Below are 71,237 nucleotides of genomic sequence, written 5' to 3'. Positions count from 1 at the left end.
AGTCTACTCTAAGACAAATGAGTGAAATGCTCTTTTTTCTAGGCTGCCCCACCCATGCGGAGAATGAAGGCGATAACGTGGCTGTTTTCCACTCCGCCTGTCTGCGTGGTTCCGTGGTGACCTCTGAGCAGACAGCGGCACAAAGACACCCCGCGGCTCGATGTGAGAGGTGGGCACAGCCAGCAGCACAGGGCACTGTTCTACCATGGCTGTAAGTACCCAGAGGGGTCTTCTGAGACAGGCTGCAAAGGCTTCTGTGCTGCCTTAGACCTTTTAATGAAGACTGGTGTCCTTAGGGATTCAGAAGATCGCCCTGCAGTTATCGCAGGGTAAGAGTCAACGTGTGGCCAAGGAGGCAGAGGACACAGGGAAGGTGGAGAGAAGGAGGGGTCGCAGGGGTGAAGCCGTAGTTCAAGGAGGCAAGTGTACAGCCAACAGGAGGGGCTAGGGACAGGCTGCTCAGAAGGAACACTGCTTGGAAAATAACAGAATTTGGCTTTTTTGTTGTTGTTTCAAAGAAAAATACAGCGTCCTCTGTGTAAGCCCGTGCTGGGGACGCCCTGTCCGACCCTGCTCTGAACCTGGGTGTGTGGCAGCCTTGGAGCCTCTTGTTTTAGGTATTGTCTGCAGCAGCTGTTCCCACCCAGGAAGGAAGAGCTGTGCCGGGAGCAGGGGTGGGGACAAGGCCCCGGTGACAGTAGGACACGGCTGGGCAGCAGCAGGACCATGGCCACCCAGCTCCCGCACCTTCCCAGCCCGCTGCTGGCGGTTCTGCCTTCCATCCGTCCTGCAGGGTTTGTGTGCCGTGATGCAAGCCTGTCCTTATGACTCAGCATGCCGAATATAAGCATCAAATGACCACGGAGTCATCTGATTTACAGGAGTCTCTCTTATAACAGCTCGTTACGGAGCCAGCAAAGTATCTGTGAGCCAGCCAGCGGAGGGCAGATTGGAGAGCTTAGAAAAGCAGATTTTGGGAAGATTTTCCTAAGCAGGCCAGTGAAACCGTCAACTTTATGCTGATAAGCAAAACCATCCTGCCTTACTTTTTGTTTTTCCTTTCCAGTTGTCCAGGGAAAAGAGCTACCCTGATCCAGGCAGCTCAGGAAGCCAAGCTGCAGCAACTGAAGCCACCTAAGGAATGGTCTGGTGGCTGTTTAAACCAAGTCAAAAAGAGAAATCTGGCTGAGAACTTGGCACCAGAAATAATTCTTTCCACCAACATAGTGTAAGAGCAAAGGATCTCCCAGAGCTTATGGCTCTGCCAAAAGCAGGATTTGTGTGCAGCATCCCTGCATCTGCTAGCTTGCCCTTTCACAAGTCAGTCAGTGGCCAGAAGCTCCTGTTGGGCGTGAAGTATATTGTTCACTCACAGGCTCTCAGTATTTGTTTTATTACATAAACAGAGACAGACCCAAACATTTTTTTTTTTTTAAAACATGCTACTGTACTTTACAGTTTACTCTTAAAAATGCTAGATATGGTCAGTGTCATGGTAAGGGCTGTGGGAAGTTCAGCCTAAGACACATTCCCTGAATTACAACAGCTAAAGCTACTCTCATGGCAATATCCCATGCACTAGGCTTGTGTTATCTGACTGTAAGGCACCTGTTTGGTATCACCTGTCTCTAAGCTAGAGTAATTAAGGAAATGGAGAATCTAACATTCAAAAGCACAATGCCACTAACATTCATCTGTCACCTAACCTGATCCCCATGGTCACATGCATCTCTTTTTGCAGTTGTGCAGGACTACTTGTGCCCAGAAAACAAGAAGTTAGGGTGATGGGGCTCCAGCCACTCTTGGAGAGCACGTACTACTCATGGATATGGAAGGCACATGCCCAAATTCCTTCTCCTCATGGCACAACACAAACATCTCTAGCAGCACGTTTCCCTAACCCCCAGGCTACAAGATACTTGGGATAAGGGTTTTCCAGGAGCAGGGAAGGTCACCCAGTCTCCCCACATCTAGCTGGATCTCACACCAGTCCCTTGGATCCACAGAGGAAAGGAACAGCAACAAGGCTTTATTCCAAGTGCTTGGCTGGGTCAGCACCAGAGACCCCACAGGCTCCATCCCTCATGATCTGGCACATTGTTCCCTAAATTAATTGATGCTGGTCCTTCTCTCTTGGTGGGTCAGGTAACAGCTGGGCTCTGCTTGCCTGAGTCACAGCCACTCCCACATAGTGGCTGCACTCCCCACCTGCACATCTCTTGTTAGTCGACAGCAGATTGCCACAACTCAGAAAATGCATGTAAGGGACTGAATTTTTAAGGAAAATCAACACTGTCTGGGTGTATGGAAATCCATGGGTGTTATTCATAGCCTCTCACCATCTTTATGCAAATGTTGCATGGAAAACATGACAGCCAGAACCTCTTGGGGTTTGTCCGTGTACGACAGTCATTTAAATTAAAAAAAAAAAAATTGTAAAAACTCGGCCCAGTTCCCTCAGCTTATTGCTTCAGGATCAGACTTTCTGGAATTCTGTGAGATCTTTCAGGATCAAAGCAGCCTAGCAAAGGTAGGGTGCTGTTACCATCATGTCTTCAGTTGTCTTATTTTCCCCATAGGGAGAAGTAATTAGGGATGCAGTTTGTGTCTGGGGGCAGCATATTCTGCAGAAATGCTGCTTATTACTGCGTTGCATTTCATCTGCAGAGGGGAAAAGCGATGAGAATATGCCTGGAGGAGCAGAAATGTGGTAATATGAATCTAATTCTACTCTGCCTAGGAGAACCTCATGCAGACAAGGACTTGATAAAAGAGTCAACACTGAATAAAAATTCCCAATTACAGCCCTATCAAAAGCAGCACTTATGCAGCAAGATGTGTTAGCTCTCGCTGTTTTTAGAGAAGCCTGTTTTACTGTGTGCTTACTTGGCTTTTTTATAATGTCTGCACGTCTCCCCTCCTGAAGTCATTGATTTCTTTCCACCAGCACACCGCTTTGAATAGCTGGGTGGCCTAAAGTGCTGGGCAGTTGGGTAAAGGTGCTGCAAAGTCATTTTTGAAATGGCTTTTTTGGAAATTCCCAACCCCCAAATTAATGACTTACTGGGTGTGCCTCTGCTAAGAAATCACTCATTTTCATTCAGGGGAAAAGAAGTGGTACTTTTTCCTCATTCTTTCAAATTTTATCATAGCATCATCGAAAAAAAAAGGGCCAAAAGGGACATCTGAAAGTCATCCAGCGCTGGGACAGAGCCAGGACAGACCGAGCATCTAAAATCCCTTTGGACTTTACTTGGCTTGGCTGGAGGGGCAGAGCCACACACAGCACTGTGGTGTAACAGCTGCTCTGTAGTAGGCGATTTGCAGGATCCTCCTCACCTAACATTCAGGCAGCCCCAGCACAGACCTCTTTCCCTCTGCACCCATGGAAGTTTAATTTTGAGGCTGAGGTGTGCCCGAGAGCAGATGCACCTCCCTCAAACATACTCCTAGCAGGGCTTTCACAAGAAATCAGTGTGTTGGCACCAGGCAGCACAAAGGAAACAACCCAAACAACCACTTGGAGCTGATGCAGAGCCCCGGCAGTCTCAGTGGTGAGGGACAGTGGGTGCAGCCAGCACAAAGGCTGCTGGAGGAGCGGAGGTGGTGCAGGGGAGGTCTCTCTGTGGATGCTCTCACCCCTTCATCACCATCAGCCCAGCAGGACTTCTGACTTTTCAGTACTGGAGATGCTGCTGCATGGTTATACCACCAGCAAGAGGTACCAAGCAAGTCCATCAGGCAAAACTACAGGTCTTTGCAAAGGGTGTCAGCCTGCTGAGGGCAGCCAGGTCCTTGTGTCACCATTGGTGACCTCTCCAGAGAATTTGGGGTCCATGGTGCCATGCCTCTGTGGCCAAAGCATAACCACTCCTTCCCAAAGTAGGGTAAAGGTGTTTAAAGCTGTGCTCTAATCAGATACCTATCTTCTTTACAGCCATCAGATTTCCAAGCAGATGTGTTTTGTAGTTTCTAAATCATCTGGGTGGGAAGCTGTGCGCTGCTAGCATTACTGCTGCATGAACCCATGAAGAACCCATTTTTCATCTCTCTCTCTTTTCTTTCTTTCTTTTTTTTTTTTTTTTTTTTTTTGGTAGTGTCCTTAATGCATCCTTGCTATGGGCACAGCATGGTGCCAAAGAAAAATAAAATCAATAAATTTCATTGAGGGCATATGACCCTGTACTAGCTTCCAGGAAGAGTGAGCATTTTTCATCTGGTATTTGAATTTAAAAAGTACTCATGATTGACTCTTGTATTTTTCTCTCTACAGCCCCACAGACCTGCCACACCAGCCCTGTATCTTTCCTCCTTCTTGAGGAGCTCTGGACCTGGGCTTTGAGAGGACAAGTGCTCGCACCAGGGGAGGGAACGCTGCCTTCCTCCAGCCACAGCCACTGGTTGGTGAGCCCAGGGACTGCTCCTTGGGCAGGACTTCCCCGAGCAGGGATCCACCCTTTTCTGAAGTCACACCTTACAAAGTGGAGTCATGGGGAAGGTTGTGACAAGTGGGCACAGGGCGATCTAAAGCTGGTCAGCTGCTGAAGGCTGTTTGGTCTTCGCTTAATGCATGAAGCGAGCAGTTCAGCCACAGGCAAAAGGTGTTGTTAGTCTCACTTCTGCAGTTTCAGGATCCAGGACATTTGTTTTTCTGCAATTTGATATCAACACAGAGCACTCAGATCACATCGATCGATGTAGTTAGTGCTGGTAACATGCAGCTAAGAGAGGAATCTTTGCAGTCCAAAGCAAATTTAGCAAAATATATAAATGTTAGTGGGGGGGGGGGAAACCTCTAAAGAGATCACTTGTGTAAATATGTACATAAAAATTTAAGCCACTTCAATAAAGTACACACAAATAGTTTGCAGCCTGTCTTGAGCCCTAGCTGTTCTACTGTGATTTCTAAATAGAATATGATTAATGTTCAAAATAATCCAATAGATGAATTCTGCCTTTTGGATTGTTTTACCAGGTCAAAGGCCGTTATTGCAGTAATTGAATAATCCCACGGACCTTTGCTCCAGACATTCACTATGGAAACTAAGCAATGAGGACTGGCTATTCTATTTTCCGATCATCTAGACAGCATTTTAATGGGAGAGAAAAGTCTGATGCAGTTAAAAGCCCCTCTAAAAGCAGATTATGGGGAAAAAATAGATGCTGAGATGAGATGTAGGCTGGTGATTCACTTCAGAGTGCTGTAAACGTTAAAGACTGATAATCACTTTGGCAGGAATGCAAAGACATGTAAATGCTTTTTTCCCTTCCTTCTCTACCCGGAGAGGCAAGGGGGAGGGGTGTTTGCTCTCCACCAGACCAGAGGAAAGCTCAGATTTTTAAAGGAGAAGTCAGAGTGTTGCTCTGAGAACACTTTGAGACTATCAGATGAAAAATTCACTGTTGTTAGAAGCGTTGCGTGTCATATTTAGATAACAATGAACACAGTGTTGTTTATTAATTATAGGGTAGGATCGTCTAATGACCCCAGCTGAAACCGTGACATGGTGTGCCAAGTGTTGTACACATCACACAGGGAGCTGCAAGCACAGCTAGGGACACCTTACCTCGAAATGGACTCATAAAAAACCACTGCTTGTTTCACCTGCTTTTACATTCTTGCAAATCCATTGACTCCTGTTAAGATGCTCCTGACTTTCCTCAACTTTGAATGCAGATAAGCCAGAGAAAAATGCTATTGGTGTCCTCACTTTATATGAGAATGGAGCAAGGAAAAGATAAGCTATTTGTCTAAAGCCACAGGAGTAATCTATGGAAAGATGGCATTGACTCCAGCTGCAATGTATTAATTGCATAGGCCTTTTTTCCTTCTGTCAGAAACTGTCTAAGCTCACTTCAGGATGAGCGAGAGTTTGCCAGAAACACTCAACTGTTGTTCGGTGTGGGGTCTCCAGCCCTTCTCCTCCCCACCCCTGGAGATTTTCCTGGCGTCCCGGTGGGTTCACATCCACAGCAGTCCTTTTGCAACCACCAAGAACAATACTGTAGAATTTGGGAGATCCAGGGAAAGCAATTGCAAATTGAAATGCAGATGTGAGGCATGATCCAAGCCCTTGACCATGCATGGCTGCCAACACAGCGCTTCTCAGGCTGGTAACTGAGCCAGCCAGACTCAGATGATGTTGCTAAAAACTTAATGGAATTTGGTTGCAGGATTTAACCATGAGAAGTCCAGCAGCTTCCCCACGGGTCCTCCGAGAGGCTACGCAGTCAGCTTTGAAACATTGCAGATCCATTTCTTTATACATCTTCAGTAGCCTAAAAAAAGCTAGGTCTGCTGAATAGGTATTGCTGCATTACCGGGAGGGAGCCATTTAAGATCTGGCACGGTGAAGAGCAAATGTTTAAAAGACATTAAAAGACAAAGACATAAAATACCTGTCAGTCTTTAATGAGGTTATGTGAGGACTGAGTGGTCATCACATTATTGAGTAATCCTTAATGCAATGTGCACTGAATCTATAATTAAAGCAGCTTCCACCTTTATCTCGCATGCTGAATCTCGATTTCTTCCAGTTCTTTCAAAACCCCTCTCCATTTTAGAGGCGCACCTGATGTATCCATGTGCCTTGAAAGTATTCATTCCGATGAGCCTACTGGAACCATGAAGGGCTCACTCAGAGTTGTCCAGAAAAAAGAGAAGCTCAGACCCACAGTCACATTTCCTAACTCTATTTTAACTAAATAAACTGGGTTTCAAGGGTGAGGTGCCTTTCCCAACTCTTGTTACCCACCGTGTCTCGATGCAGTATGGCTCCTGGCTGCTCATGCTCTTTCCCTATGTAAAAAGTCTTCTCTGTACCTTCTTTAAAAGCTGCTCTTTCAGCCCAGAGGCCCTCAGGTCTCCCAGGAATCTTCTTGCCTTCTTTCTCCCCAGTCAAAAACTCTCCCAGCTGAGCCATTGTGAAACACTCCAACAGCACCTGTTGCTGACAAAAGCAACTCAGGGCAAAAATAATTACCTATATTTCTAGAAATTACAGCTGGGAAATGCTTACTCAGGTTAATGGCTGCCAAGATACCCGCAGAGATAAGAAAATGAAAGAAGCTTATAGGTCCTAGAGGGCAAATTCTCACAAAGCAAAACCAGTGAGAGTGGAGTTATGCCTGACTGAGCCCTCTGCCTGATTTTCTTGGGCAAATGTGTAATTGTTCTGAAAGCACCATGAAGAGGTATTTCTTTGTAGCCCAAGATGTCAGATAAAGTCTTCATAGTCCAAGCACTGACCAACAATTTGGGGATTTCTTCCAGTTTGTAACTGTTCCTCAGCTTCCCTGTGTGACCACCACCAAGTCCTTTAGACCCAGCTCCCCCTCAAATACTGAGGTTCCCAGTTCCCACTGAGTTAAGCCGGCATGCATGAAGGACCTCTACAGTGGTCAAGCTCTTCCTCAGGGCCTAACCTGTACAACCTTTCCTTTCTCCTGATGACACTTGCTGACTTAGACACGCTGGTTCTGGGTGGCAGAGCCTGTCTCCTCTGCAGCATCCACCATACGAGAGCTCCGGTTTCGATTTAGGCCTCCAATTAGTCTTCAGCACCACAGCACAGTAGTCATAAAGTACAGATGGTGGCAATGCTTTCATGTCTAAGCAAGAAGTGCACAGAGCACTTTATCTTCCCGTAGCAGATAACCTAAATAAAGCCTTAGTTTTCCTCCAGATATTGAGCTAGAAGCGTGCGCCAGGCGTAGTTTCCACAAAACAGTAATTTATCTAATCATGTAGCCGTAGAGCAGAGCCATGTTGATAGCTGGCTCAGCACAAAGAGATAAACATGTCAAGAGTTTCTCCTCAAGTAGGAGCAACGTCTGGGCTGTGACTGTGGGAACCACGTTGCCATCCCCAAGAATTCAGGAGAACTGGCGCGATTTCACAGCGCCACTTGTGTGCAAAACGAGAGGCTTTTGAAGGCAGGCGAGCAGAGGCCAGCTTTCTAAACACCCCATGTGTGTTACAAACAGCTCCCAAGAGCTGCAGCCAAGTCCTGCTGAGCTCTTTCTGCTGCCTGCCGTCCGAGAGTGCTCTGCGTGTGCCGTGCCTGCTGCCCAGATCCTTTGGGTAACACCCAACCGATGGGATGGGGTCAGCCCTGGGCTTTGGGTGGGCTGTGGCATAGAGCATGGGCTTCTCTTCCAAACCAAGACCTGTACGTGGTCATTCTTCTCCCATCTACTATGCCCATTTTCCACAAACATCCCAGGCCTTGTTATGGCCTGACCAGCAGGGATGCTGGGGGACACCTCAAGGAGTCTCCCTGTCCCATGTGGGACATCTCTTTGGGGACAGATTTTCCTACCGGCCCTGATCCTCATCCCTGCCCTGCTGCTTGGTAAAAATTTGGGGAGCAGGAGGGCTGAAGGGAAGGCGCCCACCCTAGAGGACTGCAGGGGAGGGGATCTGGTGAATTTGCCTGAGCAATGCAGCAGAAGTGGAATTGAGCACTTTGAGCAAACGGTCACATTTTGTTCCCTGCTCCTCTAACATATAAAGCCACTGCAGCTAACTGCAAAGGGATCTATCTACAGAGATATTTTTGCAATTCACTTTTACCGAAATTAATGGGAATTAGGCATTAAGCAGCTAAATGCATTTCTGGCTCTGGCCCTAATTCTGTAATGCGTCCAGTGCCCCATTAAGAAGACAAACTCTTTAAATGCCACAGACCCTCTGAAGCAAAGGTGACTGATGAGTTGGTAAATTGGAAAAGCAATTCATTCCGTCTTCAGTTAGAGAACTGCGTCCTGCATCTGACATTGGTTGCATTATATCAATGTTCTTCTGTTTTTGGACATTGTGCTCTTGGGGAATTTGAGCCATGTATAAATCAACCAGGTTTACGTTTCATTTTGTTATTGTTATTATTAAATTGAACAACTACTGGAAGTCAGAGTTTTAGAAGAGTGCTTTCAAATTAATGTGAAGCTTGAATTATTCTTCTTCTGCAAACCAGTGGGAAGGAGTAAAGTTCTTTCTGACTGGCAGCCAAAAGCCACTTAAATTAAGGAAGAATCAAACCTTTTGCCAGCTTTGAAAAAGTCAACACATCTGTCTGAGTTATGAATTAGGGATGCGAAGTTTAGACCAAAAATATGGACAGAACTATATCTGGATCTTAACTTGTGGTGCAGAGGACTGGTATCTGTTACTCCTACTTTTATGTTCATCAAAACAATGTTGAAAATCACCTCTACCTAAGTAACTTAAATAATTAGTGGAATACTAACGGTCCTGGAATCCCTTGATACTTTTCTTTCATTTAGGCTTTCTTTTGTTGGTTTGCTTACACTAAAACTCTGGTTTAAAATTAAGGGCAATTTTGCTCTGTACTGAAAGAACTTGGGATCTTCTATTTCTTGGGGATCTGTTGTGTACGTTGTCTCAAGCTGTGCAAAAATTAAATTTTAATAGGAGTTTTAATTATAATTTCATGATGATGTATATACAAATTATATATATAATTTGATTATAATTTCATTATAATAGCCATTACCAGCCCTGTAGGTAACATTTACTATGAGTAGGCTTCAAAGCGTTTCACAAAGGGAGTAAACATGTAATTAGCACCATTTTACAAATGGGGAAACTGAGTCAGGAGCTGACTTGTCCAGAAGAAGACAAACTGTTAGCACCAGGTACCAACCACATCTTAGTCCTCTGAGTGCAGCTCCTCGTTCTGAGCCAAGGGATGTTTGGATGCTCTTGCACCTTTCTGGCAGGATAAGCTAGGTTGTGGATTTGGAACCTGCAGCCTTATTTTCCAAATGTTCTCCTCTGTGCTTCTACAACGGAAAGTCCTAGACATCACCCACCCTAAAATAAATAAATAAATAAATAAAACTTTGGCGATGCGTGCTAATTATTATTGTGGCAAAACTTTCTATCTTCAGCAATCAGTCATGCAAGACATTGTAATGGAAGCCTTTAGTTACCTGTCTAGATGTTAAAAAACAACATCTTTGAAGTGACTAACCCTGTTTAGACATCTTGAGGCTTCCCCTGTACAAACCACTGTCCCACCTGTAAGCATTTTGCTACTGGGCCACCTCCCATGCTCCCTGCAGCTACAGCAGCTGCTTATCCATGCAGACATGCCGAGAGCTGATGGTATTTTTTGCCAGGTCATCATACCAAAGAGATAAGCAGGTCTGTATTGGTGAAAGAAATGCATGGGCGAAGAATTCATCCTGGCTTAATTTGCTGTTGATAACCCACTTGCTGTGACATGGCTCTACGCCAAGTATTTGACTGAATACATTTTCAGATCTTATGAAAGCAGAGCTACATAACTGATCCACAGTGGGATCCAAAAGGTATAAAAAGGTGTTTATTAAAGAAAATAAAGCTATGAAAGGTTGTACAAGAACAGATAAGGATATATATATTAAAAAAAAAAAAAAAAAAAAAGAGAGAGAGAGAGAGAAAAAGCAGAAATGAAGGGTTTGACTGTGGCAGTAACTGACCTTCATGACATCTGAGTGATTAATGATGACTTCTGTCAGCTCAATACTAGCAAAAGATTGAGCTATGATTCTTTTTCATTACTTTTTAACAATTTCTCTTTTTTTCTTCTGCTCTGGTGAAATGACAGCACATTCTCTGGAAAAGAGAAGATAAAAACAGAGTTCAAATAAATTGAAAAGGAACGGGAAAAGTATGGAGTAAAAATACATCTGAATGAATCATGCATGCACTGCTGGGAAAGATGAATTTATATGGGAAGGTTGGCATATTTTAAAATTTTCCTGCCTAGATTTTGACAGCAAAGCTCACACGTGGCTTTTGCACCAACCCTTGTGTGTCCATGCTGGAGGCTTCTGTCCATGCAATATTCTCCTCTGCTGATTTGAACAATCCTCTGGGTTCCAGCCCAGAGGGGAAGGCGAACACAGGCTCACAGTCACAGCAGGCAATGTGTGAAACATGACCTGTGTCCTCGCAGTAACTTCCATTAGCCCAGGGAGGTGAGAAGGGAGGGAAAGGTGTTTTGTGCCATTTTGCTTGAAGACCTTCAACACAGAGCATTGCACTGAAGTGTAGGATCCCCAGCTCTCAATCCTGGCTCTTTATCATCTTGCTGGGTGGCTTTGGACAATAAATAAATAAATAAATAAATGGAATAATTAATTAATTAACCACTTGGTATCTCTGCTTCCTTCTCATAAAGAAGAGACTGTCTGGATGTTGTTTGTGAATCATTCCAAGATTTCTGTGTGTGCAACGGGTGGATAAAGACCAGCAGATGTCAAGCTCTTATCCAAGAGAAATATATTTAAGTTATGACGTGGTAGCATAGCATGAGTGGGATGGGATGGGATGGGATGGGATGGGATGGGATGGGATGGGATGGGATGGGATGGGATGATAGGATAGGATAGGATAGGATAGGATAGGATAGGATAGGATAGGATAGGATAGGATAGGGTAGGATAGGATAGGGAAAGAGGGGGAAAGGTGCAGGAGAAACAGAGCATAAAACATAGGACCGAAGAATGACATTGGGGCCTGTCATGGTGATGCTGCATTGAGGAGAAAGAAAGAGAGAAAGAGAGGGAAAGAGAGAGAGAGAGAGAGAAAGAGAGGGAGAAAGAGAGAGAGAAAGTGGGAGAGAAAGAAAGAAAACAACAAAACCACTCAGTATTTCCCAGGTGTGACTGTCAGGGTCAGGACAGGAGGTCAGAAACTCCTTGCTGTTGCCCAGCTCTTTCTCAGCTCTCTGCCTGTCCCCAGACCTGAATAGCAAACCTCCTGAGGGATGTTCCACAGGTGTAAATGCCTTAGTCCCCTGGTTTTGGGGGTGAAGGGGATCACTGATCTAAGAGATCTGAGAATCTGGTGTCTATGAGCCCAGAATGGTTTGACCTGAGAAGGAAATGCCATCCCAAACTGGGTGTGCCAGGGTGGTCAGAAAGAAACGAGCAGCCCAACAGGTGAAAGCTGTCTCAGAAAAGCTGATACTTCTGCAGAAGTTACATCATTTGCATTTGTTATTCTTCATTCATTCCTAAAATCTAGGTTCCGGGATGTCTCTGTGCTTTTGCTAGCTAATGGGAAGCCTGCGTGTCTCACTCAGACATTATTAATTCCAAGTGAATACACTTGTTAGCTTTCGCTGCTTACCCTCCTCATGTTCTCACATAAAAATGACTCAAAAAAAAATGTATTTCCTGGAACAGTCCTTGACAGCCTGTTTACCATCTCAAATTGATCACCCATCACAAACTCTTTCTCTGCCACTCAGTATTTCAGGGCTGGGCCAAGAGCTCCCATTAAGCAGGGAAGATTTGCACACCGTGTCTCTGAGCCAGAGGAGCCCTTTGAAAGGTTAAACGCCGAGGTCTGTGGCTCTCTGCCTTGGCTGGAGGCTGACACGCTGCAGGCAGGAGCGAAAGGCAAAAACACTCTTCAGCAGGCAGATGCAGGCACAGGGACTGCACGCTCAGAGCTGAACGCTGGTGGAAACGGGAGCAGCTCTGCTTCTGAAGGTGAACTGAGCAATTTCTGCTTCCCTTTTTTTATTTCCCCCCAATGGAATTTTTCAAAACTGCAATAAAAGTGCGATTTTCATTTTGCCTTGATGTGAATAAAAACACAAAATGGGTCACAGTTGTCATTCTTTTTTTTTTTCCCTCCTTTTCCTTCCCCCCCCAGTTCCGTTATTGCCAGATAGGAGAATGCGGGATGGAAGAGCAGAAAAGAAGGAGAAACTGCCACACGGGACCTAAATGAGTGAAAAAGGCAAATGATATTGAAATGAGGAAAATTTTCATTTTACAAAATCAAAGCAAAATACAGTTTTGCTTTAAAACTCTGAGTGCAGAACATGTAGATAAATAGGAGCTCTCATGCTATTTCAAAAGTAATCTCTTATTTCAAGACCGCTGCTCACTGACAGTATTTCAGCTTCCACTCGAGTGCCTCTTATCCAAATTTCCATCCCGATTCCTGTGGCACAGAAGGTCCCTGGGGGTGGCTTGAGCCAAAGTGAGGGTGATGGGGGGATATGGGATATATGGAAATACACATTCCTGCTTCTAACAGAGTGTTACCTGGGGCCCCAGTCCCATTGCAGGTACTGACCCTTCGGTGTTGGTGGCCGAGCAGCAGCCAGGGGTGTGCATCCATGAAACGAAGGGTCTGTGAGCCAGACCTTGACCCGATGCTGCTTTCGGGTGCCAGGAACTGTGCTGAGTCAGTCTGGGGCCAGCACGTGATCTCGTTATTTCTTTAGAGCATTTACTTTCATTAAAACACACCGGAGAGAAGCAGGAGGCTCGGATCAGTCCATTTCTGGGTAGGCTTGTGCAGCCCTTTGTTTCCCGCAGCATTAATTATCCATGGCTAGCTGCGTGGGGGTGGCGTAAAAGCAAGCCTGGGGAGAAAGGGACCTGCAATGAGTATCTTTTGGAGAGGAGATTTGGGGCTTTTGTGTGCAGTGAGACGTGAGCAAGCCTGGCAGGTAGGCAGCGCACAGCATGTGCTGTGCAGAGAGCTGCAGGCAGCCCGGGCACACACACATCCATAGCCTGGGGCTGCTCCCCTCGGTGCAGCAGTGCTGGGACCCAGGTCCTGCTCCCACAGCCTGCAAACTTCTGCTGATGCAGGGTCTCTCTGTTGCATGGATGGATCTGCTCTCGGTCACTGCGTGGGTCTAGCAGAGCTGAGCCAGGCAGTGCCTGGGCTCCTCATGTTGCAGCTCCCCACTGGAAGCTGTGGGGCATCTACCCTGCAGGGATTTTTGAGGATAAATCCATCAAAACTCTGGGTACTGCTCAAAGGAGGCCTTGTAAATCCCACCCATTGCTTCTGAATTATGTTTAATGCGATTCAGGCCTTGTGTACCCATGATGTTGTTTTCAGAGAAAAGCCAGCGTGTTGTAAAACATTTCCTAGTGAGGACAAGCTCCTACCACTAACCCCTGTGTATCCGGGTCCTGAGGACTGTTTTGTTCCAGCTCTACAAGCAATATAAACAGTCAGGTTAGCAGATTCGTCCTGAAATCCATATGGACCCGTTGTAAAAGCAGAGGCAGACATCCCTGGTTGCTCAGCCATCCCTCACCTGGTGCTGAGCTGAGCCCTTTGCCAGAGGTCCTGGGCTAGCCCATCAGTGGTTTGCAGCCCCCTTATACCATGAACCAAGCACGGTTTGATCCAGCTCCTGCTGGACCTAGCTTGGCCATGCCAGTGGTTTGTCCTGGAGCAGAGTCAGGCCATTCAGGCCATTCTGAGCACCAGTCCAGTCACCCCCACACTGCCCCTTAATCATCCCGCAGCCAGGCAGATTAATGCACTTCTCCCTTTCCCCCTCATCCTCTCCATGTTTCCCCACATGAATAGCCCCTGAGCAGCTGACTTTAGCATAATGCGGTGATCCAAACACACGCAGACACAGCAGGGCTTACTGGAAGACGTGGTCTCTCACCATCCATTATTTATAGCAGTCTTTTATGATTAAACCTGAAGCCATTAGGATGGTGAAAGCTCAGGCTGGAACAGTTCAGCTTGCTCAGGATCACATAGGCATGGCTGCTCCCCCAAAATACAATTGCATGCACTGTCTGTGGGGTGTATGGGGAAAGGTTAAGCAAGAAAACAAGAGGAGGGTGTGAGGCTGAAGGGCCTGATTCTCATCTTGTGGGAAGGCAGGTGTCTCGTAGTGCTGGGGCCGGCCTGTCTGAGCAGCCCCAGCTGGAGATGTGGCCATGTCCTACTTCTCCCCAGCCTGGCCCCGATTGCAGGTGCTCTCCGTGGAGACACCGAGTCCCTCTGGGGCACCCACACCCTGGTGTCTCCCACAGCCCTCAGTGGGGAGCTCTGCAACTCTCCATCCCTCTAGCAATTACCTACGGAGGTGTGCAAATCCCTAATGCTCACTGCTGCTGGGCCCACAGGGAGCTTCTCGTCACACGTGGGTCTTCACACCTGTGAAGGTGTCATCCACAGCTGGCAGCTACAGACCTACTGTATATTTATATTCACATATTCAGTCCTACTGGTAATATCTGGAGCACCCAGGATGCATCTAACTCCTGGAAGGTCTGAACCTGCAGCCCTCAAATCCGCAGGTAGGCCGAGGACTGCCTGTTTGTTCACATCCCCACTGTGCTCACCAGGCTTCATGCTCAGGACACTGCAACCCCATGGTGGTCTGGGCATGGCTGCTGCTGAGAGACAGCACGTGGACAATCTGTGTTCACTCAGGAGATGCTGCCTGAGAGTGACCAGAAAGCAAAACCTGCCTCCGAGAGCACCTTTGAATAACCATCACGCTACAGCCCCTCCATGCCAACTTCCTCACTACAGATAGGTCCAGGTGCTTGTGGAGGGTCCAAAAACCCAAATGAGGTGCTCCTCAGCAGTACAGCAGCCTATGCTGACCATTCGGGGCTGTTTTGTCAAAGATTTCTCCTTTCAGAGGGCCCTTCTTCCCATGGCACCATCAGCAAGATTGCACGAGCGAGCAGCTGCTCACAAGCAAGAAATTACTCTCCGTGTAGATGGATGGAGGCTTTTCCACCCCACCTAGCTCAGCTCCCAGGTGGAGCAGGGCTTTCAGCCAGCATTTGAATTATTTAGATAAGAGCTGTGACGATCCCAGAGGAGACTTAAAAATAAGCCTCTCCAAGCCATCTTCTTCATGCAGGGTCGCTCACAGCCCCAGCAAGTCAGAGGCACAGGGCGCTCTCCCACCCCACCACGATGCCAGGGGAGCTCCCTCTGGTATTGAGATGGAAATGCTGGGGCCTCCCAGAGGAGCTGCAGGAGGTGTGGGAGTGCAGGGGGAGGTGGGAGGGATTGCTGCTTTTCTCCAGCACTTAATCTCAGTGAATGAGGAGAGACAGCCCAGCAGAGCAGAAAGGGAGAAGCCTTTTTCTCTAAGAGCACAAGGGCTTGTGTCAGTACAGCAGTTATCTGATGGCTCCCTGCCATACCCAGGGCTGTAGCAGACAGGAAAACTCATCTATCACTGGCTGCGGTGGCTCAACATGAGAGGTAGCAGAAATGGTTTTTCAGCATCCTTCAAAAATGCTTGCAGTGATGCTCTCCAGAGCCAGCCTCCTGATATCCCTTGCCTTGACCCCTTCCTCACCCAGGAGCTGACTCTGAATGGCTCCGTGTGCAGCTGGAGGTCAAAGGCCAGAAATTTCCAAACTCAGGGAGGAGAAAAATAAAGCAGAGGGGAGAAAAATTTAAAAAATTCTGGCAGCTGTTTGCCAGAGCAGTGAAATAAGAAATTCTCTATGGCAAACACCATCATGGCAGATTTCTCATCGCCAGCCCTACAACTCAATCTGTGGAGTCACAGTTTTTATCTCTGCTGCCTCTAGTTCAGTGCAGAGCAGAGACTATTTCAGTCACCCTGCTTTTGTTGGACATACCTTGCTTGACAAACATTAACTCTGCTCCTCTGACTTTACTGGGAGCAAGATGGTGACCAATATGCTCAGGTCCCAGCACTGGGCAGAGTTTGATCTTGCTTTTTGGAAAACCAAAGAAGTTCCTCTCCCTCTGCCCAGAGCCACAGGCTGACAGTGCATGGAAAGGCTCAGAAAAACTAAGTCTAGACAGCATGAAGTGCAAAAATCAATGTGTTTCTGGGAACAGCCTCACTATCCCATAGAAGAAACCACCTGAGCACTGCCCCTAGCTCCCCTCTCTACCCCCAGTTTCTCTGTTTCCCTCTGAGATGAAATCCTCCCTGTAGAGGATTTCAGCAGAAGCTTGCTGATTAAGGTAAAAACCACCTGTGGGTGTTAGCTGTGTGGTGGTGACAGCTCCTCAGAGATTGGGGCCAGGAGCTCGGGGACCAGGGCTGTGCCCAGGCTGTGCCGTGTCTGGGTCAGTGGCTCTCCACCACCATAACCCACCTTGTTCGGAGCTGGAGACCTGTGTGGGCACCACAGAGCCCTTCTGACCTTGTTCCCAACTTTCCCTCCTGGGGAACATCTGACCTAATAAAGGAGGAGCTCAGTGTTGACATAGCTGGTGTGACACATCACATTTTATTTACACAGCCACTTGTGCATCAGAGAACTCCTTCAGCACACCGCTGCACTGGCACAAATTAGGAGTAGCCACACTGCAACCCAGAGACTTTGTCTATGATGAGTAACAGATTCCCTGGTAGTTCGTTATCTCACTGTAACCTTGATCCATCATTTCTGGAGAACAAATTCCTATATGAAACTTCAGGCCTGAAGTCTTTCTGTCACTGGCCATCAGGGTCAGTTATGCTGCTAGACCTCTAACACCATTTTAAGGGCTCATCTGCAGCTATTCATAACTTGTTAATATTTTCATATTCTTATACATGTGCCTTCATCTGCCTGGCTGTAATATTAATAAACCTGAAAATATCCCAACTTTTGTTTTGCCTCATGAGGGCACATACATGGTGGACATAGAGGGCAGATGATTTTTCTGTACTTTCATATTCCTTTGGGATAACCTTTAGCTTATACAAGTCCAGTGGGGTCAGTGCCGTGACTCATACTCTTTTCAGATTTTGTTGTCAAACTGTTCTGTTCTTAGGAGCGTGGCATCTTGTTAGCCAGTCATGAGATGTCAACAAACAGGGCAAGCATTTGCTTGTTCTAATGAGCAAATCCACTCCTTGTGTTGGATAATTGGCTAATTTTCTATAACTCTAAACAATTTCTGGTGTTTGAGGTTCATTCTGTTCTTTCAGCAGCCCCCCAAGCCAAAAGATGTTCCAGTTATAACCCAAAGGAAGTGTGGTTCCAATTGCATTTCCACTTTTTTAAACTTCCCCAAAAATGTACATTTGTGCAACTCAACTAAAAGCAGAGCCATTCCAGTGATAACTGGGCATTGGCGAGTTCTTTTGAGCTGTACTTTGGACTGGTTTATCCAAGAATTCATTACTGAACAACAACAAGAAAAAATCAAGGTGGGTTTTGTTTTAGCCAGGAGACACAATTCTGTACACAGTATTGGGGTGACTGGCCTGTTGAGCTTACTTTTGCTGATGTTAAATTTATTGCAGCAAAACAAAGTGCAAGAGCTGGTGAGTTTACAAGTAGATGAAGCATCTCTCCCTGCATGTTGGGTCATCCTGAACTGACGTGCTGGGGTTTCTTGTACACCTCTTCATGGTATTTTTCCCTTTGAGTCATAAAGTGATTGATCCACTTCGTGAGGATTATTATTGGTTCAGGCATCAGTGTCTGATCTTCAGCAAACACAAGACTGGAAGAGCAGGTCTAGCTTCAGGTCCAGCCAGAAAACTCACAAAGCAGGCAAGGCCTTGTCCTTCTCAGCAGGAAAAAGGTGAGGTGGCTTCCTAAAACAAAGGCACTATCAAATAAATCTTGTGTTCAACTCGGTGCTGCCTCAGAGCAAGCACTCAGAGCAAGCTGGTATCTCCTGCCATAGCAGTCCAATTTAGCTGCCTCTGTATAATCCCAAGTAAATTGGTGCTTATGGGTGATTCCTGGCTATTCTGCCCCTATAATACTGCAGAAAATATTGTGGGATTCTTGCAGAATTCTTGGTACCAGGGGGTAGAATAGCAATAAAAGGTAAGGACATGAGAAATGGTTGGAGGGGGTATGAAAGAAGGTTTTACAGTCACACGCAGTGTGGGGAAGGTGGCTGAGGAAGAGTTGTACATTATTTGTTGTACATGAGAACTGAAGGGTGCTGGGTGAAATGAGCAAGTAGCAGATCCATTTTTAAATAAACAAGGGGAAGTGCTTGTTCACACAATGCATAGCTGAACTGTGACTCATCACTGCAGGATGTTGTGGAGGCCAAAAGCCTACACAGGTTTAGACAAACTTGAGGAAAAAAAGCCCAGGGAGAGATACTAAACATGATAGCGCAGATGCTACCTATATTTCACAATTCCTGAATCACTGGTTGATGGGAATTATGCTGGGATGGCATAAGCAGGGGATAGGTAACTCAATACCTGCCTTGTTTCCTACCCCTTCCCCCAGGAATCTGCTTCTTGTTGGTGTCAGGGAAGGCTGTGCTAGCTGGGCTTTCTGACTTAGCATGCATCTATGTTTTGCAACACCAGCTTATTTGTGAAACCAATTGTGGTCATGTTGATGACATGCCGATGGGCAGATTGCCAGGGGGGGTCTGCTGTGTGTGTGGGACACGCACAACATGCCTCTGGAGCTGGATAAGTGGATGGCCAATTACACATCTAAGGGTGGGAGTGCCTTTATTCATTTGCTTCGCTTACAGGCTGTGATAGACTGTTGTGAGCAAAGTCTCCTCGGAGGAGTGCAGCTCTTGTCACTTACTTGGGGGTTTTACTGTGAAGGTGAAACTGGTGACAGCTCCACAAGGACCAGTTAGTTTTGCTGTCTGGGGTTTTTGTCAGAGGTGAGTGAAGGAAGGGAAATGCAAAAGTCTATTTTGGCACTGAAGTCATTTATAACAGGCTGTCTAAGCACGGGGGTGACATCTTACTATTGGAAAGCCTTGGTCTGACAGCTTTGGCAGTAGGTGATGTGATCTACTCCCACGCCTGCACCCATTGCTCTCAGGGCAATGAACAGCCTGGACTTGATGCTGAAAGTTTCTGCTTGCAGCTTGTAGCTGAAGTAAACACATAACACCAGGGAATGGTGGCAGGGAAAGGGCAGGGTAAATGATATCATAATCACAGAGGACAGTGAGCCTCTAGCATTGCACAAAACACAGTGCAAACAAACATCCCTACAGAGCAGATGGGCCTTCAGCTGTGAAAAGTATTTTCTTCCTCACTTTCAGGTGGAGAGTGAGGTGGAGAGACCTGAATGCCAAGGAAAATGTGAAGAGGTAAATCCCAAGGGCCAAGCTTGGGAAGACAAAAAAATAACACAGTGAAGTGTCTTTTTTTTTTTTTTTCTCAGAAGTAAATCTAGTGCCATTGTATTAGTGATCTGTAGTAAAATGTTTTCTCTTCTGTCTTTGCTTTGGCTCATTGAGATTAGCTGAAACATCCAGTTCTAAAAACATGGAAAATTCATGTTTTTTCCTGTCATTTACTCTCTCCTGGCCTTATGCACAGAAAAAGGATATGCCCATGTTTGATCTGGCTTGGTTCTTATGTCGATTCTCTGAACATTTTATAGGTATTGGATCTGGTCACATTCACCCCCCTACAAGTCTGGAAGGGTTACTGGATCAGTCAGAGGAAAGCAGCTGTACAAATCAGTTATCAGTGTTAAATGTTTTGAAATGGTAACTACCAGGATCAATCAAGTTAACAGTTTGGTGTTTTGCTCCTTCTGCTAAATTAATGGGAAAAAAATAAAAATAAAAAAAAATAAAATAAATATTTCTTTTTTTATATATATATATATACATATATATATATATGTATATATATATAAAGAAAGAAAACCACTAGAAGTCATCCTCTTACTGCTAGGATTGCTCTTCATGTGCTAACATTTTTTTTGCCAACGCTGTCTTGTGGAATTAGAGTTTATCTCCCTGTGTTATTTGAGAATGTGATTTGTTGTGCAGTATTTTGGTGAGATGAAACAAATTGCAGGAAATTGAGCTTGGATGGGTGGCACCGGGTCCATACTGAATTCCTCAGGTTTTAACTAAGGGGCCTTTTTGATTTCATATTCATTTTCTCTGCTTTAAACCATACGGAATTAACTGTCCTTGGATGAGAAAGGGACGAGGTGCAGAAACTCGTCCAGCTTCGTTCTTTCCTTGTCCTGCCAGAGCTGTCTCCTGAAAGAGAACATGGATCTGAAGCAGTCCTCTTCTCCAGGCAGTATAAAGTGCTGCACTGAGTCCCAACCACTGCCTTTAAGTCCTTTGAGACAAGCAAATCATTAAAGAAAAACCCTCTCTCAACAACAAATAGAAATACTACACTATCTTTGGGAATTCTTACCTCAAAAAGGAACCCCACTCTCTGTTAGCCATGAACTGAAGGCCGTGGCTGACCGTGGGGACTGGGTCTGCACACTGATGCTGTAATATTTGTTTCACACACCTCCTCTGACAGTTTGGCACTACAGCAAGGTCACTGTCACCATCAGACAGCTTGGTGTACAAGGCCATCAAAAGGGAGAGGATGCTGGAGAACTGATTTGGGGGAAACTAACATCCCTTTAGCTTTATGTCCTTTCCTACACAAGAAATCCTGCTAATGCACCAGCTCTACGAGCTTTCTTTTTAATGCTGCTCCTTCCTGCAAGTGCGCAGAAAGCCTCTAACAAAATATACTCACTTATAGCTCCCAGTAGTTTTGTTTGAAGAGGTCTTGTTAAAAATGAAACTCCTTATTCCACACTCAAAGGGAGGCTTGAGTTAAAGACAAATGACTTAAGCCATCTGGGAAATACATATGTGCTTTGCTGTCTTGTTGAGCTCACAGCCACACTGCTCAAAATGAGAGGATGGGGAGTCATGAGTTGCTCCTGTAGCCCTCTTACAACTTGCAAACTCCAGAGCTTGCTCACTACAACATCCTGAGCACAGAAAAAGCACAAACAGTTTCAGCAACTAAAACATACACTGAGATGTGGGAACTGTACAAACCCTCAAAGATACCCCCTCTGGCCACCTCTCATTGCCTCCAACTGTCCCATGACAGCTCTGCACAGTGGGATGGGCATGGCATTTCATCCTGTGAAGTCTTCATGCTTGTCTCCTTTTTTCGTCTCATCCCAAGACCCTTTAGACCGGATCTATGTAGCTGTTCTTTCGTAATGGAGGAAAAAAAAAACTAATAAAAAAAAAGGCACTGTGTTTTTTTATATTGCTATTTTCTCCAGGTTCACAGAGGAGATAATTTGTTCTGCTCAGCCATGCAAAATTTCACCAACCTGAACTGGCCTGATTATTTATCCAATTGCATAATTGTTTCAACTACAGAAAGCTAAATAGAGAGTTTCCAGAGTTTTTTTTTTTTTGTGTGTGTGTGTGTGTTTTTGTTTTTTTTTTTGGTGTTGGTGTTGGTGATGGGTTTTGTTGTTGTTGTTATTTTTTCCCTACATTTAAGTAGGTTTGAAGTACTAGCATTTAACTCAGCTTTGAAAAACAAAACAAAACAAAATAAAACTTTATACTTTGGAAGATGTTAACTTTGGCTCCTAAAAAGGATTAGCCATAATACTAAACACATGCTATCGTTACTCAGGAAATCAGAGACACACAAACTCTTTTTTTCAGTGATTTTGGACATTGTCTCTGTGTGTAACTTTATACATAAATAATAATTCTTTCTCTCTCACCCCACCCACGTATTTTTAATATTGTCTCTGGAAAGGCTTTTCTTAAACACGTTAAGGAAGTTTCTTCTTTTTCAAAGATTCCTCCTGCCTCTCTCCTTAAATCAGGAACTTGGGTGGCCTCTTTTCTGATAAAAGGGCGTCAGCCTTGTGAGCTTTGGGGTTTCAGCTCGTTCCCCAAGCATCTGTCCTGGCTTATGCCTGCACATGTGGTGAATGAAGCAGGTGCTCTAGGAAGACTCCAGGAGAAAATGTTATGCCAGCAATGTTCCCGTAGCAATAACTGCAATGAGCAGAAATTTAGAACTACCTTGGCAACAACACCCATGAGCACTTTTGATCCAGAGACTACCACATTTTAAGGATTAATGGTTTAAGGATGTTTTGGAGCCCAGATAGCCTTGACACCACCCCATCAACTTCAGGCAGTTGCTCCTCATTGTAGTAGGACAGGAATCCAATAGTGGCTCACCGTCCCTCACATTAGCACTGTTTTATTCTTGATTCAAAAAGTTCTGAGAGGAGAGAGGATGTAGCAGACAGGAAAGTTAGGGGTCTGGAACAGGCGGTATGCAAGGAGGGACTGGGGAAACTAGCCTTGTACAGCCCTGAAGAGAGAAGGCTGAGGGGGATTTTACTGTATATCTTCAACCTCGTAGGAGAGGTTCTCCAGCCCCTTCAGCATCTTGGTGGCCTTGCATCGGACCACTTCCAGTATGTCCAGGTCTCTCTTGTACTGAAGGACCCAGAACTGGACACAGCACTCTGGGTATCACCTCACCAGTGCTGAGCAGAGGGGAAGCATCACCTCTCTTGACCTGCTGGCAAAACTTTGCCTTATGTAGCCAAGAATACCATTAGCCTTTTTAGCAGCAAGGGCACATTGCTGACTCACATTCAAATTTGTGTAGCCGTGCCTAGTCATTTGCTCTGAAACCTGCATAAGAAATAATTTTGGCTGGCCCAGATTTGAGGACTGACTATCCTCAAAACCATTTGGGGATCCAGGAAATGTGGTCATTCTTTCACCTTCAGAGATGTCTCATTTATCAGTCACGACTTGCTTGTTTCATTTGCCTTCCAGTCCCTAGACCCTCTATTCTGTTGCAACAATAGCAAAAATAAATAAATAAAATCCCTCTGGAGATGAGTGTTACATACACTGGTAAGAGAAAAGGAGACAGTGTCACGCACTAGTAGAAGTGGAGCACTTTATTAACTATGCCTTCATGCAGGGACTTATTTCTGCAGTAGTATAGTTCCTCCTCTCGATTACTCCAGCACACTGCCAAGTGTGAAGAGAGAGACCTTGAATAACCCTTGATTTCTCTTAACTTACAACAGATTATCAAAAGCACTAAAAGGTAGACCCAAAGAGGAGCCTTTGTCTAACAGAAATTAAAGAGAATAAACATGGACTGCCAATATTGCATCCAGCCAAGCAGGGAATGCCAGGTCCTTGCTGAAAAGAAGCTACATGAGATTCACTCACCTTTTCTGCTTTCATTGGTATGAAGTCACCAAATGTTCCTATTCCTTTTCTACATAAACATTTCCACTGAAGTCAAAATGACTATATAAGAACATGAATTAGCTCCATGCTTGCCAAGTCTTTGATATTCTTGGAAAACCAGTCTGTGGAGGTTTTAGCCATTATTTATTAACATGAGTATTGATTCTTGTATAATACAGTCTGCTAAGAATACTGTCATGTCACTGTTTAAGCGTTACGGTATTGCAACATGTACTTGCAATATAAGCCAGAACATGGGTTGTATTTGTCAGTCCAGGCATGTATGTCCACATCGCACCATCAGTACATGCTGGGGGCCACCCATCTGGAAAGAAGCTTTGCACAGAAGGACCTCGAGGTCCTGGTGGACACCAACTTGAACATGAGTCAGCAATGTGCCCTTACTGCCAAGAAGGCTAATGGTATTCTTGGCTGCATGAGGTAAAGTATTGCCAGCAAGCCAAGAGTGGTATCCTTCTGCTGTACTCAGCATTGGTGAGGCCACGCCTGCAGTGCTGTGTCCAGTTCTGTGCCCCCCAGTAAAAGAAAGGCCTGGACATACTGGAGAGTCCAGTAGAGGGCAACTGAAATCCCGTGGAGTGTCTCTCCATCACACAGCAGTGTGCTAATGTGCTCACAGAGAAAACCACCATCACTGGAGCTCCTCAGGCTTCTTATGTGGGGAGTAGGCCCTCAACGTGTAACCCAGGATCACCAGGTTGCTGGGGGAAGAGTAGAAAGACTTATTGTTAAAATCTCACCCATGTGCAGTGATGAGGCTCCCAAAACTTGCATCCCATCCCATTGGGATCCATATCCTGCACCCCATCAAGAAAGGGAGCTCAGCACTTTTCTAAGTGCAAAATCTACTCTCTTCTCTCAAAACATGAACAAAAGCATTGTACCGAAGAATGTTTTGCAGGCAAAGTCTTCCATAAGGAGAGAGAATTTAAGACATGGGACATCCAGTGTCAGTCTCTGTGCAGTGTGTGGGACAGTCTCTCAGACCTTCAACCTCTGTTTTCCTGGGACTGTCTGTGCACTACACATGAAAATCATCTTCATTAGTTCCAGGAAGAAAGATTACACTAAAGTACTTATGATCCTCAAGTGATTACCTTGATCTTAACATTTGTTTTTGCTCTCTTTCTGACAAAATTTATCTTGAATTCCTCTCAAGTGAAAGCTGAGAGAGGCCTTCTCTTCGAGACCCAGAGGTTAGGGTTGTATCCTAGGGAATGTGTGACATAAGTGAGTAATGAACCTGGCTTTCCTGTAATCCCAGTGAGTGCTATACTGAAGGGATTGGCACTTGTGGGAGCACAGCCCTGGGTCTCCTGCCCTCAGGCAGCAGCAGCCTGTATGTGGTGGGAGCCCCCTTCTGCTGGAGCCTCCTCTGTGTGCTCCTTTAATTGCCCTGTGAGATGCACACCAGGAGTGCCAGGTTTGTAGATCTGCAGGCCCAGAGCATGCTGGCCAGAAGTCAGAGGAGTGTTAAGGTCAGGAAGTGACGGACCTTTAATGTTTAGATACTACAGACCTTGTCTGCTGAGGGAGGGTTGCCAGAGCCAGAGCTACTTGGTGGCTGACCACGTTCCCTATAGGAGAAATCCTTGGCCTCCCTAACCCCGAATGTGGGGAGAAAACCATGCCATGGTGCCCACCAGCAGCTTAGTGACAAGGATGACTACAGACAGTGCTCAGATCCTGGCCTCAGCCTGTTTACTCACAGACAATAAGCTTGTATCTTAAACTACATGGGTCCATACATCTATTTAGGGAGGTTCTGGGTTTACTTCACAGTGTACCTGTGCCCCCTGGGAGATGTTCTGTTGCTGCACTTCCTTCTGGGGAAGCACTGAATTTCATTTTAGTATTTACACCTGATGGTGAGTAACAGGTATACCAATGCTGGCCCAGCTATGAGCACATACAATCACCCACACAAAGGTAATTGCTCTATCAGGTTATAAAGCCTTCGATGACAGACAGTATCTGCCTCATGGATAGAAAGGTACTTTCTAACAAAACCGGTCTGAACTCTTTCCAACTAAGTGCCATCTGTATGATCCCTCTGTCTTTATCTCTTTAAATAGGGTTTGCTAGGGAAGATTTTCATACCTGTGGTTCTACCTCCATTGCCAAAAAGTGGGTGGTTTGAACAAGTCTTTGCTACTTGAAATCCTGCTGAGGTACATCTCAGAGGAAAAAACAGATGAGTCCATCAGATAATGTCACAGCTGAAAGTGAAGAGAATCAACAGACATTATGCAATTTTTGAATGAGAAAAAATACTATTTATTGTAATTATGAAGATGAGCAACTCTGAAAAATAATTAACACATTCAGCTAATGCATATATTTCAATGTCAGCACTTAAACATGCCATAGCATGAATGTAGTGGAATATGTGCACACTATGGGTGCACCATACAAGTTACATCCAAACATTTCATTCATAAAATCCAGATTGACCATATTGCCATTTCTGCAGGTAGAGAACAGCCCTCCTGGCATTCCTCTCTGCCCAGTCTTAGCACTTTTCTCCCCTGCAAGTCCTGGAAGCAAAACCTTTGGGCCCTGATCCATTGTGATGGCTCAGTGGGGAGTCTGCACCTCCAGAGAGCTGTCACCTGAGCAGGAGTTTGCATATGAGGAGATTTGGGGGCATCAGAGCCTTGGTCAATACATGTCTGGAGCACAGACATCAGCTGGGAATGACCGAGTCTGAAAATCACTAGAACTGTTTTCTAAACAACGTGGTGGATAATTAATGACTGCATTATAAAGAAATGGCTATGGTAACAACTTCAAATTGACTTTTGGCAGGCTTCTTTGGCAGAGTGGATCAGAAATAGCAGAGAGGATCTCCTGGGATCCAGATCTGTTTGCTGCACTCAACGTTTGCATCCATCAACTCCTGAGGATCTGTACAGATCACTACTGACACCCAAAGATGGATGGCTTTGGAAAGACTTCTTATTTAGTGTCCCTCCTCAAAAAGGACTAAACTTTTTGGCATCCTATGCAGGATGTGATCCTTGAAACTACACTTACCCTTACTATAGGTAAAACTTGGGCTTGGACCTACAAATGAACATTTGTGCAGACTTCTGCTAATGGCCCACAGGGATCTGCACCATGTGCAGGGCACTGCTAGCACAGTTCTTGGACTTGGACTCTTTGGGCAAGTGAAAAATGTCAGACTAATCACAAACATTTTCAAGATTGGCAGAAGAAAGGAATGATACTCATTTCAGTAGCTACATTCAAGGCTTTATCAAATAAGTGAAGTTATTTAAAGTGCGAATGTCTTCTCTTCTTTCCCTCTCTTTTCTCATTGTCTTACTATCTCACATGTGCTTTTGTAAGATGATAAACTAAAATGGAAAGCAACGGAGCCATCAACGGAGCATTGGAAACACTGTTATGGCCCATCAGATATGGGTAATACTGTTCAAATCTGTGATTATGCCACTAACTGATTTGATTTCCTGGAAGACAGTAAACAACGTGAAAAATATTCTCCAAAATCAGACCATTGAAACACTAATTTCTGGGAAGCCGGACGATCACACAGATATGAACAAGTATTCCTTTTGTGTCTGCCAAGCACTTACTTGCTCTGCCTTAAAATCACTTCTCCTGAGGCCCCTTCCAGCCCCATGCTCCACACCACATTTCCTTCCTAGGCCTCTGAAGCTCAGTTTCTGGACTTGCTTTATAGTCTCACTGACTGCTTTTTCCTTCTGTAATCAGAGGGTGACATTTTTAAAGTTATTTTTTCATGTCAGGTGCCTCTTAGATGTTCTAAATATTCCAAGAAGAAGACCCATTAAAAGAACACAGATCTTTCAAACTTCTCATTCTCAGTAGTCTTGGTCATGGTATGTAGTTTGCACAGCATGGTAGGTCCCAAACAATTTGCTATCACACAAAAATAATTAAAAAAATAAAATGAATAGAAGGGAAAATGATGTGTTGTGTGCCTGCAGGAGGAAATGACACACATATGCCCCCTTTTTCAGGCCATCAAACACTCTGAGTGGTAGCTTGAGTCACAGCTGCCCGAAATGGCTATGAGTAGTGAGCTCGGGACTCGCTAAGCCAGGAGCCAGAGAGATGCTGTCCTTTGTCAAAAATAGGGAGCAGAGCTGAATCAACAGCCAGTGTCAGTTTGGCCACATGAAGATACACATCAGTCTGTCACTTCATTCTGCATAAGCCCGCTGTTAAATACTGTACACAAAAGCCACTGCAGCCATAGCAACATTTTTTTTTAAACAAACTATTCCTCAAAATAGTTTTTATAGATTGATGTAACCCCTTCTTTGGCAAATTTTGGGGGATGTATCCTTCTGTGTAAGTATTTAAATATGAATCTTTGCGTATTTAATATAAGTCTGTGTACATATGGGTACATATATGTGTGCATGTATAGTGAATGTACAGCCGTGGTGATGTGCTGCAAGGCACAGAGCTCTCACAGTATGCTCAGTGGCTCGAAGCACTGCTCACAGCCTTGCGAGGGGAGCCCTTGCTCTTCAGGTCAGATCATCCTGTGTGCCAATTCAGCCACCAGCCTGGCAGCAACTAACCCAGTGGAAAATAACAGCATCCTTTTCTGCAATGTTAGAGAGCTGATGGGGCTGACGGGAAGCCCAGTGAGAACCAGAGCTGGCTGTGGAGAGCAGAAGGGCTGGAGGAAGGGACATTGCTCTTTCAGCATCTTCTCATGAGGTCAGTTCAGTGGATTTGCAACCCCAGCTGTTCTCCTGGAAAAGCCTTTTTCTCTTTCCTGTGATTGTGGAAAGAGCCAAGGGAGAAGAATCTTCCTTGTATTAGCCTTACTAAGTATCCCTCACAGTGCCTACACTAGGATTTACAACAGCTTAACCAAGCAGGTCACAGAACTGATTAAAGTAAATCCACGGAATCCAAGACGCATGAATTTCCACACTTTAACCACATCTGTTAGTTTTAACTTCTCATCTTTTCTTGTCCACTTTTGCAACAAGTCTAAGGCAGCGTCACATGGCCCTGGAGATTAATGGCTCTTTGAGCTGTTTCTGTTATTTGAAGGCAACTTGTAATGGGAGGGTTTCAGTGGGGAGCAGTGGAACAGCTCAGAAAGAATATTAACATACTTCAAAGTGGTATTGTATAGCTATGACAGCTAGAACAGCTTGGACATTTCACCTCATGCCTCTTGCAAGTCAAAAGATAAGAACACAGTCCCCCTAAGGCAAAATATTGTCATATTTCTTACTTAACACTCTGTATACATGAAAAATGCCTCTCAAAATTACTCAAATAATGGGAAAATAAGCATTAAGTGTTCATCAAGCATGTGTTTTCCTTAAGATGACTGTTTTGCAACTTTATATATACACCATGAATCATTTAATCTGATTATTTAAACCACTGCGTATACATTTACTCTTTTAGCACTATGAATCCACCTCTGAAATATAAAATTCTGGATGAAATCATTCAAAAGCTCAGCCTGCAAGTCCGTAAAATGACTCGATTCATTTTTATATTATGGAAAAATGGTCGTCATTAATTGAAGAAAGATGTTGGATCATTTGGAACAACCAAAGCTTGGCATGAATTTATCATATCATACAATTATTTCATATATGATGTTAGGGTAAATTGCTATTTAAGAGGAGATAAGGATCTTTCAGTATGGATTTCCTGAGCTTGGTTATTATAGAATTCTGATAAAGTTAATAGGAAAACTGGGCAAATGCAAGAATTATTTTTAGTGAAACACACAGACAGGTTTATTTCTCTGTAGCAACAGCTGAGGCCTTAGCGAAGAGTTCTGTAGGATAAAATAAAGTTGGTATAGACACTGCTGTTGCATCTGGGATGGGCCAACCAGCCTTGCTAACTCATAGTTATGGTAGAGGTGTGGATGAACATCAAAAACTATTAAGGTGCCACAGCCCGCGTAACAGTTCGTCCTGTTTGCTTTCCATCTGTTTCACCCAAGGAACAAAACACACTTGTTAACACAGCAGCAAATGCATATGGGATGAGTAACCAGGGCTCAGCTGATGGGAGGTAGCTCCTTAAGCCATGAAGGTCCCCGTGTTCATGGAAGAGCTCTAAAAAATTTGGTGTTTTGCAATACAATCCATTGATGGCCAAAACTGTTTTAAATTACAATAGCATTTGCCAGTTACACATCACATGGTTTTACTCCTAGTGGTTCTAGAGTATATGACAGCTAAGAAGGTCACATGAAGAAAACTTAGGAAAATCACATCCCCAGGCTCTTCCTCATGCAAGATGCATGCTCCATTCAGACACACGGTCCTCGTATTTCTTGCCGAGTCTTGTTACTTCGAGTGTCAAGGACTTTGGGAATCAAATAAAAAAATCAAAATCAAAAGTCAGCAAATGGTCTCTGGACTTTTTTTTTCTTTCTTTTTTTACTGTTGTAAAATTAAAATTCCATATCATATTTAAAAAAAAATAAATCTTATTTTTTTTTAATTTCTTGGTTAAAGCATGAAGATGGAAAGGGGTATGGTGCTGGAGCCAATCCGCACTACTGCACACACGCCAGTTCTTCTAGATTTAATTGCTTCAAGACTCTATCCTATGCTATAGATCAGACATCTGAAATCAGTAATTTGGTCTGGCTGGTTGAATGTTGAAATCCTTGCTTTAAATGAAGCCAAATTAGCTAAGGCCCCGCAGATTTTTTGGAGATGTAGCAAAAGAAAAGGGTAAAAATAACAGCAAAACCGAGATAGAACAGACAGACAGCTCTCTTACATAAAGAGCGCTCATAATTGCAGACTGCTGGTGTGGCTGTCTGGTGAATGAGGTGTAAATCATCCATGTAGTCCTTTGGCTGAACCAAGTGATGGGTAATCGTATTTTTTCCTCATGCTCATGGGTGAGAAAGGGAAGAACACGAGCAGTGGTACCTGTAGCGTACCAAGGCAAGGGACACAGGGCATATTCAAGACAAGTGGCATCCTCACACACTGCTAGAGGAAACCTGGTAGCAGATTGCAGCTCCCTGCACAAGGGGTGATCAGCCAGCAGCCACATGATGCTTCCAAGCAGAGGAAGCTCACATGCTGCTCAGTTAGCCAAATCCCTGGCATGGGAGCTAAATCAGAGAGGCACACTGGATGCCCAGGTACCAACCCAAACCTTGGTCAGTCTATCAGGATGGAGGAATGGCTTTGTGGCACAGAACGTGTGGCAAATTTTGGCATGTGGCATGGTTAGCCTCGCATCCCCCCTTCCAGCTGAACACGGACCTCCGCTTTCACTTCTGATCACACATGACCACTGCCTACAGTAGGCAGCTCAAACGTTGTCTTCACCAGAAAATATCTGGAGACTTACAGGGTGCACAGCTGGAGCCTCACCAGCTGTTTGGGTGCAAAGTGTGGTGTCAGGAGGGGCTGTCCCTCACCCCTGCTGCAAGAACATTGCCATGGAGCAGCAGTCGGCCTTGCCACCATCTTGCATGGCTGTGGGACAAGGCATTCACAGCAATGCCACAGTGCAGACCAAGAGCAGAGCAGAGTTTCTGGCTAGAGCAGAGGCTCCCTCTGCACTTGCATTTTGGCTAAGCTGACAAAAAGCTTCCCTTTCCAGCACTGTCTGAGGATCATTTTCAACCTGTAGAACAAACCTCAGATGTTTTTTCCCATGTTACAGGTTCTGCTTTGCTGCTTTTTACACTACACTAACAGCCTTTCAAATACTCAGCAGTCCTGAAATGAGAACTTCTGGGCATAATTTGCCCCACTGGGGAAGTAGGATACAACATGCACCCCATTACACCAGCAGGCTCAGACCTAGGAAAATTATACTGCTGTCCTGCCCAAGGCTTCTGCCTGGAAAATGGCAGCTTGAGTCTGACCATGGCTTGAAAGAGTCCCTTGCAGCAAATGCTGTCACGATGTGCTGATCCAGATGTGCTGACCATGTGCATTTTTACCCCCTGATGTCATTGTCTTCTAAGTCTCCGTTTGGGATGTTCTGCAAGAAGGCGCTTTGTGCTGTTCAGATCCCTCATAAAGATGCTGTCAGATGCATCCATGGCCCTTACTTACTTAGCATAGGCTGCATTAACTGGCACTAAATATAGTCCAATATATCTATGCTGAAAGATGCTGTGTTCAAATGCAAAATTAATGCATTAAAAATTAAACAAGGCAAAGTTATGAAATACTAAAGTTACCCCACCAAACTCAATTCAGCCCTCTCTTTATTTGGAGTATTTTTGCCTAGCAGCCTTTCCATATTAAATGATTTAAATATAGAAACCTTGGTGTCATTATTTCAAAATAGAGGACCCAGTCTTTTTTCCAGTTACAGCTAATGGCCCAGTCTCGCTGACCATAGGGAGAACAACATCCAGGTGTTAGCTGTAAGTTAAAAATTGTAAGGCTCCCAGAAGCTTTCAAATCACCTCATTCTGCAGGTTTCTGCTCATAAACAGCATATAAAGCATTAATAGCTTATAAGTAGAAAGCAACTGGTGAACATTTAGATGGCTAGTACATGGTTAAGTATTTTATTAAATGTAATAGCTCAGTAAATTTGTTTTAAAAGACGGTTTTAGTTAGCAAAATGTATTTCCTTGACATGTTTGTATCCAAGTAAATCATGTCTGTATTCAGGCTAATAATAAATTAGTGCCCTTTTTTAAAATATTCAAAATATGGAAAATTAACATAAAATGTGACCAGACTTTTCAACAAGATATTTTTTTTTTAAATACATTTTTGGTGTGTCTATGCCTCTAAAGCTTATATTTTGCTGTATAAGTCATTTACATGATGCTCACACTTTGATGTTGCTTGAATTGCAACATCATTGGCCTTTTACTACAACTGTTTTCTTTAATGTAAAATGTGTGTGGCATGGTTCTCATTGCTAATTGCAACCTTATGATAATACTCCATAGAGCACTGCTAACCTCATTTACAATAGCATAAGAATCCTAGGCCAGCTGCTAATAGATGCTTGCTTTCTCTCTTTCTCTCTTTCTCTTTCTTTCTTTCTTTCTTTCTTTCTTTCTTTCTTTCTTTCTTTCTTTCTTTCTTTCTTTCTTTCTTTCTTTCTTTCTTTCTTTCTTTCTTTCTTTCTTTCTTTCTTTCTTTCTTTCTTTCTCTTCCTTCCTTCCTTCCTTCCTTCCTTCCTTCCTTCCTTCCTTCCTTCCTTCCTTCCTTCCTTCCTTCCTTCCTTCCTTCCTTCCTTCCTTCCTTCCTTTCTCTGTCTCTCTCTCTCTGTGTCTCTTTCTCTCTCTCTCTTTCTCTCTTTCTCTCCCATAAATGGAAATGAACACAATCTAAATCTTAAAATGCAAGTACTTGGGCATTTGGGGAGAGTTTGTATCTAGGTCCAGGCTCTGAAGTCCCAGGCCGGACCCAGCTGTGGCAGCAGAGGTTCCCTGAATTTACGGCTGATTTGTTTTGCTCTCAGAAATGTGACCTCAGCAGTGGAGCCAATAAACCATTAAACACAACACATGCTGCCCTCTTGCAGCTTTAGCCGTGATAGCATTGCTAGCACAGGAGGAAGGGGTTGTGTACTCTCGCCTGCCCTCTTTTGATCTGTTCTGTGAATTGTCCAACCCTGCAGTTACGGTGCTGAGCAGCCTCCTTTCCCTGTCCAGCTCCTCACAGCAAGCTTTAACCTTGCAGGTTTGAGTTTTTCTTCTTACAGAAGCTGATACACTGAGCTGTAGTTAGTTTAGCACTTTGCAATCAAGGCAGAATGAAGTTAAAGACTGCCTTATTAACTGCACGCTGCAAAGAGTAGCTGGCAACAAGGCTCATGGGGGTGGTTGAATCAGGCTTTAAAGCAGTCCCCATGCCATATGAACTCTAAAAATCGCTCTGTATCTGACTGAGTGTGGTACACACGGTATTTTTAGCAGTGACGAGAAGGAAGATGAGCTGGGAGCACTTTCAGGGAAGGCAGGAGGGAAGGGCTTGTTCCTGCAGCCCCGCACTGACAGCCTGCCCTGCCTCGCTGGGCTCACTCGCAGCCAAATGCAATCGAGGGTTATTTTATTGCAGCTCCACGAGCTGCCATCTGTCCCCCAGGCTGCCAGAACTCCTTGTGCGCATTTGTGGCTCCCCCAGCTATGGGACGCACGTGTCCGACCTTAAAGCTCAGAGAGAGGTCCCAGAGAGCACGTTCTCACCTGCCAGATGTAAAAGCAGACATCACGAGAGCTTGAAAGCTCAGCTGGGAGTTTACCTCAGCTTAAAAACTTGTCAGCTATTTTGCCTGGTAGCTAAACCCTTGCCTGCTGTCTATACCACAGTCATGGTGCTCTACCTGGTGGTGCCACCATCCAGCAGGAAAGGTAGATGACTGCCTTATGCATGTATGCAAAATTCACACAAATTCTGCCTTTCTGCCATTTCATTCCATGTTTTTATTTTCTAGTGATGATGGCATGTATTTTTCATTCATACTGCAGTGATGCCCTCCAAGGAATAAAATGACATCTGTACTGATGAGTAATTAATTTTACTTCACAGAATTTGTGACAAGGAGACATCTACCAGCCTCAGTGCCTTCTTTCAGGGATGGATACCTTCAACCTCCTTTCATTCTTTGTGTCACGGGGCAGGTGGATGGTGGTGATTCTCCCTCTGCAAAGTGAACTGCTGACCATTGCTCCACCTGCCTTGGAGCCCTTACGAAGCTCACCTGGGGAAAGAAGAGGCAAGGTTCTTGTAATCTCTTGCATCTTCTTCAGAGATGCTAATTATTGTAATTTGGTGTTCTTCCAAACGTTGCTTGAAGGGAGGGATTCAAGTTTTTTTTTAAAAAAAATCTTTGTGCTAATGATTTCTTCACAGAGAGAGTGGTTGCACACTGGAACAGGCTCCCCAGGGAAGTGGTCACTGCACCGAGCCTGACTGAATTTAAGAAGAGATTGGACTGTGCACTTAGTCACATGGTCTGAACTTGGGTAGACCTGTGCGGTGTCAAGAGTTGGACTTGATGATCCTTAAGGGTCCCTTCCAACTCAGGATATTCTATGATTCTATGATTCTATGATTCTATGATTTTATTTTTTTCTGGATCTTTTTTTTTTTTTAAGTATCAAGTGCTCAGACTTAAAGTTGAAGCGCAGCAATCCTAATGGAGTGCCTGACCTTTCAGCAACCTCACTGAAGCAATGAAATTTCCAAGCAGGCTAATTAATACACTGGTACGGCACCAGTCAGGTGTACCTTTAGCAGCTTAGCGCTCAGAGAGGACGAAATCCTCCTGCCCTCCACACACGCACATCTCACTAACAATAATGGATTTGGGGCCTAATCGGGCATTAAAACAGAGGATTAGCGAGCTGCAAACCGCAGCGATCACAACTCAATTTACAGTGCGTGCAGGGCACTGGCAAAAACTACAAGGCGTGTTTTCTATAAATTAATGTCTAGATATCTAAAAAAAAATTGCGGGTGGCAGAGACTGTTGGATTTATGGAGGTGCTCAGTGCAGTCTATGATGATTTGGAATGATCAGCAGAAAAGAGACACAGAACTGTAGCTTAATAGGAAATTATCAAAGAGCAAGGAGCAGGTGTAAGTTGGTGACACCGATTAGCACTGAATACAGCTTTGTTATGGTACCACGTGCTGCTGCCATACATTTAACAACCTCCTCTTTGAAGCTGTGGGATGTGTAGTATTTTTCTAGGAGCAAGTCCAGAGAGTGTAGGGCCCACTTTCAGCTGCATTCAGAAGGGAAACCATAAAAAGCTATGCTCCCAGTTTTTCTGATTTGACTGCACTCAGGGCAAGGAGTGGAGCTTTAAGTAGGAGAAAACAGCAATAAGGTAAAAATAAGAACACTTTTGTGGGGCCATGCCACCTAACCAGACAGCCCTCAAGCTGTACTTATGTTATATGTGTTCTACAGCTACCCAAAGGGATTTTACAGAGAGGAGGGCATCAGCATTTTTTCTTGGGTGACAAGTGACAGGATGCGAGGAAATGGCCTCAAGCTGTACCAGGGAAGGTTTAGGTTGGATCAGGAGAATTTCTTCATAGAAAAAGTGGTTAGCCATTGGAATGGGATGGCTAGGGAAGTGGTAGGGTTGTCTTCCCTGGAGGTATTTGAGAGAGGTGTGGATGTGGTGCTTAGGGACATTATTTAGTGGTGGACTTTGCAGTGTTAGGTGATGGTTGGACTGGATGATCTTAAGGGTCTTTTCCAACCTAAATGATGCTATGATTGTATGACAATATTTGTCGCATGGGTGGGAGGCAAAGCCATCCATGCCAGGTCAGGACAGGGCAGGCGGTTCATGATGGCTGCTGATGGTTTCACATAGCTGCTGGGTGAATGATTTCCCCTTCAGCTCACAGGGGACTGCTTTTAATGGTGTGCCAGCCCTCCCGAACTGCCTGGTGGTATTTATCACTTCCCTGCAGAGCTGAGCTCAAAGCTGTAACTCCATTAGAAGCCTTGTGTCCGCCCTTACCAAGAAACAAGTACGGAAGAGCAGCACCCTTACTGCGTTGGAAACAGGAGCAGGCACACAGAGGGTGCTGCTGCCAGTCGTGGTGGGGAGGAGGTCAAAAAGCTATCTCACAGTGCGACCTCAGAGGGGTCTTCTGTGGGATCCAGGAATAGCAGCCCTGGAGCAATGCCAAAGCACTGACAGTTCTCCTGGTTTTCCACCAGGGTGATAAAACCCACATGAGCAGCTGCTGACATGTTGTGCTTGCTTACAAGGTGCGTGCCTGCCACGCTCTCGGTGAAGTGCAATGGGACCTCAAGACCACCTTTAATCTCCTGAAATTTGTGGACTGTTGCTTGCCATACCAAGAGCAGGCATGAGGTTAGCAGCCTCCTGCTTCTGCCACCAAATTATTCTGCTACTCAGGAGACATTTTGCCCCATATAGCAAGAATTCATGAGTGCCACCTCTTCCTTAGGGCCCCAAGCTGTAGCTCCCTGAGTTTTAAGGAGGCTAAAGGCAGAAGAGAGAACAGTTGGCAAACGGGGAGTAGAAAAGAAAATCTGATAAAAGAAATGAGGGGTTCAGCAAGTGGGATTGCCAACAGAAGGGAAAGCAGCTGAAGACAGGAAAGGATTTCAATCTAGAAGTGTCACTGGATGATGGAGTGGTGGCAAAGAGTTGGCAAATAGGAAGGTGCCTCAAGCACCTGGCCCTTTATATATAGCACAAGAACCACCTCAGGATGTTGCAGGAGCTCTGAAAGGTTCGAGTCTCCTTTTGGCACATGTGTTAGGTAACATGCTGGGGGTTCTTCAAGTAGTGCAGCCCACATACAGCTTTGGAAGATGGTGTTTCCATGAACCGCCAGAGTGAAATGGCACTTCACTGCCTTTCCCCAAAAGTCATTTAGTCTGGGCTTTTAAAATCACTCTGAACACCAGAGTGATTTCACACTGGTTTTCAGACTACCCACAGAAGTAAATGTGAGCTTTGTTTTGAAACGACACTTCTGGGCTGGACAGAATTGCTGAGGACAGCCACTGAACCCAGGGCACATCCGTCTCATGCGTGTATCTTCCACACCCCAGGGAAGACGAGAGGGACTTCAAATACATCTTACATCTCCTGGCAAAGGATGTTGACTTTTTTGTAAGTAGGCCTTTCTACAGACAGACAGTGGAGGGGTCCTGTGAAATGGCTTTTCCGTGGTAAGGACATAAAGCAGGTGCTCCAATACCTCTTTAATGTAGTGTGTAGAGGGGATGAATTACTTGCCTTGCACAGAAGCATCAATATTGTTGCCTGCATGCAAGAGACACAAGGGAGAGCTGCCACCTGCTGTTGAAAATACACTGGTTGATCCTTTAGCCAAAATACTAACTGCTAGAGGTGCTACAGAGCAAATATTTAATAGGGGTTGCAGGAAATCCGGGCCCACCTTGCAATGGGGAGAAGTGTCTGCCCTGAAGCACTGCCATTCTCATTTCTCAATCAGGAAAAAGACAAAGGATTTTACTGATATTTTGAAATATCTACACTGTGACACCAACAGCAATGTGAAGCTGGAAGGTATCTCAACATTGTTGTGCCAGGAGGGAGTTTAGTGGAATTATGAACCGTACTGTCAAATTTGAGCCACAGCTGATCAATTAAACCAGTGTTTAGAGATGATCTCTGCAATTTTTTGTTGTTCTTTTTTTGTTTGTTTGTTTGTTTGTTTTGTTTTGTTTTGTTTTTCAAAAAAATGAGCACTCCATACTGCTGTTGAAATGACTGCTGATGAAAACATCTGAAAACCTGGGTATTTACAGTGAGAAAAGATTATTACTCATCTTCTGAAAAGACAGCTTATTTACTGAAAAGTTGGTTTTGAGTCACCCAAAATTGACCTTTCTTTTTACTTGCTGAATGTCATTTTAAGCCAGTGTAGATAAATGTAACATATTCTTTTTTTTTTCAAGAAAATAATATTTATTTATATTAAATATCCAATATTTAATATAAAGAAAATGTTCATCATTTAAATAGCAAGTTAATTTTGTTTAATGTTTCAATTAAAGGAAGAAAAAGAAATACTGAAAATACAAAGCTATTATTTGTTTGTGTTTTTACCAGGAGGGAAAATGAATGAACAAAGCAGTCATCAATATCACCTTAGTTGTTTACAGGGAACCACATAATCCAATAATTCAGGACCAGATCACTCCACAAATGAGTGAAAATTCATATTACAGTGGTGTGGTACTGATTTTCTGTGAAGGTAAATATTTTTCAGCTATTCTATTGAGCTTCTTTATTGCAAATTAGGTGGTTTTGTTTTGTTTTGTTTTTCACTTTTCTTTTTTCCTTTTTTTTCCCTAAAAGACAAAATGAAAAAGAATAATTCTAGAGTATATGTACTGAACTCAAACAATTTTCCAGGAGGAATGGGGGCAGGAGCAGCAATAGAAGCTGCAGGTTAGTGTTCAGTTAGATCAGTCATTTGTATCAGTGAGTAGTGAGGTTCTGCTCTACTACTTGTATACATTAAAGTGTATAAATATAAGCTTATAGTCCATGCTTGAAGCTTTTTGCAGACTGATTCTTTACATAAAGACTGGATTTATTTATTTATTCATTTTTAATAGAAGTGATAGTTCAGAAAGAAATTACAGAACTAAAGCAGGAATTACAGGGTAAATCCCAAACCCTGTTTTATGCCAGATAAAATCACAAGACTTACACACCAAACAAATAATAGGAATTTTGTCCCCAGTTCAGAACTCTCAGAGGGAAAAAACTGTTAATCCAGCTGCGATACTGTTTTCCATTTAAATTTTTGGCCTAGAAGAGGGTGTCATTTAAAACATGGATTCGCAGCTGCTGCACTCACAGCATTGTCTCTCAGCTGGGCTGAGTCAGGAGATGCTAATTCAGATGGGTCAGGTGGAATCCACTTTACCTCACGCTGATTCCCTCTGATTTTAAAACCTGCCCTAAATACTCAGAGGAGATATTTCTTGGGGTGATTTTGTGAGTTTTTAGCTGCCTTTGCCCGAGAGCGAGGCAGTAGTAGGTGCGTCCAGCAGGTGGTGCAGCCCGTGCTCCTGTGGGCTCTGGGGCACCATTGCTTCTCCTGTACGGCCTCAGTTAGCAACTGGTGATTTCCCAGGTAGAATTTTAAGGTGTGTTCCTGCTCTTACAGTGGAGTTTCTGAGACCTGGGGCAGCTCCTGACTCTCACCAGCTCTTCCACGGCTCTGCTTACCCAACTGTAAAGGCAGCTTGAATTTGGCAGGGCAGACTCGGGTTTGCAAAACCCACGCGTCCCTTCCCCTCCGGATGCAATGCGTGGTATGAGGGGAGTGTCTCAGCCTTTGCACTGTCTGTCTGCTGCCTTTTGCTTTGAGGAGTGAAAATGTAAAGCCGTGCAAAACAATTTTGGCACTGAAAAAAAAAAAAAAAAACCAACAAAACTGAGCTCCCTTCAAAACTTAAGAGGGCCACCGGAACCACAGAGGTCCCTGAAGCACAAACTTACTGCAGTGCAGGATGATGACGCTATCCTAAGAAGCTAACAAGTCAGAAGCTTTGGGGCTGAATCACAGTCTCGCTGAGCTGGTCGGGTTTCCTCGGAGCTGCAGGCTGCCACGGGATGGCCATGGAGGGTAAGAAATGGCTCCAAAGCAGAAAGAAAACAAACAAACAAAATCTTTCAGAGACCTGCCAATAAAGTTCTTTTGGCTCTGCGTCTGGGCGTTGTTCCCAAAGTCAGCCTCTCGCCCTCAGATAAAACACTACAGCCTGAAATGAGAGTCAGATGTGTGGGAGGGGAGCGCACGTATCTGTGCCTGGGCTGAAAAACATATGTACTGTAATGCCTAGAAAATGCTTTTTATTTTGGGCCTTGCTCCAGAAAACCTTTTTCCTTGCTTTTACAACTGTCCTTTGTTGCTTGGGACTGCCCAGAGTTTAAACCCAGCCCCAAGGACAGGGAGTTACTGCCAACACCCTGAGGGGAGGCTGAGGAGTGTTCTTTGTGCTCTTCCCTCTGCCTCGCAGATGTGGAGCGCAGCCTCGGGCACGCTGCCTCCAGCCCTTCTGCCACTCTCAAGAGATGGACGAGAAGGGACAGTCCCCTCAGGCTGGGGGGTGGCCTGTCCCCAGGGACCCACAGCTTCCAGCTTTATCTGACACAGCCAGGGGGTCGAGTCCCAGCCTCAGCAAAGACAGGAGAAAGGGGACAACCTAGTCCCTCACAGGGCAAAATGAGGCAGAGAGGAAAAGATCTGGAGAGGCTGTAGCTGGCTTGTTCCTAGCATTTTATCATGGGGTTATATTACTGGGTGGATTGAGGCTTTTTTCTTGTTGTTGTTGTTCTTTTTTTTTGCTTTTTTTGTTCAGTCTGTGTCCTGGAATTTTGTGATTATGTGAGAACGTTAGCTGTTCTCAAATTAAGAACAAGCATGAATCGCCACCATCAACCAGCATGTCCTTAACTCCTTAGCTTGCCAGATTACAGAAACTAGAAAATATGAATACTTTTTTTTTTTTTTCTTTCATGCCATGAGTTTAAAATCGATCTCCTGGCTCTTTCTGGAGGGTGGGAGTTGACTTCTGCCTGCCAGACAGCCGGTGGGCCTGACCCAGGGAGATGAAGGTGAAGGCCATGGGAACGGCAGAGTCCCAGAGGCGCAATGGATGAGAGAAGGACCTGTTGATCCAGAGAAGTGTGAGAGAATCACAGAGTGGTTTGGGCTGGAAGGGACCTTAAAGATGCCATGTGCAGGGCCACCTTCCACAGCCCAGGCTGCCCAAAGCCCCATCCAGCCTGGCCTTGAGCACCTCCAGGGATGGGGCACCCACAGCTCCTCTGCGCCCTCAGCTCGAAGCGTTTCCTCCCGACACCGAACTATGGAGGAGCGGGGACTTCACCAGGGCAACAGCCGAGAAAGCTGAGGAGGAGGTGGTGAAGGGGAAGGCGCAGATGTGCTGGGAGGAGGTCGGGCAGGGGAGGCAGGCCGCCGCCAGGCAGGCACACCTCGTCCCGCCCATAGCGACCTGCGGCCGCCTCCCTCCTGGGCCCGGGCCGCTGGATCGGCGGGGTAAGGCTGCTCCCCCCTGCCCGACACGGGCCTGGAGGCTGGGGGCTGAGGCGAGCTCGGCTGCTGGGGGAGCTGGGCTGGGCTCGGTGTGCCCCGGGGGGAGCCCGGAGGGAGGCTGCGGGCAGCCCCCCTCCCGTACGCCGCCGCCCCTCGGAGCCACTCGTGGGGCTGGAGGCGTCCCGGGGGTGCCTCTGCTCGGGGGTGAAACGCCGGCCTCACGGAGCCCCCGGGGAGGTTGGGGGGTCCTGGGGGGCTGTGAGGGGCTCCCGATGCCCGGCCCGGCCTCCCCAGAGCCCCCCCGGTCCCTTGGAGCTGTCCCCAGCCCAGGTGGGTGTGCGCCGGGGGTAGTGCCTGGTTGCTCCATCGGGGTAAGCTCGGAGGGGGAAAAAAAAAAAAAAAGAAAAAAAAAAATCAAGATTTGTTCTGTTTCTCTGCTGAGATTGTCTCATAGTGACCGGTCCCTATAAAACGTGGTGTTACTGCAGCTCTGAACGCCCCCACGCCTGCCAAAAGCAGCCCCTCGGTGGGAAGGATGCTTGAGGAGTTGAGGTGGATCTGAAACGACAAAGGCAGCGTCGCATATGTAGTTCACAGATGCCAAATTGATCTTATTAAATCACTCTTAATTGCTTAAATAGTTGGAGGCACTATTGCTTTTCACAGCATTGAGCTGCTGGTTCCTGTGTTGCTGCAGGTCACATTTGCCTCTTCGGTAATCTTTCGGACTGCGAAAGCCCAGGCAAACAAAAAGAGCCCTGTCTGCAAGCAGTCCGAGCTGGGTGAAACAGTTATAACGTTGGATATTGGCTGTAAGTATTTCTTCTTGTCTGCTGTGTGTATGCAGTAAGTACTCAGTTAAGATCCAACAACTTCTGTTAAATATTTTCCAAATGTTGTTATTAATTTCACGGTTTTCTTGTGATGTGGGCAAAATTATTTGAAATGTATACTGAAGTGCTGTGATTTTTCAGTTGCATAATACTGGAACGTGTTTATTTTAACTTGAGCATTCTTTCTACTACCTTATCAACTCTCTTTTCTCGTTCCTACATAGCCCTTATCACAGAAGTATTTATTTACAATTCTTTCATTTCAGGCTAATATCTTACACAGAAAGTGAGACTGAATAACATACACGTGTGGATTTCTGGAGGAGAGACTGAAGGACATCCTGTTTTGATTTAGCAATGTTATTACTCTTTGGGGATGAAATGAAGAATTTGGTTATGTTTTGGAAATATTCAAATTTCTAATACAACTGAAGTTAAGTAGTGTTTGGTTGTTTTTCAGTACGGATTTCAACAAGTGATGTCTAAATGTGGGTTGTTCCTTTTAAACAAAGATGCAGAACCTGCCACTAGTAGATAGTTGTAGTACTACAGACACATCACCCTGCATGTCTGCGAGAGATCTAGCAGTTGAAGCAGGTGGAATGTCTCTCGATGGGAGTGACTGTAACATGAATGAGAGGACAAATAATGAAGAAATCAGTAACCCTGGGGTAATGCAGCAAAGCCTCCCTGTAGTGAATAGCAGCAGAAGTGAAGGGGATTCTGAGAGCTGTTATTGTACCCCAGAACCCAGAGGTTCCTGGGGTGATTTTGAAGGCTTCAGGGAGTCCTTAGGCAAATCAGAGAGATTCGATCATAATCCTGAAATTTCAGTGAAATCTACAAAAACTTCTGAAGGTGATACAGACTGGAATGGAGGACATTGCAGTACTTCTGCTGGCCACTTGTGTTCTGAGCCATCTCTACACAGTGGGATACAGGACGTTTCGAGCTCTTTAAATGAGGTAGGTGTTAATAGTAAACCAAAGACCAGAAATGTTTGCGTTACTGCTTCCTACATCTTAAGATCTGTATCTGAATGTCTGCTCTATGGAGGATAATGCTGTACAGGGAGAGAAACTGTCAAGCTACTTTGCAGTTAACTCAAGTGGAACAAAAGCAACTTCTTCACAGTGTTTGACAAATACTTAAGTTATCCTGGTAGAGAGCTTTAAAGAATGTAATATGTTGCTTTGCTTCTGGAGACTAGGAATACATAAACCCTTCAAATGCGATGATGAACCTTGCCCTGAAGCACGTGCAATTTAAAAGCTGGACAAAATGAACATAGGAAATAAAGAATTGGGAAGGCGGGTAGCAAAAATAGGGTGGACAAAAGTTCTCTGAATTTCCTGCAAGCTTATTCAAATAAACCAACAGATATTTGAGTTAGAATTTGAATAAAACATTAATTTCTGTTATTTAATACACTTCTTTAATAATCCAACAGTCTTTCTGGAATTTTTGATTGGTTGTGGGTGGAAGTTAATGGAAAATGGATAAAAATAATTTAATACCATTCATTTTCTGGCATAGGGTGTCACAGTCTCTTATACAATGTTATAACTAAAATCTGAGTAAACACTAAGTTAAACAATGTGTCCTTTTAAAATAAAAAAAAAAAAAAAGCTTCAGTTTAAGGGTTATACCTTGTTGCAATTAAGGTGTTTTACTGTGTACCAGACAAAGTGAAGCAAACTAACAAACGCTAAATAAGAATGTGCAAATACAAAACAAAATGAAAAGCCTTCATTTTTTTTAATGCTGAATTAAAACACTTGGAAGGGAGAGTGGTCAACTACGACTTTCACAGAGTTAATCAACAGCAGTAATAATTTACTGCTTATAGTCTGCTAAATGAGTTCTGATATGTGCAGGAACTGAGAGTTTTTGGGAGACAGGTTTTCTTGTCCTTGGCTGGGAACTTATTACAGACATCTTACTAGGGAAAGCACAACAGTGCACGTGGGTAAGCTGTCTAGCAGTGGTAGAATGGAGTTCGCAATGTACCTGGTGATGAGCTGCTGGTATGCACAAACAAGATAAATTGTTTGTTGTGCTGGAAATTCAGATAAGAAGCCTTATGCTGAAAAAGGAGGGTGTGTAAGGACTGGAGCAGAAACAGAATATAACAGTTTCTTTCTAAAAGCTGTGCATCATAATTGTGCCAAACCCTTTCCTTTATTTTTGTGTTTATCAGAGTCAAAAGGAAATACCTGGAATGAGCTGAAATGCTAGGGAGGGTTAATATGTTTACATTTATTTTCTTTCATTTTTTTCAGGGTTGAGAAGCAGCTGTAGAGCAGTTGATGTCTTTGGATGTAGAACATACATATAACTTGTCCTTCATTCATGAGCTTTTTGTATTGTTATTTTGAGATCATAAACTTGTCAGGTTGGGGCTGTCTTCTCTATAGTCAATGGAGAAGCACCTAGGGAGGTTAGAAGGGACTTGCAGAGATTGTCAGAAGTCTGCCCCTCGTTATCTAATGCTTCAATTAATTAAATGATAACAGGCTGCAGCAGAGTTTTGTATTTTAAAATGAAAACAGTCATGGATTTCTTTTCAGTAACAGGATACTTTGTCTACATGATTGAGCAACTTTAAGGGTTTTTCATGTTAATTAAATACTGGCCATTGTGAGTGGGACTAGTGCACTCGCTTAAGCCCTAGAGTATTCTGGTATAATAGGATATAGAGGATTTATTCAGAAAGCACAGATCTGAAATTAGTGCATTCATATTTTTATAATCAGTACAAATCTCCAAGATAAAATTAATACAGAAAATCTTGTGATTTTACTGTATATATTGAGCACTTCATCTGGCTTGACTAAACTGTAATCTAGTGACTTGTTTGTAATTTCTTCTTACAGCTGCTGATGTTACTCTGATACAAATACCAGGCAGGCCTGTGCTTTCCTCTATTTGCTCTTTAAGAAGTATGTTTTCATAGAATTTTGCCTTTCAAACATGTTTTTCCTCCATATATTATTATAAATTAACTAAAGTGATGTATAAATCTAAGCATTATGATACTTAGTGCAAGATTCAATGGATTTTACCCAGGAGTCTTTGAATGTTCCCACAGTCACCCATCATGAAGAGCAGTTTAGTAAAGTCTTTACTTCAGCGTGGGCACAAATTGTATTTCTGGAAGCATACTCAGAAGTACAGAAGCCCTCTACCTCTAGTTGATTGTGCCTGCTCTTAATACTTTAAATATTCACTGTATTTGCCTGAATTTAGTATGAAGAAACTGTGGAAATAATCTAAATTTATTTCAGTCCTTTGAATTCCATTTAAAGAAACCTGTCAAACTGTGAAGTATCCACGTTTATGTATTTTTTTCAGATTAAATTGGTGCTTGGTAGGCAGTGAAAGTGAGCTGTCTGGTTTCATTCTCTAGTTTTCACACAACATCGCTGCTCCTGGATTGCAGTCCTCCTGCGGGGTGTTGAAGTCAATTAGCTGCTCTGATTTAGAAAACTGCAGCTATTCCTTCTTTGAAGGAATAAAAGGAAAAAGCTTCTGGACCAGATGGCAGAAGAACATCCCTTTAGGATAAGGTGTAAATGATGTGCATTTATCTTTGTACGCACATTTTCTGGTCTTCAGATCACCTTGTTACTTCCACTAGGCCTGTTCTCATGAGTTTGGATCACTCACCTGGCTATGTTCACACCTCCACGCCTCCTCCGTACTGCTGCTGGAGGAGGAACAAGTATGTAAATCTGACCAAGCTTTTTAATATAGGATGGAAAAGGTTTGGTACAAACACAAGTATATAGAGACATGCTGACCCCAGCTTTGGTGGATTTGGACAGTACAAGTATTGACTGGTAACCGTAACATTTAGTAGTTATGTTACCTTTGGCTGCATTAGCTGCGTTAGAAATGCTGTTGGCAAAATGAGCTTTAATTGGTTTTGACCTGGACTGAATTTCCTTGAGGAGAAGGAGTCTTGACTGCTAGTAGGCAAAGCAATGTATAACTTTGTAGTTGTAAAGTTAAGAGAGCAAGGTTCATCACAAACTCCTGGGCTCTTGCTTCTCCTGCTCTAATTCTAGGTAAATACTCAAAATGCTGAATGATGGAATCACTCCCTCTGCTCCATTAATATTAATACTAAATTTAAATACAGTTAATAATAAAATCTATGGAAACATTGTAGTCTTTGGACCAGATCCTTCATGAACTGTGGGGCTGGCCTGTATAATATATGTAACAAGTCTGTTTTTTCTAGGCAAACCACAGCTATGAGGATATATTTAAGTTGGGCTTTCCAGAAGTCTTTGTATCACAGTCCAGAGAGAACATAAGAAGCTTAGATCAACTACTTCATACAAATAATGAAGATGTTGGGATTCCTGAGCTTATGAAGAATCAACTTTGGTAATGAGTTTAGATCAATAGCCACTGCCCCCCCCCCCCCCCCCCCCCCCTCAAAACAAACAAACAAAAAAAAACACTTCCTCAGCACTTAATTACATTTCATAATTTAAAAATTTGTGGTACTTTCTGACAAACTTATAAACTAAACCACTGTGCTTTTTCAGAATACAGATCTTACCATTTATGTATTGTGTTGTTAAAGGAAATGGATTGTTTTAGCTATGGGAAAGCAAGGAAGGGGATATAACAAAAGTACAAATTTCTGTTTAGAGTTTTTCCTGCTGTTGGTGTGACTTCGTATGACTAAGCTTCTGGAATGCCAGAACACCCAACAAGCAGCCTGTTCTTCCTGTTTGCTTCTCCTTTCTTCACAACACGTCTGACTTAATTCCTCGTCATCTGAAGCAGGAGCATTGCTGCTGCTTCTCCTGACAACTCACCCTCATTTTTTTTTCCTCCCTTCCCCCTTTTGCCAGGTGGTGATTGCTCTTCATGTTAAACTAGATTTGCTTCAGAATCTGTGGTGCATCTGGCTTTTTTCCTGGGGTTGTGTTAATAGCAATTAGTATCACTTAGCTTACACTTAAGACAGCTGGAATGGTTTTGGATTTATTACATGTTTTTGAAGGATCAACAGCTTCTGAAGAGAACTGCAATTACTAAACAGTTTTGTAGTTATTCTTGCATACATTTGAGGCTTTGTATCTAGAAAGTTTTGTCATGCTTTGGAAATGTCATAAGAATTGCAAGAAATGTAATTAAAACATTTACTGTGGGCATCCCTTCAGCAAGTTCCTTGCATACGCATTAGATCTTATTCAGCCTCAAACTAGTGGAGAAATATAAGAAATACACATTTAATATATATTTAAAAGGACTGCAGTATTACAGCAGAGTACCAACTAAAGATGAAAAAGCCTTGATATACTGTGATGAGTAACTACACAAGATCAGCAATACTTTTATGCTGCACTACATAAAAAGCATTTGGATTTATACAGGATTAATACAATGTAAGATCCTGAAGTAGTACATAGAGGGAACTGTCTAATTCCCACCATTTGAGTAGTGTGTGCCTTTGGCTTCGATTCTCTATCGTGTAGTACATCCATGTCCAGACCAGATACCAGCAAGTTGACCTGTAGCAGGCTGCTGGGACACCATATTGCTGATACAGAGGAGAAAGGTCTGAGAGACAGATAAAGCAGTGTACAAAATTAATAGGGCTGAACTTTGTACCCACCTGTCACAGAAATGATTAATTAATGTGTGTTGCGGGCATGTAACAACTCTGAAGTATGCTTCTAAAGCACTTCTTGTCTGAGAAGCCCAAACATACAGTTATGGTGACTGACTGTTTCCATTAATTGTCATGCAATTTTATTAGTGCATTTGGTTGATACTTTGGACAAATGTAAAAGTTGTTTTAAGATAAATTGCTTTTTAGATTGAGGGAAGCTAATATACAGTTCTCTGTAGTGAAAATAACTAAAAATTATACATGTTTCTACTGGAAACTTTGTACACCGTATAACCTCAAACTGTGTTTTCTCTCCTAGCATTGATTCTGGAAACATATGGAGAACTCTTAGAGACTTAGATAATACCTCCAGATTAAGACATCCCTGGAGTAAATCTCATTGCCAAGAAAACCTCTTGAGTGTTCTTGGAATAGATGCAAATCAAACGGTAATTGAACAAAGATTTCCTAGTATGCCAGTATAGACCTTTGATTACAAATCAATTTTGTATAAGCTATACAAGAGATGAATGAGGAAATAGATCATGATTAGTCATAAGCTTAAAGAGAACCTTTCAAAATGATAGCCTGATGCTTTCCCATCATTATATGTAAGTATGTGTGAAATTGTGCTGGGATCAAATTTTGATCCTCTTTACATTGAGGTCTTCATTATGTAGCAGCCTGTAGCGTTAGATGGTACAGTCAACTTTAGGAATAAAATGTAGAATTAGGTTTCAGATGTGTGTATGGTTAAATAGTTTTCTTTTTTACTCAGAGTATGAGGAAAATGGTAGTCTAATATCTTTCTATTAAGTGAAAATTGGATCTGAATCAGTGAGGCTGTTAAAGTTATTACTGCAGTAAAAACATTAAGTTTTTACTGTATATGAACTGAAAGCGTGTTCCACTTCCCTTTTCCTTAGATTACTGTCTACTTTTGCAAGGCTTGAGGAGAGAAATGTATTTTAAATTGAATCGAGAACAACAAACAGTATTGAAAATCTGTTAAAGAAATGTCTCTGTGTAATCTCTTGTTTTGAGAAGATGAAGTCATCAGGGATGCTTGAGTATTCAACCTGGTTATTTAGGTGGCATGAAGCAGTTGCTTGTGCTTCTCAGAAGTAACTGTTCCAATCGATAATTTGATTGCTGTGGTGGGGTTGCTGTGTGTAGTTTCATTTTATGGACATATTTGACCTTTCATGCAAGTTATATACAAACAGAGTCACAGTGCTGAAGGTATAGAACTTATTCTGCACTTGATAGTCATTTTTATAGAAATGTTATCCAACAGGAGAGAATGGGAGACATTTCTACAATGTAGTAATCTCCTCTTCTGTCCCTTGCACAAGCAGCTTAAACTGGTGTCATTACTTCTTTTTCTGTTACTGGAAAATTATATTGCTTTTAACACTGATTTCTCAGGAATTTCCTAGTTCAGCTGAATTTCTGAATTCTATGTGTATATCTATTTTGAAATTGCCTCTTTTAATTCTAAGTCACGATTTGATTCACATTTGTAGAACTTGTTTTGACATAGGATTTTTTTTTTTTAATGCAAAGGAGCACATGATAAATCTAAATACAGCTTTAGGATGTAAAATTTAGTGTTTGTTATTTGAGGGAAAACTTCTCTTTAGGTTATATGCCTAACCTATGTCTGGCTTTGCCTATAGTCATTAGTAAAGGAAATTTAACTTTTGCTTTATTAGGACTCTTCAAAGAGCCAGGATGATATTTTTGAGGAATCAAATGTTAAAGATAACGAGGACTCTGGATTTGATGGATTCAGTATTAATAACTGCAAAGCACTGATCCAGACCAAGGTAAGAATTGCTCTAAAAGTAAGTACTTTGGAAAAGCATACAGTGTATTTTATATGTTTGGGTCAGCTGTTCTGGGTCTGTCCCCTCCCAGCTCTTGCTGCAACCCCAGCCTGCCTGCCGGCAGGAGAGAGTGAGAAGCTGAAACGTCCTTGGCTTGGTGTAAGCACTGCTCTGCGACAATTAAAACATTAGCGTGTTATCAGCACTCTTCTCATCCTAAGCCAAAACATAGCACCGTACCAGCTACTAGGAAGAAAATTAACTCTGTCCTAACTGAAACCAGGACAGCAGCCTGGATTGGTCAAGCTGTTTACTGGTTGAGAGAGAACAGCAATATGTAAAAGAGGCAGGATGCTCTGATGACAAAGGAAAACTGTCAGGTTAAAGGATCACTGAGATCCTGATGTCGATCACTGAGAACGATCACTGCGGCTCACTCTTTAAAAATACAGTAAGGGAGACATCAGAAGCAAAATTGGTAAAAGAAGAAATTTCATTCAAGTTTGTATTTCAGATGTTCAGAATGATTCACATTTGGTTTGTTCTCTATAGAAGACAGGAACTACCTAAGAGGAAGGTAGAATTGATGTTACAGTTACAAGGCCTTAGAACATTAATATTTTTAAGCTATGTTACCAAACACAAAGAGAATTCTTTCTTTTTACTAAAAGATTGATTTAGGATCAATATTCTAGTACAAGTTCCCTTCTTCAGTGGAGAATAAACTTGAGCAAGTGTTGCTGCTGTGGGGTCATGTAGTTTGAAGTACGTTTTCATTGCAATGTTTATTGTATTTGCAATGTTTATTACTATTTACTGTATTGGACGCTAAAGTATACTGTTCTGGGAACCTTGTACTTAAGAGATGATAGGTCAGAGAACTCAGAAATAAAATCAAGAGAGACTATTGAATATATTCCTTCCTAATTCAGTTCTGCTTGGATCATACTAGCTGACACATGCTTGGAGCTTTGGAAGAAGTGATTCAAAGTGAATTAAGGAGGAGTAAAAGTAGAAAATACAAAAGTAGAAAGATACAAAGTTAAGGTAAATAGATAAATTTATTCTGGAGTAGCCTCTGAAGGGAAAGAACAAGCTCTGAAGCTTCATATCTCAAACCAAAGCTCGTTAGAAAATGTATGTTGACACCCTAATTTGGAAGCAAGTTAAATCATATGATGGGATCTTTTCCATTTATCTTCCTGGTTATGTCCTTTTTTTTATGTTGATTTTATGAAATCTGTCTTAAAAATAAATGGAAACATGTTAAGTGATGAACTTACTGTAGTATGGAAAAAATTAACGTTTTTATTTTTTCATTCAGCTTTCTGTATCACCAGATTCCAGACATGACCTTTTCACCTGCAACCTTTTTTTGAAAACCACATCATCAAATGGAAACAAGCAATATATAACAATCCCAAGAAAGAAGCACATTTTCACTACCCAAAACCTAAAAATGAAATTTTTCAATAATGATATTTGTTGAACCAAGTGCACTTCTTAATTATTTTTTTTTCGTTCTTTTTGAACTGAATGCAGTTCACCTTGATTTTCTTACTGGCTTGGTACTAGAGACTACATATGTTCTTCAGGAAAGTGACAGGTACCTAAAGCCATGTTATTAGAAAGTATTTATCCTATCTAGTTGTGAAGTCAAAGCTGTAATTTTGTCCTGCTGAGTTTTGCTGCTGAATCATGTCTCCTACAGTAAGTCCAGCTGCAATCACACTGCAATCACAAGGATTGTCTGGTGGACTACTGTTCTGAACTACTGATCTTTCAGGCCTTAATGTCTTTTTGATAATAAACCTGTTTTCCCTGCCAAAATCTAAACACACCTCACGTGTGTTGTGAAGTGTGCCTTGTTACTATCTCTTCTATTTGGTCCAGTCAGGATCAGCTGAGATCTGGTACTTTGCCACTGCTTAGCACAACGAAAAGTGAGCCTTCTACATCCTGTGGCTTTTGTTGGGGTTTAGGAAGATAGAACTTCTATGTCTGATAGAGCCTGCTGTGGTAATACGGGTAGTGTCAGTGGCGTGACTGGATTCATGGTGTTTTGAGCTGGTGTTGGTTTCTAACTGAAATAAATCACACCTCTGAAGCTGATTGTAACCAGACTTCTGGATTCATTCAGCTACTAAACACTTGCACCACCCATAATCATGCTTGCTAAAGCTTAACAGCAGTGTAGTTCAGGACTTGTACTGCACAGTGCTGTAAGCTGTGGCCATAAGCCTTTTACAATTTGATAGTAATTATTAACTGTTGCCCACCTTCCTGCACTTCACTGACATTAATATAATTCATTTGTCCTTGTCCATTAGCAGCTTTATTTATTCATTGATAACACCTTTTATGCAAGTTACTCATTTATTTACTGTTCTGGCCATTCTGAATACGGGAACTTTGCACAACTTCTTATTTTAAGGAAGTTGCTAAGCCTGACGGCTTTTTGAACAGAATACTAAAGCACTACAACAGATACTCTATGTATTGAAAGCATGGAACAAACGTTGATATTCCAGAACAAAGTTAATTAATGATATGCCTCATATATTCTTAGAATTAAGAAACTGGCAGATTCCAACTCCTAATCTAGCAAACTGTTCAGCAGTGAAGTTATAAATGTTATAATTTACTGAACTTAAATAATGTTTATGGTATCTCATTGCCGTTAGCATAACGTGAACTGTGTATCAGTTACTTGGTGAATGGTAAGAGACCATTTGGAAAAGCGCTGTTTGAATGTAAGTGGCTCAGCAGTTTCCTTCTCAGAAGTTTTGCAGGGCTTGTGGATACAAGAGCAGGGTTAACTTTTTCACTTAACACTGGATTTGAATTTGTTTTCGAATTTCCCTTTTAAGTCTTTCAGAGCACTTAAAGAAGTATTAAATAGACTGTAGTAAGAAACTCACAAAATTGTAAATTGCTAGTAATTGATGATTGGAAGTAAACACCTGAAATCAATTATAAGAATAAAATCCCAATCCTATTCTTTCAGACAAGCAGGGCCCTGCAGAGGGGCTTGAACGGGCAGTTTGTAGCATGTATTACCAGCAGCTGGTGCACAGTACCTCAGAGCCCCCCCCCCCCTTTTTTTTTTTTTTTTAAGATTTTAAAGTTTGCCTTTGCTTTCCCTAGCACTGGATGAATGTATCAAAGAATTTTTTGCACCATTACTCCAGGGGAAGGGCAAGTACATAATGTCTTTCGTAGTAGCAAGTCTTAGAGCCCTAAGATAATGGAAAAAAAGGGTTTTAGTCATTTATGATTCAGTGAAGCAAAAACTACTGAGATTTTTAAAAGTGGTGAGCTCCACTTTTTCTTTTGGACAGTTTTTTTTTTTTAACTACCTGAGTACCTTGATAAACACTGGCTGCACAAGACAGTTGAGAGACCTCTGACTGAGTCCTGTCTTCAGTCTGAGTTCTTTTATTCAAGGAAAAAGACTCACAGATCTGGAATTACAAAATAAATCAATTCAGCTTCAAGTTTGCGGAGTCCTGGCTGCCCTCATCAGAACTGGGACACAATCTGTCCATTTGGGGTTATTCACAAAGACAAAATTATGCTCTGTTTCTCTTAAGCGACAACAAAGCATGCCCAGGGAGACAGGCCTCTCATTTTCAGGCATACTGCATAGTAGAGACTAGCCTTGCCTTCTATTCTTATCCTCAGAAATGAGTGGTGACGGAAAACCCTCTGATGTGTTTTGCACAAATACTCACTGTTCATTTCCTTTTGTCATTTCCTTGTTGCCTTCCTGGGCATCAAGCCAAGTGTGCTAACAATCGCTGCTCACCAACTCTTGAAATACATGGTTGTATTAAGTAGTAGCAGGTGTTTATTCTGTGAAAATGGTACAGGGAGGAAACAGAGCTTCTGTATCTTAGTATGTTTTAAGCTACGAATTTCGTTATTTTCAGTCTTAGTTGTGAGCTCTCAGCTGTGAAATACTTAGTTTTTGATGAACTAGGTACTGTACTCTGTGCTTGTGGAAAGTAAATACCCCAGACTTTTGGCATTTGCTTAGGATTTTAAAGAGAAAAACTAAACCAATTTAAGAGTTTTAAACAGCAGAGCTAGACAGAGATGCCTTTTTCTTCTGATTTGAAATGAGAGTGCAAACGTACCCAAGGAACAAAGTTTCTAGAAGTTTAAATGAGAAGCATAGGTACTGAAATGTTCTCTTTATAGAAAGAAGGCTGTACCAGTTTTGGGAAAACAAACAAACAACCTTATATTGTGAAAGACTGAAAATATTTCAATGATACTCTGTAAGTGTTATGCCTTAAGTAAACTTTTAGGGATCTTATTTCCAAAAACAAACAATCTTTGAAATTGAACAGAGTAAGAAGGTATAGTTATGGGACATTATTTTTTAAAAATAAAAATAAATAAATAAATAAAATTGGTAAAATAAACAGCAGTCCAGACCCTAGTATGAGTATACCTCTAAGTATACTATCTGAGTATTTCTAAGTATACCATAGGCCCACCATTTTTTAGGTATATGCAAAAGTCTTGGATTAAAATACGACAAAAAACTAAAATTGTGAAAGTTCCTTGGAATGCTGACCGTATTCATAACCAGATTTCATGGAGCAAAACAGAAAATACAAGAGAGCTAAAGTGAAAACTAGTTTCAAAATAAATCTTGTGTTCAAAAGGGAAGAGACTGGTATCAGTCTTTTCTGGCTTTCTAAAAATACATTTCTTGAGAACTGGCAGGATTGTCTGATTGGGCATCTTTTTCCTGAGAGTTCTCCAATGGCAAAAATTGCGGGCCCTCAACCTTATTTAAAAAAAAAAAAATTTTTTTTGGTCTGTGCTGTTCAGGAGATGAGACTGGAGAACTGTTCTTCACTTACAGCTTTAAGATCTATCACTGAATAATAATTTAAATCCTCTCAATATTCTGTTATTAAATATCTACACACATTTTTCTTCCGTTCAAGAAAACTCTTCCTCACTTTTCAAACATTGTTAGCTATTAATACAGGAATGAGTAGATTGAGGGAAAATTAGGCCCTAAACATATCCAGAGGTTTTAATGTCAGATGAGTCTTTACTAACATCACAATGTTTTTAACTTACCAGAATATAATGAACATTTCTTCTTCGGCATGCTGACACCAATTTCTTATAAAAACAACAACCTCTCCTTCAAGGCTTCAAATAAACTGTATCTAGCTCAAGAGCTGTACTTTGTCCATCCAGCTTAGATTCACCTGCAGAGTCTTTACACAACTTCGGATGATATTCACCCAGTGAGACACCACAAGCTGAGCCAGGATCAAATCCCCACACTGATTTAGCAATGGAGAAGGTGGTTTACCCAGTGCTCAAGAGCACTATGCCTCAAGCTGTACTCACACTCAAGCAACACATACCGTAGTCCGTTTGGCTCCACTCACTTTTTCCAGGTTTCCATGCATCAAGGTGTATGGTTTGTATGGCTTCTGGGACGCTACAAGTATTCTCAAAGCACTGGGTCATTTACAAGCACACGCATTCTGGTAGTGAACATGGGAGTGCTCCTGGAGTACTTACTCCTCCGGTTAAGATAGTAAAGGAAATCTGACTAAAACTGAGCTACAAATTGTTAAAACCCAAACTTCACTGGACTTGAGTTCAGCTTGCTGGATCCACTCTGCATGAGTCAGAGGAAAACAAGGGGTTGTTTTTTAAAAAAAGGAACTGCCTCCCAGCAGCTGTAACAGGCTTGCCTCAGTCATGTCTAATAGGAGTTCTCCATTTTACTGAAGCACAAATGTGAACCTCAAGAAATTGTCATCCCACAGCCCGGCTCCTGTGCTAAAGCACAGCCCATCCAGGATGCCTGTGAATAGTGGGTAAATACTCAAAAGCCAAAAACCTTCCAGCAATCCTGAATGTCTGGATTCATATGTACTTCTAGAGACGCACCACTGTCTTAATAACTTAACTCTTCACTTTTAATACTGGTTTTTAATAGCTCAGAATTAGTTCTGCAACTAATTATAAGTCATTTTCCTTGCAGCACTAATGCATAGGTTACTTTCTTGCATGTATTTCACTCCTGCCTGAGCTGGAAGGCAACTCTTTTGCGTATGCAGAATATTGAGCCAGGCGGAGTGCTGGGTCCTGCCTACATGTCCTTGGCCAGCCACATTTTAACCCAGCACAGCACCAAGCTGTGCTGCTCAGCATACTTTTGAAGTTCAGATCCTTCAGCGGCTAAAGCTGGGGAAAGCATATGAAACCTGACGTCACATTTAAAGTTTCAATGTGATCTGACTCCCTGATTTTCTGAAGAAGCTAAATTGCACTGTACCTTTATAAAGGCAGCTTTCCTCCCACTGGATGTCAGGACCCCTCCCAGGAGCGGGTGGGCGCTGCAGTGGCAGTAGCAGCCTGCTCCAGGAATGCAGACAAGTGTCACACTGGGAGCTGCCTCACAGCCAAAGTGAGATTTCTGTGGAGTTGTTTCTCGATCCGTGTTCTTCCAGCTGTGGTCAGCAGGCTCCAGGGCAAAAGGCAGGAAGAATGCCTCATCTAGACGCAGCAGTCAGTACAGTCTAACCAATAAAATGAAGTTAATTGCAGAAGAGTCAGGATCTCTCATTTTGAAGATCCACAACAGGAAGAGAATGGAAAACTTTAAACATGAAGTCACCGGTGTAATTTGCATTGGCAAATCAGTCTATTCATGGCATAACCAACAGTTTTTCACTAGCACCCAGCCTGGCAGTACACAGGCCTGCTGTGGCCAAAGTGTGTGCATCAAGAAAACTTGGGTTTGCCACTTACTTTCAAGCATGGCAGCTCCAGAAGCAGCGCTAACAACTGTGTGGGCCCGTAAGACTCCACAGGGTAGCCAAGACAGAAGTCTGAGGGCAGCTGAAGGCTAACAAACATCACCTGTTCACAGCAGGAATCCCCCCCACCGCACCCACCAGCTGGAAAAAATGTGCAACATCCCTTGTTCTATGGGGACGAGACTCACGTGCAAACGGGATGAACTGGTGTTTTGTATTTCCAAAAAAAAAGTATAAAAGCAACCACCTGGGGGAAAATGTTTCATCTTTGTAAATGAAAGGATGAAAGAAAGGTGGCAAGGTAATTGTTTGTTTTTAAAACAAATACTAGAGGCTTCAAATATAAATGGTTAAACTGCAAAACTGTGGCTTTTATTTCCAAACATACAATAAATAGGTCCACCACAACTAGCCTCTAACTTCATTTTACATGGAAGGATTTTAAAATTAGTTTGTGCATATTTAAAAATTAATCTTCCCTTTGCACATAATTCCATACATTACCGAACTGCATTACATACCAGCTTTATGGTCTTGGCACTGTGATGCAAGCAAGCAATTAGAAACAGAGCTTTGTGGCAAGCAAAATCACATTTTGTATTGTTGATAAAATGTACCAACAATTTCATCTATTTCTGAAGTGTACAAAAGAGTTCAGCATGTAAATGCTGAAAAGGAAGTCTTCTCCCTGTTGGGGCTGCAAGGTAAGTGGATTAATTAACTGTTCACTATTTGCTACATGATATAATTTTAATACCAAAATATCTTTACTGCATAGTAACATTCCATATTTTCAAATGCAAGAAGAAATTAAATGCAGTCTTTTTTTACTTTATTCCTCATCACAGAATTTAAAGACATTTTTAACCACAACTCTGCTTCATCACAGTGCAGAAGGCCCTTAATATTTCAAGGATTTATTCAGGCATATCTTTAATACAAAAGTAGAGGCTGAGGAAAAGCCAGAGTAGTCTATACACAATGCACAATCTGTGTACATTCTGAAGCTGTACCTCTTCAAGAACTACTTATACACTCTTCAAACAAATCCCTTTATCCAGCAATTCAAAATACTTTAGATCAGAAGTTTTATATTAGAATCAATACATTATATGCATATAAATACATTTATACCCTTCGGTTGCTAAACAACCCAGATGGCTGCAAGGATGTGACCTGAACTGGTTCTCCACTGGTCTGGGAAACCAAACTGTATTGGCAGCTAACTGTTAACCAAGAGTCACAGTAAAAAAAAAAATAATAATAAAAATAAAAAGATCTTTGCACAAGGTAAGTGTGCTACAGCATCAGTTAAGACTAGAAATAGTAGGTGATACCCTGGCACCATCAATAGGGCCAGGACTCCAATGTCTGTGAGATGCAACACACAGTAAATGTTTTCTTTCTCTGCAGATGCCCCATTCTTGTAAAGTCCCAGCAGAACAAAAACAGAAAACAAACCAAAGCAAAGCTTTTACAACTACAGATTTTCTTATGAGACAGATGCTGCAGCTTTCAAGACCAAAGTAAAAGTTTTATAGTTAAAAAAACAATCAAAAACCCCTAAAAAATAACTAGTGTGCAAGTGTGTACTTCAGAAGACAATAGCAAGGATCAATACAGACCTCAATTCAAGCTGAAACAGTATCCAAACTGTCTTACAGAAAAAATAGTTCTCACTGCAAATCTCATCTTCAGTTAACGAGTGCGCTTATATATACTTATATACACACCTGCCACACACGCATGAACCCTCCTTCGGCACTGCCTGCAGCATAGCCGCCAGCCACCACCAGAATGCTTCCGAAGCACGGGCAGGCCCCAGTCCTGATGCTGCATCCGAGCAGTCAGACCCCTGAGCTCCCACAGACACAGCTGCAGGAAGGCTCTTAGTCATCGGCACTGACTCACCGCCTACCAGCGAGTATTTCAGGAGCATTCAGAACAGCGAGCACTGGTGGGTGCAGCAGGAAGCCTTCTCAACTTCGTCTCTTAAAGGATACGGAAACGGTGACTCTGCAAGTATCCTCCCAAGGTGCTAGAAGTTTTAAGTTTGAAGCGTTTCTTTCTACAATGCCAGGTATACAAACGTGTATCTTTTTAAATAATATTGCACATAAAAATCATCTTAAACTTTGTAGTGAAAGCAGGGCTGAAGGACAGTGTTTTCCAAAACAGATTAAAAAGCTACCTGTACATAGTAAAGTTTTAATTTAAAGAACGCCAAGATTATTCAAAATCTAAGCACATAATACTGACGGAAAATTGTTAAATTGCACAATCTACATATAAATTACATTTGTAAATACTTAAAAGTTTTTAAACATTGAATACCCTTGATTTCACAAATCAGCTAGGTCACTGTCAAAGGATCAGCTTAATGAGTTAGAAGTACTTTCCCCCAGAAAAAAAATAGAAACAAAAAGATCTGCAGTCTTAGACGAAGCACTGGAAAGAGTTAAAGCATTTCAGCTCAGAGGTAGTGCTAAACACATCCAACTAGAAGTCCATTATATTTGAACTATGATGAAATAACGTAGTAAAATGTAGAAAGACTATAAAATTTACAAAAATAAATAGTTCTGAATGCTTTAGAAAATGCAAGAGACTTTGTTGACAAGTGTCTTGATCTGCTTTTCCGACGAAAAGAAAGCAAAGCGTGTCTCATTTTTAAAATATACCCATCTCTAGTAATGTGTCTGCATCCAGGCAATCCAACTATGCAACTTGACATATGCCAACCTGGCATAGACTCTGATATTAAAAATAAAGTGGAGGCTTTGTAAAAGATCATCTCATATGAAATTTGTTTTGCATGTAAATTCTTCTGACAAATTAAAAATTGCACATAAAAAAGTTTATTGAAAGAGGCATGAGGGGTGATAAGGGTATGTGCCTATAGTTCCACATACACCCTGGAAGGAAAAAGATGATTGCACAGTTCTGATAAATAAATATTTCTTTAAAAAAAAAAAAAAAAGAAAGAAAGAAAAAGAAAAGGACTGCCACTTTTCTGGTTTATAAGTTTTGGAATTATTTAGAGAACCCCACTATGGACAGATTATTTTTTTACTTTGTGTTTTAAATAATTCTTTACAACTTTTCCAGTGGCTTTTATCCTGAAACCAAATGAAAGTGGCAGTCAAAAAGTATCTTTGGGTAAAACAAGTATCAGGATCCAACGAGAATTTCCATGATGTGGTCCAGCTCACTCAGATCTGTTCTGCATATTTGAATGTTGTTTGCTGAAGAAGAATTACACGATGGGAAGGTTTTCAATGGTTCTTCTGTAGCAAGAGGTGGTGGTCTGGGTGGCGTTAGCGGAGGGCAACAGAAGTCTGAGTCATACATTGAAGTGTCAATATCTTCAAAAATGTCATCTATTGCCAAATCCTTCAAGTAGCTAGTTGAATTCGAAATCTCAAAGGAACCAAAGACGCATTCGGCTCCCTTCAAATCCTGTCTATCATCTTCTAGCTTTAGACCGGCATTTTCTGGAAACTTTGGCTGGTCATCTCCAGTAGGAACCAGACAAGTAGGTGGGCTTATGTCTTCTACAAAGTCTAAATCCTTCAGAATTGATGAAATAGCAGACGACATATCATCGTCTGAAACTATCAGCAGGCTATTTTCTATCTGGTCTTCTGCAGACCGCAAGTCACAACAGTTAGACTCTTGCTGACTAATACCTGAAGGCAACTGTAGGGAAATCCCAGATGACTCCATCCCTGTGTAGCTGTGAGTACTAGGAGTAATGCCAGCGCAGACATTAACTGGCTGCTGATTACTCTCTTGTCTCATTTCCTCTTGAATTTGCCGCACCGTGTTGGCTATGAGGACAGAGCGGTGCAAGTTCGGTTCCACCAGCATTTTGTATGTCTGTAACTTGGTGAGGCACATGTTAAGCACCAGCTGCCTCTTAAGCGGATATGGCAGATTTCGACTGGAATCGAAGGCACTAGAGAGACCAGCCATGTTCTCCTCATAGTCACTCAGCTTGCGTTTTAGACCTCTCCCCAACATGAACCTGAAAGAGAAACACTCTGAATTAACCTTGGGCAAGACTTCTGCAAGATCCCAACAGGCACTTTCAAAAGTCCACAGCGTACAATTTTTTCGTTGACTTAGATTCTAATGCCATAGAGCACTGAAAGACAGTAAAATCCTACGTAACACTCTCATTGAGAAGATGCACTTTCCTACTCTATTGCTTCACAGGATTTTCTTCAAGAGAAAACATGACAAACACAGTAACTGCTGTCTAAAAAACAGTATTTAGAAGTTCTCAGACTGCTTTTGAAGGTTTACTTTTAACTCTGCTATGAGGATATGAACATAATTATTTAAAAATATGCTAGGTTATCTGTGTTTCTTAACCTTACCCATTTAAATTATATGGAATACAAAATTCATTAGTGATGAAAGTCGTATGTCCATATGAAATGAAATAGATGCTTATATTTAAACATTTTAAATTTAATATTCATTCGTTACTAGGCACAGTAGCTTAGAATGTAAAACTAGTTTTAATGCCCATTTTTAATCTCATTAAGGTATTCTCAACGTCTTGCTCAGCGTCTCTTTTATAGAACTCACTTCTTGGGTGACTTAAAATTGTTTTACTACAGTAAAACCACACAGCAAGACCAGTAACAGGGCCTCTTAGGGGATCCTTCTGCCCAATTCATGGCTGGGCTGCAAACTCCAAGGATTATCATCACTGCTCATGGCTACTGGTTTACAACCTGCTACTGACTTAACTCTAAGAACATCCAGCAGGAGGTTATTAAACAGAATTTTAGAAGCAACCAATACTGCTAAATAGATACAGAAAAGAAGTAGAACTTTGTTGGTTCCCACTTGCTCTATGTGCTTTTGCACTGAAATACAGGCAGGTCTGTAACAGTGACACCAAAACTAATTGTGGGCATGCACACCTAAAATACAGGTGATCCAAGCAAAATACATGCTTGAATAACAACTACCCAGCATCGAAATACAAAGTGTTTTATTTAGTAGGGACAACGCACACTAAGCAACCACTTGTGCACACAAGGAAAAGAAGTATACCATGAGCAGGAAACACTGGCAAAATCTTGATTACACACATCATGTTCCCATGGAACAGAGACCTCACTCCCACACAATTAACAAAAATTAAGCAATCATAAATTAGACACCCCGTGGCAGATTTAGGGCAGATCCTTCATACACAGTGATCCAGACACTGCATGCTGCAGAGGGCCTCCCAACTTCCTTTTCATGTGAGCACTGCATACTGCCAGCAACAGCTCAGCTGATTGCTGCAGCTGCCAGCTGCCAGACTTTTGGGGACAAGGAGATGGCAGCAGGATAAAGCTTCTTTTACTTTTGGGATTTCTCCAGATTTGCAGGAAGCACGGCAGGGCTCCATGGCTACATTCATCTGCCTGGACTAGGCTGGTGGAGAACTCAGCTCCTCTGGAGGAACAATTCTGCCGAAGTTGCAAACTTCTGAAGTTCAAAATGTAAGTTTAAATTTTGTAAGTTTGAAAGTGTGCTTTACTCCAAAGTTTTCTGCTGAACCTCCACAGCAGCAGCTGAATCTCTTAAAAAAAAAAAAAAAAAAAAAAAAAAAAAAAAAAAAAAAAAGGTTTCTGAATGTGGCTGCCTCTTCATGTCAGTGATCCTCCCACCCCATCTCAGCATCCTACCTAGAACCAACAGAGCCAGGCAGCGCTGAGCACTCAGAACATCAGCACCAAATACAATAATTGGAAGGACACTGGGGGGGCTGTGTGTGTGTGTGTGCGTGTGCCAGGTATCCCCAGCAAAGCTATCAACAATGCTGCCAGCAACTGGTAACTTCAGACACAATCTAAGGAAAACTACAAGTTATACAGGACTTTGCAATAAGACCGTTACTAAATATACTAACTCGTGACGTATCATGGAGATAAATAGTGTCTGCAGATGATTGGAAAAAAAATCCAGAAAATTATTAATTCTCCATTTTAAGTAGCACTAAAATGCCGTGCTACCTAAGGCATGCCCAGACTCTGTATGAATAGAGAATAAAACCATACATCAAAACAGTTACGTGCTCTCTGTGTGCCATCCTTCCCATATTAGCTGTTTTCCTTTTCTCTCCACTAACGCAGACCAAAGTTCATGCTCGTAAGGCAAGTAAATGAAGACCAGACACGGAAGACTAATTCTGTCATTTTATATATTCAGAAGACTTGTTTTTGCCACTTTACTGCTTTTAATACATTTTAAAGTATATATTTACACTATGTTATACACACAGGGAAAACTAGACTTATCTGTTTGAATTATATAAATAGTTAATTTCTAACATATCAAAAATGTGGTCTTTACTTTCTGTACACAAGCTTAAGAGCAAGCAAACTTGCATAAGCGAGGATATATAATTTCACAAGAACAACTTAAAATCAAATGTTTAACTTTTAAAGTCATACAGTAGTCTAATTAGACTAAATATTTAACGCTTATATACACAGACACCTTTTCCTTTCCTCAAATTTCCCTCATAAAAAATTGTCCTTGAGCATTCTAGAAATACATAACAAAGTTTGAGTGTCACAGTATCCTGAACTATAAAAATTAAATTCAAGAAACTTTATTTGCTCCAACTTCAACTGTTTCTAGTTAACAGATTCCCCAGATGTCTGAGAAGGTGTTTTACAAACATGCTCCTATTTTACGTTTCATAAATTCTGCCTGTTTACTATGACTTTCCCCTAACTTCAAGTCTCCCCTCCAGGAGGGAGGTGATTTCAGAGGTTACATAAAAATTTGAAAAGAGCTAATAAAACCAGAGTACCACTGGTACAGTGGGCTTGAAAATGACTAGTGTCATGGTTGCTACAGGAGACATTAAATTTCAGTTCTTGTCAAACACACTCAGCTGCTGACCTACAAAAGATACAAAGCCCCTTTGTTACCAGCTAATCTACATTTTATCAGGCCTTTTGCTTTACTTTTTAGCATAAGAATTTCTGACAGGGTCATATTCTTAAACTACCTCATACTTTATAAGCAATTTGCCCTTTTGTAGCATTGTGTGTTAAAACACAAACCCCAAAACCAGAACTCCTAAGCCACTCAAATACTCTCTTTTGGCAGTGCTACTTTGTGATATATCAATCACATTAATTAATTATGCAGTGTTCCCCTCGTTTCAATTTTTATTACTAGTAAAAACAACTGAATCCACACAACAAAAACTACGTTTCCATGTCGATGCATATTGCTGCTTGCTGGGTGCAGCTGGCAGTCCTACCAGAACCACACAGCCCACTTCAAGAAGCACAAGTTCGGCACGGTAAAGTACAAAGAGGGCACCTAGAAATCACACTTTCCTTACTCCTGTCCAATTCTAGGAACCTACTGAGATCTCAGAACACTGCATCTGGTGACAGGATTTTGGCACACGCCAATCTGATAACTCTGTAATTTGTAAGAAAATAAACTGAACAAAAATTAAACTTTATGCCAAGTTCTAATGTGAAGTCTATGTGTAGCTGTTCAACAATAAATGAGGCAAACCGTAATTCTTTCCTTGACCATTAAGAAGTTAAATGACCACATTTTTAGAATCTTTTGTCATGGAAAAAAATAATAATTAAAAAAAAAAACAATAAGGAATGGAAGATCTCAGAAACTTTTTCTGTTTTTTCTCATCTTCTCTCATTGTAGTAAGGCAAACTGAGCCACAGGCCATTTATAGCAAAATGCTTTTTTATTTTAAGTTATTCTGTGGAAAATGAAGCAAAGTGAATTCAACATTTAGAAGTGCCAAACTTTCGACTTATGTCAATGAAGGAGTCTATACATAAAATTCTGCCCCTGACAGCACGTTCCTCATTTACTTCCAGTTCCATGGAGTCCATTTCATAGAAACTCCTCCCTGCTAAGATGAGAAGAAGCCTCCATGCTCTGTAATCCTACACTGTACCCGAGCTGGAAAAAACTTGGAGGGAAGAGGCACGTCACTGGCTGGCAGATCCGCACGGAATACCAAACAAACAGGCCTGGTCAGAGCTTGCAGCTACTCAGAAGAAACATTCCAGCCTACCAAGAAAAATTCACATTGCGACGTGTTGTGGACAATACAGGACTCGTGCCACCATTTCAGAGGAAAAACACAGCTCCATCTGTCACGGGGTCTGATAGTGCAGTGCAGCTGCCACTGACACATGGTTAGGAAGTGCAGCTGGAAACAGTCACAAAGAAGAACACAGCACGTGAAAACTCTTAATTACTTCTACTTGGGCAAACTACTAAATTTCTTCTTCCTCACCTTCCAAAAACATTTTAAGAACAAGTTAAACAACATTTAGAATCTGGAACTGCACAGAGCTTTTCATTTTTAGCACAGAAAAGCTTCAAAAACCATGAGCATATAAAACATGACTGGCACAGTTAAAGTTGTCTAAACACATACTTTTCAGGCATAAAACAAGCACTCCAGCTAACTACACAAGAATTACTCATTTTCCATTAAAGACTGTTTAAGTGGCAAGATCACCAACAGAGTGCTTGGCCTGCACTAGGCGGGAGGTCAAAATTATTTCATCAATAGCGGTCCCTTCTGGCTTCTCTTCCAAAGTTATTAAATTCAAATTTGCTATTTCTTGTCATACAGACAGCATTGCATTTTTCAGCCTAAAATTGTCTCGGGTGATAAACGACTGTTCCTCACAAGACGCAAGTGTTAGATTTGAGTAGGCGCAAGCACCCCAGGAGTGAAAGCTGTCTGTCCAGTTTTCAGTAAGGGAGATCTGCTAACTTGTATTCACATCAAAATTAGAGACTCCTTGCTATTGTAATTTAGGTAATTCTCTTTCAGAGTCTCCTTTGGCTCATAACCATGGAAAATAACTAACAGTAAAGCCTGCTAGGAGTCTCCTCAGATCAGAGGCTCATGTTAGTGACTGACTGAAGCTGATTGATAACCTGATTTGCTGCTCTCCTCTCTTCCCTGGACACATTTCACAAGCACGCATCTATCTGCAGGGAACGTGAAGGAAGACAAACATCCCCACAGCTAATGGATATTTCTCAGAATTATTCAACAGATTCTGCAGACTGGTTTTAATGGTATCCTTCCCCTATCCCCCATAGGTTTTAGCATAGGTGACAACTTCATTAAGCTTTAATTAAGTGGTGGGATGGGTCTTGACTAGTACTGCCTGTATCAGAAGCTGCCCAGAAGAAAGGTGAGGCTGAAGGTACAGTTAACAGACACAGCATAAATCCTTTCCTCCCATCCGGACTTAACACTGATCGCTTAAACATGACTTACGTAACCCTGTAAGCCCTCAGACTACACAGAACAGCCTATCTGATCTGGTGTCCTCAGCAAACGTTGGAGATCCCCACACCACCACTCCTTGGCTGTGAGCAGAAATCAAGAGGAAGGAGGGGAAGGAAGGGAAGGAAAACACCTTTAAAAGACATGAAAGGAAAAAGTAACCTGGACCAGAATACATTTTTAAATCCACAAAGATGTATTTAAGTCTCCCCCTCCCCGCCCTGCCCCATTTTAGCCAAGATGAGTAACTGCTGGAGGTGGCTAAAAATGTACATATGGGGAGGAGTGCAGTCCTACCAGCTTACTCCCATACCTAAGCTCCTATGTAACCACGTCTCCACAGGAGTTAGAAACAACCAGAAAAGAGCTGCTCAGAGAAGGGAGAGCTGATGTCAACTTCTGGTCACAAAATCCCAACCTGTAACACACCTAGGTCTTTCTGTTACTGCTAAAGCAGCTAGAACACAGAACCAAGACACGCTACTGCTCAGACTTTAAAAAGAGTAAGAAAACCACCAACAACAAAAATAGAAAACATACCTATGGATGCACCTAACATCCCTTCCCACATTTTGCAAATAAAAATATGCGGAAGAGTATTCATTTAGAACAGGAAAGAAACGAGAGGAAGAGTAAGCCAAGCCCAGCATTACAGCCTGGAATTCATAACCTTCCCACTGTCACTTCACTATTTTTGGAAGAAGTGAACAAATATGTATCATACAACAATATTTCAGGGACTCAAATACTGTTTACCAAGCACTTCTGAGTGAGTTTTACCTTGATTTAGAAGTTAGATGGAACTCCCCCCCCCAGCTATTTGTATCATGTCTAATTAATTTTGAAAATTCCTGCATTTAAAGGTCATCTTTCTAAGTTCCTTACTCTCGCTTTTTTCATACAGCACTGGTAAGAGATTTGCTTTATAAACTACCATGACTATCTTAGTTTCAGGGCCCAACATTTCACTCTGGACAAGAAGGTCCTCTGTTACGATGTGTACTTTCCATGAGTTAAAAACAAGTGGCTCTGGGCCATTTACAACAGTAAATGAAACATATTCTTAGCAGCTGATATCTGTCACTAGAGGCTGATGTATAAATGTACTGAGGCAGTATCAGTGTTAGGCAGAGAAAAACTTTCATACTTACACAAACACAAAACCAGTGTTACTCCTCTCCACTTGTGACTGTAGTTCCACACCAACAAAGCTCACAAACTTATGTTTTTAATACGTGTGTGTTTAGCAGGTATTTTTCAGGAAACTGATATATTTTTTTTCTAATTTTTTTTTTTTTTAAGCAGAAAGAATGGTCTGGAATCATTTAATCTAAGGATCAATAACAGGTAGCAAAGCTACCACCTGATCAAGAGTTACAAAATCTGAAAACTTCACAAATAAAACAAGATCATAATTAAATGAGTACCTACAGGAATCCAAACAAGCATGGTTCCACCTAAGCAAAATCTTACTGAAGAGAACTATAAATGTAATGACAAACCTCTTCAGAGCTTGTTCTAATCAACTGAACAATTCTCAATTTACTTCAAATAGAGAGATACTGAATGCATTCACCTAATTAATACTGGCATATATTTTAGGGTTACGGTGACCTAAATAAAGGTCCATTAAGAACAAAAGTCATAGCTTATAAACAATGTCAAATTTGCATGCCCATACTTAGAAATACAAGATCAGACCATTAACAGTAAACGCAACCAAAAAAATACCTTTTCCTGATAGAAAAACAAACAAACAAACAAACAAACAAAAACATTAATCTTTAGCTCTCTGTATGGGATATTCACGTAACTTTGAATAGCCAGCTCAGAAATCACTTCCATTTTCCCTAACAGAGCTGCCTACAGCAACCTTTCTCCAGTATCCAAAGTGCCTTCTCTCACAAGAAGCCTGTAATACTGTGCAAAGTCCACGGGCACGTGGTAGAAAAACTGCATCAGCTTCAACAGCTGCACAGTGGGCCTCACTATAAGATTGGGGCCTTTGTTAACAAGGATCCAATGCAATGATCTTTATTAAGATCATTTTTACTAATTTTTGTTACGTTATAGCACTGTCTCATTATAAAGGAAAAAATGAATTAAAAATTCAAATTCAGAATATTCAAACCAAAGAGCTTATACTATTCAACAAGCCTAAAGCACTTCACTTCAGATTATATACCACAATTTTAAACATTATTATTCAGTTTACCATTCCAACCCACAAAAATAACATCTATAGCTGATTATCAGAACATGGGCTATCCACGTAAGATATGATTCAATAAAAGTACACAAGTAGTTACCCTCAGAAAATTGAAAGGAGTCCAGGCAGGAAGATTCCAGATTTTGCATAAAGTGTGGTCATCCAAGAGTCTTGAACTATGCACAAGTCCAAGCCATCCACAGAGGTAGGAGGATGTGACTTAAGGAGAAAAACAAAGAAAAAAAAGGAATATTTCATTACTATGATTGTTTTTAAAACCAGAATTATTAAACAAACAATTCAGTACAACTTTAAAAATTATTTCTGCTAAATCCCACTAAAGCAGTCAAACTGAAATAAGAAAAAATGAAGTTCATTAATGAACTGAAGTAAGAGAACCTCGTAGTTTCACCTATGAGCACATGAAATGTGTTCATAATTTAATACTACAGAAGAGAATGCTGATCCTCCAAATGTTAGGCTTTGGAGTGAAAACTTGCACTGACACCTCTTCAGGTTCCTGAACACTACTGGAATTTGTAATAGTTTCAGAAATCATGAATCAGGAGAGCCTATACCACGAACTGTAAATAAGTACATTTCAGAATTAGCCCCTTATGTTTACAGACTGTAAAAGTTCAGTTTTTATGAAATTCCCCAGATTTCCTCATTTTCATCACTCACAAAACCCCTACAAGAAGATAACTGCAGTATACTCTTTAATTGCAAGCTATATTCAGCATATCATCATTTTCATAAAAACCCTGATAAAGCAGCATTTGCAATTTGCCAACAGAGTACACAGATTAAATCATGGATTTGACCAAGGCACTGGAAACTGTGGGACACATAAAAAGGGTGAAGTGACAGTAAACTATGAAGGAGGCTAGGAGATACAGAAGGAATTGTACAATCCATGCCCTTGAGGTCTCACCTCTACCTGGAGAACCCACGTTCCTCAGTTCCAAGGATAAAAGCCCTTATGCAGGCTAGCAGCCCTCTGTCTGTATTGCATCTGACACGTTTGTGTGCGTGCAGGGTAAGACAGGTACACACAGAGACCCACCCCCCAGCTGCAGTGCTCCAATCACTTTACAAAGTTACCACAAGAGCAAAGATCAATAGTTAGCCGGATGATTGTGAAAGACTGCATTTAAGAAACAAGAATTCATGTTATTTTACAACTCTTTAGTGAAAGCCAGTCTTGTATTTAGGCAGATGGAGCAGTAAATGAATACAGTTCATTTTCCACAGCGACTCATTGCCTGGTGCTACCAAAGGGCTCCTCCGTTTACAGATTCTTGGAGCTGAAAAGATGCAGTAAAACAGCAGCAAGATGCCCCTGACCTAACAATGCTAAATCTAACCCACAGTAATAAATACAGCAGTAGCCCCTTCCTCCTCTCAGAAACTGGCTTCTTTCCTATCCTAAGATGATCCGTATTATATGTGGTTAAAAAAAATAAGGAAAAAAAAGAAAAACAGAGAAATGAAAATTCATTATCTTTTTTGGCTTGAAACAGCAAGAGCTTAAAAGGTCAATACTGAGGTTTATTAAAGTGTACTTGCTAAGTCACAGGGGGGAGGAGAACACTCAGTGACTGCATTTTCTCTGCACTTAAAACATTTGTCCTTTCGTTTTCAAGTGTGAAATCTTTTGAGCATTAAAGAACTCTCTCTCAAAAAAAAAAAAAGGCTGACAAGTGCATCAGAACATTTAAAAGTTTTTGACTCCAGCACCTAAGTTAAGAAAAAGTCCAAAAGTCTTTGATATAAAAATGAATGCTGTCCCCTGTATTTTAAAAGTCTGACCTTTTACTAGAAGAAGGTGGAGTCCAAAGAGTTATCAAATTTGACTCCTTCATTATATAATGCACAGAAACTGTTCAGAATTAACTGTGGGGGTTGTGATTTTTCCCCTACATTTTTTCATAGGGGAACGAGCGACAGCAAGGAGCACAGAGGTAAGGTTACTAGATTTAGATTTTACAACCTGTTATTAAAAAAAAAAAAAAAAAAAACTTATACAAGACACACGGTAGCTGTAAATCGCTATGAATAATACACGCAGCAGATTATTTTTTTCCCCTTTCATTTTCGTCCTCCGCCTTCTCTTGCTACCTGCCTTGGGGTCCCTTCAGCGAGCCGAGCCCCCAGCCTTTATTTTCGGGGCACTTCCTAACTGGGCACCCCGGGCCTAAAGCGGGCAGGACGGGCTCCGGGCGGCGGGCACCGAGAGTTCGGCTCCCCCCTCATAATTCCAGTGGGGTCCCCTCAAAGTTAGGTGCCCCCCCCCCCCCCGGCAGGGCCGTGCCGGGCGGTGCCCCCCCCCTCCCCTCCCCTCACCCCATGCAGGGCCCGGCCCGGCCGTGCCGCCAGGCTCGGGGCCGGCCCTTCCTGCACCCCCCCCCCCCTCCTCAGGTCCCCGCGGCCATCCCGGGCGGCGAAAAGTTGCGCTCCTCCCCCTCCCTGCCCCCCGGCGCTAATTATAACCGCGCTAACAACTTCCAGCCCCCCCCCACCCCCTCTTCACCCCCTCTTCCCCCTCCCCACCCCCCCCCACCCCCTCCCTAACGGTCCCGCTCCCCTCAGGGGCTCCCCCTCAGCGCCCCCCCCCCCCTTTTTTTCAGCCGTTGCCCCCCTCAGGGCGCCGCCGCCTCACCTGCGAGCCGCTCCGCGCCGTGCCAAGGCAGCCGGCCGGGCTCCCTGCGGCGGGGCTGGGGCTCCGGGAGGCGGAGGCGGGCGCCACCCCCGCCGGGCCCCGGCAGCCTCCGCCCCTGCCGTCCCCTCCCTCCCTCCGCCCGCCCAAGGCACCACAGCGGCGGCCGGGTGGGGAATGAGGGGGGGGGGTGAGGGGGCAGCGCACGCCGCCAGCTGGCCGCGCTCCCATTGGCTGGCGGCCCTCGCAATCTGCCCGGCAACCATTTTCTGACTGGTCAGCGAGGAGGGAGGGGAAGGGCTGCGGCTGGCCGCCCAATGGGAAAGGGAGGAGAGCGGAGGTGGGCGGGGACAGCGCGAGGCGTCGCCCAATCAGGAGGCGGGCGCCACTGAGTCCACCCCGTCTCCCCCCCCCCCTCCCCTCCGGGCCGCGGCCCCTCCCTCACGGCGCGGCCCGGGACAGGACAGACCCCCCCCTCCCCCCCCCCTCCTCACAGCGCCTTGTCCCAAACCCGCCCGATTTAACCCCAAAGCAGCGCTCCCACACCTCCCGCTGCCCGCGCGGCTGGCAAGCGAGGCGCGCACGTCTCTGCCCAGCGATAACACGAGGGCAAACATTGCGAAACGCTCCCCGAAAC

General features: G+C 42.9%; 2 protein-coding genes and 1 long non-coding RNA gene across 8 annotated transcripts; 2 read left to right on the top strand and 1 right to left on the bottom strand.

Moving 5' to 3' along the window:
- The first annotated feature begins 64 nt into the window (after nucleotides 1-64).
- On the top strand, nucleotides 65-6,396 carry LOC137856810 (uncharacterized). The gene is made up of 2 exons (XR_011096807.1): nucleotides 65-211; nucleotides 4,274-6,396. It is a non-coding gene; the product is annotated as an uncharacterized lncRNA (long non-coding RNA).
- Nucleotides 6,397-39,738: 33,342 nt separating this feature from the next.
- Nucleotides 39,739-51,443, top strand: CLBA1 (clathrin binding box of aftiphilin containing 1). Of its 4 annotated transcripts, none has more exons than XM_068682589.1 (7): nucleotides 39,739-39,876; nucleotides 42,008-42,122; nucleotides 42,410-43,108; nucleotides 46,390-46,538; nucleotides 48,098-48,227; nucleotides 49,494-49,607; nucleotides 50,932-51,443. In XM_068682589.1, the coding sequence occupies exons 3-7, from the start codon at nucleotides 42,656-42,658 to the stop codon at nucleotides 51,094-51,096; spliced, it is 1,011 nt and encodes a 336-aa protein (XP_068538690.1). In that variant the 5' UTR covers nucleotides 39,739-39,876; nucleotides 42,008-42,122; nucleotides 42,410-42,655; the 3' UTR covers nucleotides 51,097-51,443. The 4 variants fall into 4 exon arrangements, with proteins under 4 accessions (XP_068538690.1, XP_068538691.1, XP_068538688.1 ...); XM_068682590.1 differs by lacking the exons at nucleotides 39,739-39,876; nucleotides 50,932-51,443 and adding exons at nucleotides 40,913-41,313; nucleotides 49,699-50,917; XM_068682587.1 differs by lacking the exon at nucleotides 39,739-39,876 and adding an exon at nucleotides 40,922-41,313.
- A 5,313-nt stretch (nucleotides 51,444-56,756) lies between these two features.
- LOC137856818 (SERTA domain-containing protein 2-like) lies at nucleotides 56,757-70,762 on the bottom strand. 3 transcript variants are annotated; one of them, XM_068682591.1, is made up of 3 exons: nucleotides 70,604-70,762; nucleotides 68,042-68,160; nucleotides 56,757-60,440 (listed from the first exon to the last, which is right to left on the bottom strand). In XM_068682591.1, the coding sequence occupies exon 3, from the start codon at nucleotides 60,434-60,436 to the stop codon at nucleotides 59,585-59,587; it is 852 nt and encodes a 283-aa protein (XP_068538692.1). In that variant the 5' UTR covers nucleotides 60,437-60,440; nucleotides 68,042-68,160; nucleotides 70,604-70,762; the 3' UTR covers nucleotides 56,757-59,584. The 3 variants fall into 3 exon arrangements, with proteins under 3 accessions (XP_068538692.1, XP_068538693.1, XP_068538694.1); XM_068682592.1 differs by lacking the exon at nucleotides 70,604-70,762 and adding an exon at nucleotides 70,063-70,228; XM_068682593.1 differs by lacking the exon at nucleotides 70,604-70,762 and adding an exon at nucleotides 68,876-70,016.
- Between the last annotated feature and the right edge of the window lie 475 nt (nucleotides 70,763-71,237).

This window comes from Anas acuta, chromosome 5 (genome assembly GCF_963932015.1).
Source record: "Anas acuta chromosome 5, bAnaAcu1.1, whole genome shotgun sequence".
Taxonomy (NCBI): Eukaryota; Metazoa; Chordata; class Aves; order Anseriformes; family Anatidae; genus Anas; species Anas acuta.
This window is presented reverse-complemented; position numbering and strand designations above follow the sequence as displayed.

Bases quoted from the DNA above. Each gene is read 5' to 3' on its own strand.
- CLBA1 (XM_068682589.1), top strand. From the start codon at position 42,656: ATGCAGAACCTGCCACTAGTAGATAGTTGTAGTACTACAGACACATCA. The intron at 43,109-46,389 runs GTAGGTGTTAAT...TGTTTTTTCTAG, and splicing joins TTTCGAGCTCTTTAAATGAG to GCAAACCACAGCTATGAGGA. The intron at 48,228-49,493 runs GTAATTGAACAA...TTGCTTTATTAG, and splicing joins GAATAGATGCAAATCAAACG to GACTCTTCAAAGAGCCAGGA.
- LOC137856818 (XM_068682591.1), bottom strand. From the start codon at position 60,436: ATGTTGGGGAGAGGTCTAAAACGCAAGCTGAGTGACTATGAGGAGAAC.